We start from the raw sequence: 72,089 nt of genomic DNA, 5'->3' as shown, positions 1-72,089 counted from the left end.
AAAATTAAAGCTGCCTATAGTCATATGAAAAAATGTTCTAAATCACTACTGATTAGATAAATACAAATTAAAAGAACTCTGAGATACTATCTCATGCCTCTCAGATTATCTAAATGACAGGAAAAGATAATGATAATACCGGAGGGGATGTGGAAAAACTGAGCCACTGTTGCATTGTTGGTAGAGTTGTGAAATGATTCAACCATTCTGGAGAGCAATCTGGAATTATGCCCATAGGGCTTTAAAACTGGGTACTCTGACTCATCAGTGCCATTACTAGATCTGTATCCCAACAAAATCATAAAGGGAAAAAGACCCATTTGTGCAAAAAATATGTGTAGCTGTCCTTTTTGTGATAGCAAAGATTTGGAAAATAAGTAGATGCCCATCAATTGAGGAATGGCTGAATAAGATGTGGTGTATGAAGGCAATGGAATATTATTGTTCTATAAAATATAATGAACAAGCTGATTTTAGAAAGGCCTGGAAATATTTATACAATCTGATGCTGAGAGAAACAAGCAGAACCAGGAATACACTGTATACAATAATAGCAAGAATGTGTGATGATCAACTAGGAAAGTTTTGGTTCTTTTCAGTGGCTAAGTGATCCAAAGCAATCCCAATAGACTAGACAGAAAATGACACCTGCATTCAGAAAAAAGAACTATGGAGACTGAGTGTAAATCAAATATGCTAGATTCACTTATCTTTCCCAACATGATTCATAAAGCAATATTAAAATAAATAAATTTAAAAGAAAAAAAAAAGAAAACCCCAAATGGGTTGTGAAGTCAGACATGATTGAACAATAACATTTCATATTATATATCAAGATTAGTTACAATGGATGCATGACTTAAACATGACTTTTAAAAGTTGTCATAAAACAAATAAAACAATATGAAACATTTGAAACCTATTCAACATATTGAAACAATTCTTCAAATCACCAATAGTTTTTTTGCTTTACTTTTTAAAAATATTTTTATGCCATTAACTTCTATAGATCAAACTCAAAACCAATACACACACTAAACCTAAAAGCTTAGTGACCAGGAAAGCAGAGGATTTCAGAATGTTTGCTTCAACATTCATAATGCCTAATCCAAATACAAGGAAACATACAGTGATTATAATATAAATTTTTACTCTATTTCATGTGTGTGAATACTATCTAGCATAATCCTTCAAGTCCATACACACACACATGCCAGGCTACAAGTTAAGGCATGGTATAAAGTATGTCCTATGGTAGAGAGGGTAATAGTTAAATTTTCCAAGGTACATTCAGTATTATCAGAATACAGTGAGATACCCCGGAAGAATAGTTAATGACAAGAGGCCAAGACATGTCTCATGGAGTGTAGCACAAGAAACCACCTCAGACTTTTTGACTTTGGACACACAGAAAACTGGTTCTGATATTGAGGTCAGATTCAGACCAAAGGCAATAATCTCTAATAAATGCAAAAGTTTGGCCTTATTTTTGTTTATAAACATTTTTCATTCATTAAATGAATGATCTTCCTCAGATAATAAATTTCTGGGAGATTAGTACCTGAAACCAATTGGGGGTTACCACTGAACTTCACAACAGAGTTTATTAAAAAAAAAAAAAACCCTTAAATTTAGAATGTCACACTAGCATTTTCTTACTACCTTAAAATGAAAAATAAACATAAGTGGAATCATAAAGCAAAGAGGAATGGGGAAATGTGGAAAAAAAGGCTTTCAGAAAGAACTTTCCAATCCATAGTATATTAAACTCTCCTGTGACCATTCATTCAGCATTCATTGAATAGTAGAGCTAGAAGACTATCTTAATGATCACCTAGTACAGGGCTTCTTAAACTTGTTTTATTTTAATAAATTTTGAGACTATATTTCAATATAATTTAGTCTCCTTTGTATGCCTAAAGATTTTATTGTATGTATTCAAAAACATTCTGAGAAGGGATCCATAGACTTCATCAGGCTGCTAAGGGAGTCCATAAACACAAAAAATATTTTAAGAATCCCTGATCTAATCTCATTTTATGGATGAGGAAAATGAGGCACTTAGAAATTAGGTTACTTTCTTGAAGTCCCAAAGCTAATGAATGCCAGTCCCAAGACTAATTGGTTGAAATTGAATATCCTGAGCTTTTTCTTTTACTTGCTCAGGCTTAGAAATTAAATACATACATATGTATATATTTATATGTGATGCATATTTTATATCTAATTTGTATCCATCATGTATCTGTGTATCTACATATGAACATATGTATGTCTAATGGAAAAGGTCAGAAGCTAATAGAAGAACCCAGCATTCCCTAATGAAAAGAATTTCATATTAAGAATTAAAGCTTCACTTAAAAGAAAAACAAAAAACAAAAAAGTTAAGACTATTAACCTTTTGGCAGATTGCACTTTCATTCCAGGATACTAGAGTTTATACAGCTCAAGGGAATAGTAAGACTTTATTTGGAAATGATGAATTCTCTCTAGTATTTTCTATAAGATCTTACACATCTCTGATGTCTTTCAATTAAAAGTTTAAAGCTTAGTATACCTGACTCATTTCTCACAATAATTAACCAGTCAGTCAAAAGCACTGACAAAAACATTCCTTTATTTGCAGAGCTCTATACTACAGGAATGGAAAGAAGACAAAAGAGCTTCATTTCTTGATTTAAAGAGGTTTATACTCAAAGTTTCTTCCCATTTTACAAATTTTACAAATTGTGAAAATTTAATTGACATATATTAGGGAAAAACTGTATATTATTCAAAAAACAAGACAAAGCAATGAGGAGGTGTAATACTGATAAAGAGCTGGACCATATAGTTGTTGAGTTAGTCAATAAGTCATCAATAACATTTATGTCTACTACCAGTAATCTATGTACAAGACACTGTGTTAGGTAATATGGATAGGCTGAGACAAAGTTGTTACCATATTGTCTCTTCTGTTAGTGTGAATTCCTCAAGGAGAGAGATTATCTTTTACTTTTCTTTTTATATCCAGAGTTTAGCTTTGAGCATTAAGCACAGTGCTTTGTATAAAGGTTATTGATAAACATAAATATTTATTGATGACTGAATGACCAATTCTTCCATGTGGATTTCTCTTAAGCTACATTCCTTTGTAGAAAGAACTGATTTTCAACTTCTCCCTACTATGTTCTCTATCTTCCTATTTATAGAAACCACAGTAAGATATAGGTTTATAATAATAAACAAGAAGAGCAAATTATAATGTCTTAAAAGCCTATAGTGTAATCAGTTGCTTTTACCTTTAATGAAATATCACTGGAACCAGACCCCAAATTAAATCCATTCTGTAGGCCAACACTTTTTTTTATTATTTCCTTTTTAAAATTATTTATTAATTTTTGACATTTACTTTTATAAGATTTTGATTTCTATTTTTTCTCTCTCCCTCCCCTCACACTTTCTCAAAACAACAATCAATCTGATATAGGCTATACAGGTAGGCCAAACTTCTAAAACTAATCCCATGGGCCTTTGCGGATGTTTGCTTTTAAAATTTAGTCAGAAAACACAATAAGGTACAGAAAACACAAAAAGCAAAAGCTTTTTTTTTTTTATTTTGTATTCAATTAGATTTTTTTTAATTAAAACTTTTTATTGTCAAAATATATGCAGGGATAATTTTCCAACATTGACCCTTGCAAAACCTTGTGTTCTAAATTTTTCCTCCCTTACCCTCACCCCCTCTCCTAGATGGTAATATTCCAATATATATTAAACATGTTAAAAATATATGTTAAATCTAATCTATGTATACATATTAATACAATTATCTGGCTGCACAAGAAAAATCACATCAAAAAGGAAAATAAATGAGAAAAAACAAAATGCAAGCAATCAATAACAAAAAGAATGAAAATGCTATGTTGTGATTCACAATCAGTCCCCATAGTCCTCTTTCTGGGTGTAGATGGTCTCTTCATCACAAGATCATTGGATCATCTCATTGTTGAAAGAGTGCTATTATAAGAAAATTAGGATAGTTTACTCTTAGATCTGTGGAGAAGCCAAAGAAGAACTGGAGTTCATTACTGAACACAAAATAGATTATTTTGATTATATTAAGTTAAAAAGATTTTGTACCACGAAAACCAATGCAGACAAGATTAGAAAGAAATCTAATTTTCTTATAATATTACTCTTTATGTCTAAATCATGAACCCATTTTGACCTTATCTTTGTATACAATTATCTTTGCATACAATGTTAGGTATGAGTCAATACCTAATTTTTGCCATAATAATTTTCAATTTTCCATGCAGTTTTTGTCAAATAATGAGTTCTTATCCAAAATCTGGGGTCTTTGAGTTTCTCAAACACTATATTACTATAATCATTGATTATTTTGTCCTGTGAACCTAATCTATTCCATTGATCAACTACTCTTATTTCTTAGCCAGTACCAAATGATTTTGATGACCACTGCTTTATAAATAGTTTTAGGTTTGGTATAGTTAGTCCGCCTTCATTTCAAGCAAAAACTTTTTTTTTTAAATAAGTTTTTAATTAATTTCTTTTATATCACCATAATTTCTCCTCTATCCCTTCCATCCCATATAACAAATAGCATTTTGAAAGAGAGAAAAAAAGGAGGGGGAAATCTGCATACATGATCAATACTGAAAATATGTACAGAGTTCAACACTTGTAGATTTCACTTCAGTAAAGGAATTTAGTGGAAGAGTCTTCTCATAGCTCTTCTTTTGAGGAATTTTATAGCAATTAGTACTAATTTGTGTCTATGTCTGTGTATTTAGTCTAAATTTCCATTGTTGTAAGTGATGTGTATGTAGTTTTCTCAGCACTACTTCCTTACACTGTTCTAACTCATGGAGATCCTGCCATACTTCTCTGTATTTATCACATTTGTCATAAAAAACAAAGATGTTTTAATGAAGTGGCACAGTAAGTAGCCATAATTTTAAAAAAAACAACCTCCCTTATAAACCTAGAAGTATACTTTCCTACAAAAATATGCAATGGGAAAAATGAGCACAGGTAAGAATAAAAGTAGAGACTCATATATGTAAAACAAATCTGTGGCCATGGAACACAGCAGAAAAGGCATTCCAACTCTGCCAAGGCATGGATATATTTAAGCTGACACTGAGATTATAGTCTCTGCTGGACCTGTTCCCCAGTTATCTTGTAGTACTGCCAAAGACTATTCAAATGATCCATGACTGGATGTAGCTTAGACCCATTTCTGGCCCCTTCATAAAAGGATGCATCCAACTCTAACAGAGGCTTTTGTCCCAGTAGATATATCATTCTGTAAACTGCTTTCTTGCCACAGTCCTAAAATCAATAAACATCTTTAAGCACCTACTAAGTATCTGACACAGTACTAAGAATTAGGGGAAGAGAGGGAGGGAATCTATTTATGAGAAACAAACTCAGAGGAATCCTTCAAGATTCTAGACAAGTGGTCATTGAGAGTCTTAAATCTTCTGTCAAGTCAGTTTCTTTCTCCTTTGAGAGGAAACTACTTTCTTTGGTCTACACTCACTGGCAAGGGTCCTCAAACTACAGCCCACAGGCCAGATGTGGCAGCTGAGGACTAAGGACAATTATCCCCCTCATTCAGGGCTATGAAGTTTATTTATTTAAAGACCCACAAAATAAAGTTTTTGTTTTTACTATAGTCCAGTCCTTCAATAGTCTGAGGGACAGTGAACTGGCCCCCTATTTAAAAAGTTTGAGGACCCCTGGACCATTGCATAGATATAGTAACCTTGTTATTTCAAATATTCCTCTATCATCTTCTCATCCACAAAGTCCACAGGAATGCTTCTCTAAAGTTTCATAACACTATCATCCACTGTAAACTGACAGCTCTTATCATTGTAACTTCTTATTTGCACTATTAATGATGATTACCTGGTACTCTAATCCTTTTATGACTTTTTGTGCATTCGGTAAGATTTCGTCTATGCATTTATTCTAAGAGAACCCCTCCCTGTAGGACCCACACACGTGCCCTCCAACACCTGCACTGCTCTTTGCTTCAGTGGAAATCAAGCCTTTTGTTGGTGGTGTGAATTTGCCCTCTAGACACTGTATCCACTCTCTGGATCTTGTGCCCTGTCAGCTAAAGTGAAGGATGGACTCTTAGTAAATGAGACCCAAGCTTCCACTTATATCAAAATCCTACCTTTTGTATAATTAAATTGTGAAAGAAAAAAGAGAAGAAGAAGAAGAAGAAGAAGAAGAAGAAGAAGAAGAAGAAGAAGAAGAAGAAGAAGAAGAAGAAGAAGAAGAAGAAGAAGAAGAAGAAGAAGAAGAAGAAGAAGAAGAAGAAGGAACAAAGGTAAAAACAGTATAATTTGATCTGCATTCAGTCTCCATAGTTTTCTCTCTGAATGGGGATGGCATTTTCCATCCCAAATCTATTGGAATTATCTTGGATCATTACAGGTCTGAGAAGAATGTGAGTCTATCATAGTTGATCATCACATGATTTTGCTGTTGCTATATATTTTATTCTTCTGGTACTGCTCACTTCATTCAGCAGCAGTTCATATAAATCTTTCCAGATTTTTCTGAAATCAGCCTGTGCATTTTTAAAAATTATTATTATTATAATAACTTTCTATTGACAGAACCCATGCCAGGGTAATTTTTTTACAACATTATCCCTTGCACTCATTTCTGTTCCTATTTTTCCCCTCACTCCCTCCACCCCCTCTCCTAGATGGCAAGCAGTCCTATATATATGTTAAATATGTCGCAGTATATCCTGGATACAATATATGTGTGCAGAACCGAACAGTTCTCTTGTTGCATAGGGAGAATTGGATTCAGAAGATAAAAATAACCCGGAAAGAAAAATAAAAATGCAAACATTTTACATTCATTTCCCATTGTTCTTTCTTTGGGTGTAGCTGCTTCTTTCCATCATTGATCAATTGAAACTGAGTTAGGTCTCTTAGTCAAAGAAATCCACTTCCATCAGAATACATCCTCATACAGTATCGTTGTTGAAGTATATAATGATCTCCTAGTTCTGCTCATTTCATTCAGCATCAGTTCATATAGGTGTCTCCAAGCCTCTCTGTATTCATCCTGCTGGTCATTTCTTACTGAACAATAATATTCCATAACATTCATATACCACAATTTACCCAACCATTCTCCAATTAATGGGCATCCATTCATTTTCCAGCTTCTAGCCAGTACAAACAGAGCTGCCACAGACATTTTGGCACATACAGGTCCCTTTCCCTTCTTTAGTATCTCTTTGGGGTATAATCCCAGTAGTAGCAGTGCTGGATCAAAGGATACTGTGCATCATTTCTTAAAGGACAATGGTATACTATTATATTCATATATCACAACTTATTCCTCCATTCCCCAATCAATAAGCACCTACTGGTTTTTCAATTCTTTGGCACCACAAAAAGAACTGCCACAAACATTTTTGCACATGTGGGTTCTTTTACCTCTTTTATATTGATCATAATTCTTACATCTTTCAAAGTGGTTTGTCTTTAGAACATTCTTGTTATTTTATAAATTATTCCCAGGTTCTCTTCACTCAATTGACTTTTATTTTAGTTCAGAGACTCCTTGCCTCTTATCTGACCATTGCAATAGACTATTTGGTCTCTCTGTTTCCAGTCTCCTCCATCTTTAATCCCTCCCACATTAGGCTCCCCAAATATTCTTTCTAAAGAATTTAAAAAAAAAAAAAAGCTTTTTCAACCTGACATGTAAAATTCTTCACAGTCTAATTCCCACCTTCTTCTCTTGATATTCCATATTATTCTCCTTCTTATACATTATTCCATTGAAATTTGTCTACTTGTTCAAAAGTTACCTGCACAACCTCCCAGCTTCGTGGCCTTGCACATGCTCTCGCTCACACCTACAATGCATTCCTTCCTCACTTCTACTTCTTAGAATGTGAGACCTGCTTTAAAGCTCATTTCAGGGGCCACTTCCTATGGTAAGGCTTTCCCTAACCCTTACAAGGTTGTAGAGAAGATTAAAAGAAGACAATATTTGTAAAATACTTGGAACAGTGCCTGATGCTTCTTAGTAGATTAATAAAATACTAGTTCCCTTTTCTTTCCTCAGTGTTCTCTCCCACATCAAATTGTATCTTTTGTTTACTTACTTTTTACATGTTATATGGGGCTTAGATAGTGAGTTCCTTGAGGGCCAGCAAGGGCTTTTGCTTTTGTCTTTCATTTCCAGTCTCAGACTCTTAACAGCTGTGTGACCCTGGGCAAGTCTGCCTCAGTTTCCTCATCTATAAAATGGGCATAATGATACCACTTACTTCTAAGCTTTATTGTTAGGATTAAATAAGATCATAATTGTAAAGTGGTTAGCGTATAGCATTATATAAATCAAGATTTCTTAAAATTTTTCCCCTCATGACTCCTTTTCATTGGAGAAATTTTTATACAATTCAGGGTATAAAGATACATAAAATAGGTATACAAATCAAATATTTACTGATAATAAATCATAATTTTGAATGCAGTTGCAAAACTCCATATGGGGTTGCAATCTTTAGTTTTAGAAATGTTGATATAAATGCTAGTTATTATTATTTGTTGTAATTGTTGCTTGGTCATTTCAGTCATGTCCAACTCTTTGTGATCTCATTTGGCATTTTCCTGACAAAGATACTGGAGTGGTTTGCCATTTCCTTCTCTAATTTATTTAACAGATGAGGAAATTAATGCAAAATAGGTTAAGTGATTTACTCAGATCACACAGCTGGTGTCAAAGGCCAAATTTGAACTTAAGACAATGGATCTTCCTGACTCCAAGCCCAGCACTCTGTCCACTACCACCTAACTGCCTATCTATTATTATTATTAATTATATTATGTTTGTTGAATTGAACTAAAACCAAAGTAGCTCCCTCTGAGTTAGTATCTACCCATTAATCAACACTCCTTTGCCATAGTTGTTCAACAAGTATAGAATCTGAATCCACTAAATAGTGGGAAAGAAGTGGATTGTGGGGGGATGCTCCATTGAGACTTCTGCAAAAGTACAGTGTCAGAAGAAGCTAATATATATATATATATATATATATATATATATATATATATATATACATTGAAAGGCAAAAGGTAAAGTGATATTTTCCATAGGAAAAGGTGAAAATATTGCAAATATCTTTTTTGTGCCTTAATTGCTTTTAAAAAGACTTTGCTTTAAAGGCAGAGAATAAATTTCACCTTTGTCGCTAGCCACTTATCTACATAAAATGCATTATAAAGAGTAATGAAAATAAAAGGGTCTGAAATTAGTCATCCCAAACCAGAAAATGAGGAGCTACTGAGGACCAGGGCTTTGGAGTTAGGGAAAAAATATCTAAAAGGAAGACAAGTGTTCTCCAATATGTGAAGAACAGCCCCAGAACCTCATCTCTGAGGGAATCAAAAAGAAACAGCTTTCATTGCTCTTTGCCCTAGCAGAGAGAGCTTTGTAATCCTCCCAGTTAAAAAGAGCTCAGCAGCATTCCAGATGAAGAGAGTACAGTACCCTCCAGCTCAGCTTTCTGAAAAAAAAAAAAAAAAACTACATTTTCTCTTCAAAGGGTAAGGACCAGATCAATCCTTCCAGAAGAGCCTGCTGAGAACTTTCAGGTAGACACTGCCCAGTAGAAAAGTGGCCTGCCCAACCTTATCCTGGCAGCCAGCAATGGCTTCTTCATCTAGTGTGGCTACAACAGAGTTTGGTGAGGAACTGCATCCCCCAGATCTCCAGCCTCAGGTGAAGAGTAGCAGAGTGACCTTCCTCTGATTATGCCTTCCATCTCCTGCTTCAAATGTCCACTGAGAGAAGGCAGCAAAGATGTGGGCCTAACTTCCATCCAAGCCAACCTATCTTCCATTTTCCTCTGCATCTGTCCCCTGAAGGAAGAGAAAAGAAGAAAGCTGATAGAGATTAGGACTTCCAACTGCTATGATGAAGATTCAATTTCCATCTCCTGTACCATATCCTGGCTATTTTTTGCCTTTGATAGAAAGAGAAGTGAAACAGGATGCCCCATTTTATTATATACCTATTATCTCATACTATAATCATCTTCTTCCAAATCTCCAGTCTCCTCTTTGAAGAAAATTGGCACTTTCAACTGAATCTTCACTCTTGGTCATATCCTATAAATTCCAGTGTTTCTGAACACCCATAGGTTCATCAAACAAATCCCAACACTTCTTTCAAACTTTCCATCTTGGTCCCAAGTTCTAACTAAATCCTACAAACTCTTCCACTGTGCCCTCTGCAATGCCTGATCCTTAGCACATTTGTTTTCATTTTAAATCTTTTCCTTTCCCACTCCTTTCATCTTCTAATAATCACTGAGACTCATCTCCCCCTTTTAATATAGCTCCCCTGATTCCCTTTCCAGTTTTGGCTGCATTTCAATTATCTCCCTCAGTTTACTGTTTGAGGCAAGGGAGGTGGAATATATTTCTCTGTTGCCACTTCCAGCCTTTCCTCCTACTTCCATCATTCAGTAATCTCTTCTCCTCTAAGTTAATTCTCTTTTTATTTATCATTTAATCAAAATCTTTGTATCTGTTTTCTAAAATCATCCTCCTCCTCCTCCTCCTCTTCCTCCTCTTCTTCCTCCTCCTCTTCTTCCTCCTCCTCCTCCTCTTCCTCCTCTTCTTCCTCCTCCTTCTTCTTCTTCTTCCTTCTCTCCTAGGCCATCATTCCTGCAATAACCACTCTCTCCTCTTTTCTCTACCTTGACCCACTGATAAACCAGTTCAACTCTGTATTGTCCTTTTCTCTTGAAACTTTGGATTCTTTATCATCTCCAATTGTGTTTTAGCACAACTGAATAAATGAGCTTCTTCTTACTACTTCTTCACCTCCTATTTAGTGATGACTTCTGCCACTTTCTCCTCATTTCTCCTCATTCTCCCTGTCTCATATGAAGAGGTGACCTACTAGTAAGGATAGTATTACACAAATAATCTAATTTCATCCTTTCTTCTCCAACAGATTGCCCCTTCTGTCGTCCTTCATCTCTCATTTATCTTCAATCTCTTTTAGTCTTTCTACATCTTTGATTATTCAATTTATTGTTGACTGGGAGGATGGTGGCACCTTCAACAGTAATAAAGGAATTAGAAGGAGAAGGAGGGCTTGGGGAAAGGGCAAAAAGAGTTTAATTTTGGACATTGAGTTTAATATTTCTACAGAAATCCAGTTCAAGATATTTAAAAGACAGATGTGACACAATTGGACATCAGAGAAGTTAGGGCAAGATAAATAGATTTAAACATAAAGATAATAACTAAATTCCCAATCTAATAGCCCCTTTCCTATTGCTCAAAAGCTTGCCCATCCTTAGAAAACCCTTGATCTTTGAGTCTTCAATCATCATTAACTATCATTTTATATCTCTTTTGTGGCTAAACTTCTTGAGAAGATTTCTATCATAGGACAATATCCTTTCTATAATCTTCAAGAATTGGCATTTCTAACAAGAAGGCACAAAAGAAAAAAAAAGATTTGGAGAATACGATCTACAATGCAAACACAGAAATTCTTTGGAAGAGGGAACTCAAAATAAGTAACTAAAAGTTTTAATTCTCTGAGGAATACAGAGAAAAAAAGAAAGATCAAGTATTTTGATTCAAAGTAATCTTTTAATCAAAGAATCTAGAATCAAAGAAATCTAGAAAAGACAGAAAAGCAAGATAAATAATAAAGAAAATGGGGGGATATTTTTAGAAAAAAAGTAGAGAAATTTTAAAAAGTAATGAATAAAACAAGTTAAAGAAGAGAGGAAGGGGAATTTTACTTTACTATTTAACTAAGAAGGAAAAAAAGGGGGAAGAATTAAAATAACCAGACAAAAACAAGAAAGAAAAAGGAATTAATAAGCAAATCTCTAAAACTAGAGAAAAGAGTAACAAAGAGGAAGTGAAGTAATGAGACTTAACACTAAAGGTAAAAGAGCCAATAGGAATAGAGTTGCCTCAAAACAGATTAAGCCAAAAAAGGAGAGAGGAAAACATAGTATTGTCTTTACTTTATCTGGGAGGAAAACGTTTTAGAAACAGATTAATTAAAATATGATTAACTTTCATAACTTTAAATGTAAATGGATTGAACAACCCAATAAAATAGAAAAGATTGGCAGTTTGGAGAAGAAAATAAAATCCCACATTTTTTTTTTCTTACAACTAACAGATATTAAAAACAAAGAATAAAAATTAGGAGTTAGAAAAAAATTTACTTTGCATTAAACATATCTAAAAAAAGCATAATTTGCTATCATACTATCAGACTAATCAAACCAAATGTTCAAATATAAAAGGAGATTAAATGAGGAAATTATATTATCTGAAAGAATTAGAGACAACAAACCAATGTCATTATTAAACTTAAATACTCTAAGCAAGATTATAAAGGAAATCAAGCTATAAGAAGATTTAGAAATACAATGGTGCCATATTTCAATGTCACTCCCTCAGTTTTGAATGTCTAATTAAAAGGTTTTTTTGAAGGGAGAAAATATAGAACTAAATAAATTGCTAGAGAAACTAGACCTTCTAAATAACTTCTAAATGGAACTTCTAAAAATGTACATATTTCACCATAAAATTTATAGAAATTGGACATTTATTAAAGTTTGGAGATATGTTAAACAAATATTAAAAAGCAGAAAGAGTAAATGCATTTTTTACAGACCATAGCATGCCAAAAATAGTCATCGACTCAATCAAAAGACAAATCCAAATGAAGATTTAACAATGAAATTTTAAAATAATGAATGCATCTAATAACAAAGGACAGAAACAATAAATAATTACATTAAAGAAAATGATGAAACAACTTCTGGGATATCTTTAAAACAGTTCTTGGGGAGGAATTATATTCCAATGAAAATACATGAAAAAAATAGAAAAAGGAATTATTGACCTGAATGTTTTCAAAATTAAAAAAAATAAGGAAACCTAAAAACAAGCACAAAAGAGGAGATATTAAAATTAAAAAAGAAAACAACCAGAAATCAAAATAACTATATAAATGATAAAACTGAAACTTGGTTCTTTGAAAAGACTGATAAAACTAATAATCCTTTATCCAATCTTATTCTTTTAAAAAGTAGAAATTCTAATCATCAAAATATCAAATGATTAAGGTAAAATCACAAAACAACAAAAAAGAATTCAGAAGAAATAAAAATAATCATCAGAACCTATTATACAACATTATATGCTAACAAAACAGAAAACAAGAGAAATAAAGAAATATCCTGAGTAGAGCAGTTGATAATCTTAAAGAACCCAATCCCAGAAATGGAAATAGAACTGTAAAAAAAACAATCAAAGAAAAAACTTCTAGTCAGGATGGATTCATGGGATTGTTCTATGAAACTTTTAAAGAACATGTAGCACCCATACTATATAAACCTTACAATCCATTATTAATATTAGCTATTATTACTCTCAAATTAAAAGACTCAGGTTTTAATGCTTCCACTGACAATAAACAAAATGTCAGTGCTTTGAGGAATCCCCTGTCTAAATTCACTTCTACCTTTGCCTACATAATTGATCATCATATTGACTTTTACTGATGCACATATGAAAAAACAAAGTAGAGAGTTCCTTTGGTATACAGAGTTTATACCAGAGGTTCCTAGATTTTTTTTTAACTTTTGTCAACATAGATCCATTCATTTTCTTTTCCTTCATCCTTCCCTCTTGGGCTTTTGCCTTGATTTACACAGCCCCCAAGAGGGTGTAGCTTCTAAGGTGCAGGCAATATTGGGGTGCTGTGCCATTATAACATTTCCACCATCAGCCAAACATCTGCAATGAGCTTGCTTTACGGATGTGATCCTGTCAGCTTTGAAGCTGAGTAACCCCACCCTTCTTCCAGCTGTGCAATAGCTGGAAATAGTGGCCAGGACAACAGTGTTTTCCTGGGCATGTGGAAATAGACTCACTCAGTTCAGAAAGAAATGGAGAGGACCTTCCCTTCTTTCTATCCACTCATTTGGTCATTCAGCTTATGAACAAATACATATTTGTAAACTTTAAAAATGGTAACCTTCTGTGAAAAATTGGAACAAGAGGTATGGCAATTGTTAATGCTGTAAAGTTACCCATGTATATATCCTGTAAATAAAAGGCTATTAAATAAATAAATAAATAAAATTAAAAATAAATAAATAAATAAATAAAAATTTTTTTAAAAAATGGTAACCTTCTCATCATTTCCCATTTGACTGTATTTTTCTGGATTTCAATGTTTCCCTGTGCCAAATATCCATGATTTTTCATTTCTTATTATGTGTTGTCTTGTCCATTACATTGTGAGCTCTTTGAGAGCAAATTTTATCTTTTACCTTTCTTCATAAGATCAGGGTTTAGCAAAGTACTTGACACACAATAATTGTTAACTGCCTGACTAAATAGGGAAAAAAATCCATGCACCACTCAGTTACAGTTTGTCATTATATAAAATAGCCATGATTAATCATGGAGTTTTCTTGGCAAAGATACTGAAATGGTTTGCAATTTCCTTTTCCAGCTCATTTTATAGATGAGGAAAGTGAGGCAGAGTTAAGTGACTTGCCCAGCTTCATACAGATTATAAGTGTCTGAGGACAAATTTGAATTCAGGTCTTTCCATCTCCATATCTGGCACTCTATCCACCATGCTATCTAGCTGCTCTCATTACATTTATAAATGGCTAAAATACTCTGCTACCCTCATGATGAGCCAAGGAAGATCAAAGGAATCATAGATTTAGATCTAGAACAGATCTTAGAGATCACCTAATTCAATACTCTCATTTTAAGACATAAGGTAACTGAGATTCACCTATTAAAATGAACTAAGTTCACATAACTAACCTGGAGAAAGGCCAGGAACTTGTGTTGTAAACATACAAAAGGAACCTAATCTGGCTTTCCCGGTCTGCCCCTATTTCATACTTTTGTAAGACATTAAAAAAATTTAACAGTCCACTACTCTTCCCTGCCATTTATTTGAGATAGCTAAAAATTTCCTGTGATAATAACAAAAAAGTTAAATACTTTATATAGCTAAGAAAACAACTATTAAATTGCATCCATTAAATTATATAATTGATTTATCGTATATATACTTTAAGCCACAGTATACTTAATAGTTTCACATAACAGTATCATTTAAAGCATTTTATACCCAAATAAATACTGTTTCAAAGCACCCAAACGTGCATAAAAATTAGCCTGTTTTTAATCTATTTAGATTGTGTTTTCTAGTAGTTTTAGACTCTATGTTTACAATACCAAATATGTAGATGAAAATGGAAAACTTCCAAGTTTTCTGAATATTTCTAGTTTTTGAACATTTGATGGCAATGTGCTGTGAATACAATTGCAAAGGATAAAAAAAAAATCTCTCGCTGAGTTTACATTCTAATGGGAGGGATAAATGCATTAAAAATATATAAAGCATAAATATAGCATTAATAAATACAGATTTTTATAAAGTAGTTTTTAGAAAGAAATGTAATAGTCTCATATTGTTTTCTCCTTTCTGTACACCTCCGCTGTGATGTTCCTTCTGCCTAAAATAGATTTCCCTAGCCCCATCTATATCTGTTTTTGCTCCCCTCCTTTAATAACAATAACTAGCATATTTAGAAGCACTTTAGCATTTACTTTTCAAAGCAAATGTTTAACACTTTTCAAAGAGTATTTCAGTCTTCATAACAACCCTGCAAGGTAGGTACTATTATTATCCCCATTTTACACATGAAGAAAGTGTGACATACAGTTTAAGTGACTTCTTCAGTCACACTAGTATTTCAGAGAATATTTGAACTCAGGTCTTCCTGACTCCAAGTCTAGAATTCTGCCCAACAATTTTCTTAATGCTTTCCTCATCTCCAACCCCCAGATCAAAATGATCCCTCAGATTTCTCAAAAAAAAATTTTCCTGTAACTTTTCTGTGCCTGTTGAAACACAGTATTAGAACTGGGAAAGCAGCTCAGAATTAAGTAATACCCTTCCCCACCCCATCCTGAGATTTAGAAGACTCAAATGACTGGATAAGAGCCACAAAGCCTAGATCTTAGTACAGGTACCATGTTATGGCTATTTGTGGGCAAGTGGTTCCTTCCTCCCTTCCCCCATTGCTCTGCGAAAGCAGGATTAGTATTTCCAGCGCCAAATGCATTGCTTTGCACAGAGCAGGTATGTAATAGATTTGATAAAATTGAATTGTACCATCAAAACCATTAGAATCAAAATATGATTTTTAGACAGTCATTGAATGCCACAAAAAAAGTCACTAATAGGCATTTTTATTCCCCTATTTTAGAAAACATGAAAAGGATTTTTTTTTTAATATATAATTTTAGTCTGGTTAGTCACAGCACAATAAGTAAGTCAGAGTTAGCATTTCCTCATTGTGAAGCGCTAAGTTTGAACCTTGAGCCCTGATTACACACTGAACTTTGGCTTCTCAACTTTTTATAACCTCAGTCATCTATTTCTCTTTCTCTGGTCTAGTCACTGTACTTGTCATAACAGAAGTTTCTCTCTGACACTTTGACTTTTTTTTTTTTTTTTTTTGGTTTGGCTGAAAGAAATCTTAGGCTTAATGTGTATGTGAAGTGAGGAGGGGAATAAATTTGGTTCCACTCATTTTCTTATTCATTCATGACTTTAATAATTTGTATGGCCCATGATAAGTTTCTTGTTTAATCTTTTTTCCTTGAAACTAACATTCACTAAGGCATTTGAAATCCATTTGTGAATTTAATAGAGCAAGAGAATATTGAGGCTTACATAATAGATATTTTCATTAAAATCTATTTTTTAATTACAGTAAGGGACGTGACAAAATATTCTGGTATATCCTTTGATAAAGAAAGTGGAGTTTTGTCAGACAAGTTCTCACTATCTGAATGTATGCTTTATGATTTTTTTTCTTGTTTTATTATATGAGGTTGTTTATTTGGAGTTTAAATCTTTCATTCTTGTTCAATTGTTTCAGTTATACTTTCATGATCCCATTTTGGGTTTTTTGGGGTTTTTTTGACAAAGATACTGGGATGATTTCCTATTTCCTTCTCCAGATCATTTTACAGATAAAAGCAAAAATAAAAATAACCTAAGTGACGTGCCCAGGATCATATAACTAGTAAGTTCCTGAGACCAGATTCAAACTCAGAAAAATTAATCTTCTTAACTCTAGTCTAGGCCCTCTATCTCCTGAGCCATCTGGTTAACAAGTTATTCTGAACATTACAATTCAGATCTTTCCTAATTTACTTAGTCACAAATTGTGCTTTTGGCTTTTTGTAAAAGTCCATTAACATTTCTTCAATAAGTTGCCTAAATAGTGTAGGTTGTGAGGTAATTTTGAGGGAAGAGGGTTTTATATACATACAGAGGAAATTTCTGAACTGGAGGATCACCAGAACTACTGAAATTGGAAGAAAATCACAGGGGCTCAAAAGAGGATAAGGACTGCTGCATTTTTTTTTTTTTTTTTTTTTTGTCTCTTTATTTCCACAACCCAGCACAGGGTCTGGTATATAGCAGATGTCTACTAAATGCTTATTTATGAATGAAAGAGATATTTGCCCAAAGCTGGTGGCTTGCCACATAATTTCCACATGTTATGGGCCAGGAGCTTCCTAAGCATGAAGTCAAGACTTTATAAGAGATGATAAAGAGAAAATAAGAGTATATTCTGATTCACTCAATCCAACAACATTTCAAAACCAGTTCCAAGACTGCCTCCAGAAAGGAATCCTTAAGTGCATTCTTTTTTGTTTGGTTTGTTTGTTTGTTTGTTTTTATTTTTGTGATTCACTGACTGTATCATTGACCAAAATATTGCATTCTTTTGTCAAATTCTTTTTTACTGGATTTGGAGGCAAACAGGTAGAAGAAAAAAATTCTTCAAATGAAAGCAAAATGGTGAGTGGGGCAAAAAGAATATTTCCTAAACAATCTTTATTTTTAAATAACGTTGATGAAGAAGAAGATGATTAAGAAGATGTTGATGATGGATTGATTACCTTAGCAATTTACAACGTGCCTTCATAGGTTTTATCTAATGGAAAAAATAGAAGTCAGAGTCATCATCATTTAACAACAGTAGATGACAGAAATATAGAATTTCTTAAAAATCTAACATGAAGAAAGCAGATTAGCAGCCCTCAAAAAGACTATTTTGCCATTTAATGAGGAACATGAAAGGACTTGTTCAGAAGATGGTACTTGAATTGAGCTTTGAAAGAAATAGACAACCTGAGAGTTGCAGATGAGGAGGGAATCTATTTGAACCATAAGGGACAACCTTCATAGAAGTATGAAGATGGGAGATGAAACTTTTTGTAAGGAGAACTAACTAGTATGGGGGAAAACTCTACTGAAATGGAGTATTTTACAGTATAATAAACCTGAAAGTATAGTCTGGTATCAGATTTTAAAGATTTTAAATTCTAAACAGAAGAATTTATATTTTACTCTTTTGATAATAGAAAAGATTCTTGATCAAGGAAATGACACAGTCAGATTTGTGTTTTATGACTATCATTTCAGCAGCTGTCTGAAAATACCTTAGAGACGAGGAATCCCATTAGAAAAATATCTTTGTTGTTATTGTTTGTTCTTCATCCTCAAAGTGGCCATGACATCAAGGAGTGCTACCATGAGATGCAAGTGAATTGGATTTAGTGAGAGAGGGCTGTGCAAGGTCACCTGTCTCACTTTTGCCTCTAGAGCCATCTGGGGCCAAATATTGGTCAGGACTGCTGGAGATGGCTCTGAATGCATTGGGAGATTTTGATCTTTATGAAACTAAGGTCTTCAACAGATCTCAATTTGACTGAGGCAACACCCATTCTGTGATTAAAGCCTAGTCATGATTGAAGCAAAGAATCTCCTCTTTCATCTAGTCCAAAAAGAATCTAAATAAATAAATTAATCTGGGAACGGGAGACCCTCAGGGCTTCTGGCCAAAGCAGAAATGTGCTACTTATAATCAATCTGAGTCTATCCGGACCCAAACAATGACCAAATGAGGCTTTATCTAAAACCTATTGGTGGCCAATTGGAATCACAGATTGGTTTTGGTTTAAGGCATTGGTTAAGGTTTAACTCTAAGTTAAGATTTCTTAGGAAAGAAATCTATTGTAAAAAGTCCAGGTGATAAGAACCTAAATTAAGATAGTTTTTATATGGGTAGAAAGAAATGGAAAGAAAGAAATGAGAAAGGTGAATACAGAATTGAGAAGATTTGATAATTGATTAGATGTGAGGGGTGAGTAAAACAGAAGAGTTAAGGATGATTCTAAGGTTGTGAACATGAATAAATGGGCAGATGGTGGTTCGCTCAACAAAAATAGCAAATTTAGGAAGAAAGGTAGAATTTTGGAAGTAGTGACTTCTGTTTTGAATATGCTGCATTTGAGACACATGTAGGACCTTCAGTTTGAACTGGCCAGTGGATAAAAGAGCTTAAAGAACTCACGAGATATTGTCATTCAGTAATTCAGTCACGTCCAAATCTTCATGACCTCATGAATATAGAAATCTTCATGACCCTTCTATCTCCACTATCCCTGAAATTCTGTCCAAGTTTATCTTTGCTGTTTCCATAATACTATCTACTCATTTCATCCTCTGCCATTCCCTTTTCCTTTTGCCTTCAAACTTTCCTATCATCAGAAAAATCACCTGATAACAGTTGAACTTCTGAAGGCTGATGAGATCACTAAAAGAGAAATTGAGAAAGAAAAGATCCCAGGAAACAGCTATTGGACACACCCAGAAATAAGGGATAAGATATGGATAAATCCAACAATGGAGATTGAAAAGAAATGGTCTATCATGGAGGAGAGCCAAAAGAGAAAGGCATTATGAAAACCAAGAGAAGAAATAATGTCAAAGGGCAGAGGATAATTATCAGTGCTACAAAGACAAAAATGAGGACTGAGAAAAAGACATTAGGTCATCATTAACTTGGGAGAGGGTAATTGTAGTTGAGTGAAAAGATCATAAACTAGATTGCAAAAGATTGAGAAACGAGTGAGAAGAGAAGGGAATCCAGGAGCCCCTTCTCTTATAAAAGAGAAGAACAATCTAGGATTGTCCTAGGAGTAACATCCCTTCATCTGCCAGCAACAGAGGAGGACAGCCTGAGACTTCAAATAAGCAACTGTTTTCTAGGCAGGAGTCCTCTTGACCTTTTCCAATCAAGATACTCTAGGCAGCCCCAAACTCAAAGCGGAGGGTTATCCTTATACACTTTTTGCTACAGAGGGCCAATACTTAGGTTTCAGGTCAGTTCATTTTGGGGAGAGTTACCTCAAGCTTTTCTGAGTCTGCTTCTGAACATCTCTGCCTACAAGGATAATACTTTGAAGGAGTAGTAGAATCAAGAAAAGGTGGTTTTTTAAGAGTAGAAGAGAACAAAACATGTTTGTAAGTAGCATTAAGAGGAGTCAGCATATAGGAAGACACAAGTATTAGAGGGATTAGGAATCAAAACAACAGTAGATGAATTGACTTGGCAAAAAGAAAGTCCCCTTCTTTTTATTAATTTTTATTTTTTTTATTATAGCTTTTTATTTACAAGATGGTGATATATGCATGGGTAATTTCTCATCATTGACCCTTACAAAACCTTCTCTTCCAACTTTTCCCTTCCTTTCCCCACCCCCTTCCCTAGATGGCAGGTAGTCCTATACATGTTTGGATTGAGATTGGAAATGCTATATAGTGGTTCACACTCATTTCCCAGAGTTCTTTCACTGGGTGTAGCTGATTCTCTTCATTATTGAACAAATGGAACTAATTTGGTTCATCTCATTGTTGAAGAGGGCCATGTCCATCAGAATTAATCATCATGTAGTATTGTTGTTGAAGTGTTCAGCTCATTTCAGTTAGCATCAGTTCATGTAAGTCTCTCCAGGCCTCTCTGAAATCATCCTGCTGCTCATTCATATACCACAATTTATTCAGCCATTCTCCAAATGATAAGCAGCCACTCAGTTTCCAGTTTCTGGCCACTACAAACAGGGCTGCCACAAACATTCTTGCACATACAGGTCCCTTTCCCTTCTTATCTCTTTGGGATATAAGCCCAGTAGTAACACTGCTGGATCAAAGGGTATGCACAGTTTGATAACTCTTTGGGCAGAGTTCCACATTGCTCTCCAAGAATGGTTGGATCCATTCACAGTTCTACCAACAATGCATCAGTGTCCCAATTTTCCCACATCCCCTCCAACATTTGCCATTATCTTTTCCTGTCATTCTAGCCAATCTGAGATGTGTGTAGTGGTATCTCAGAGTTGCCTTAATTTACATTTCTCTGATTAATAATGATTTGGCACATCTTTTCATATGGCTAGAAATAGTTTCCATTTCTTCATCTGAAAATTGTCTGTTCATATCCTTTGACCATTTATCAACTGGAGAATGGCTTGATTTCTGATAAATTAGAGTCAATTCTCTGTGTATTTTGGAAATGAGGCCTTTATCAGAACCTTTGACTGTAAAAATGTTTTCCCAATTTATTGCTTCCCTTCTAATCTTGTCTGTATTAGTTTTGTTTGTATAAAAACTTTTCAATTTGATATAATCAAAATTTTCTATTTTGTGATCAATAATGATCTCTAATTCTTCTTTGGTCTCAAATTCCTTCCTCTTCCACAGGTCTGAGAGGTAAACTATCCTGTATTCCTCTAATTTATTTATAATCTCATTCTTTATACCTAGGTCATGAACCCATTTTGACTTTATCTTGATGTATGGTGTTAAGTATAGGTCAATACCTAGTTTCTGCCATACTAATTTCCAATTTTCCCAGCAGTTTTTGTCAGTGAATTCTTATCCCAAAAGCTGGGGACTTTGGTTTTGTCAAACAGTAGATTATTATAGTTATTGACTATTTTGTCCTATGAACCTAACCTGTTCCACTGTCAACTAGTCTATTTCTTAGCCAATACTAAATGATTTTGGTGACCGCTGCTTTATAATATAAAGCATATATATATAAATATAATATAAATATATATATTATATAATATATATATATTATATATTAATATAATATATAATATATATATATATATATATTATATTATATATATATATAATATATAATATAATAATAATATAAATAAATATATATATATTTATATTTTATTTATATATATATATATTTATTTTATATATATATTTATTATATATATATTATATATATATATATATATATATATATATATATATATATATTATATATATAAATATATATAAATATATATATTTAATTATATATATATATAATATATATAATATAATAATAATATAAATAAATATATATATTATAAATATAAAGCATATATATAATATAAATAGATCTGGTACAGCTAGGCCACGTTATTTGATTTTTTTTTTCATTAGTTCCTTGAAAGTCTTGACCTTTTACTCTTCCAGATGAATTTTGTTGTTATTTTTTCTAGGTCATTAAAATAATTTTTGGGGAGTCTGATTGGTATAGTGCTAAATAAATAGATTAATTTAGGTAGTATTGTCATGAAAATCCCCTTCTTTATGGAACATGATGTCAAGTAATGATGAAGTGTAAATAAATAGAAAAGATGGAACTCCCAGTAAATGACCTCTATTTTCTCAATAAAGGATGAAGTAGAGTTCTTGCAATAATAATAATAACTAACATTACATAATTTTACTATATTCTAAACACTGTGCTAACTGCTTTTCAAATATACTTCATTTGATTCTTGCAAAAATTCTGTAAAAAAGTGCTAGAAGAGAAAACTGAGGCAAAATGTCTTGCTGAAGGATAGTCAGTAAGTATCTGAGGTCAGATTTGAACTTAAATTTTCTTTTTTTTTTTTTTTCTTTTTTTTGAACTCTCATGTTCTTAACTCCAGGCCCAGCACTCCATTCACTCCACTACTTGTTGCCCTTAGAGATAGGAAAAGCTTAGAGACAAGTTACTGTAAAAAACTAAAGAAGGCAAAAAAAAAAAAAAAAAGGCTTGGGGTAATATAATAATAATAATAATAATAATAATAATAATGGGGTAATGATAACCACTTAAGAAGAGTAAAAAGATGGCTTAGATGCCATGAGAGCCCAGCTGAGATTAAATAAAAGCTTGTAGTAGACTCAGCAAGATCAGCATGACAGGGCAGAAGGAGGCGGCAGATTATAGAAGCAATCTATGAAGCAATGGAAGGTTAAGGTTTGGCAAAGCATGAGCACTGATATAAGAGGGCAAGATATTTGAGAGTGCAGGGAAGTGTAAATTGAATTGGTTAATGAGAGGGTTGAGATTGAGAATAGGTTGAAGACAAAACACACACATAAACTAGAACTGGAAGTCACAGGGAGAGCCAAGAATGGCTTAGGAGGAATACGGCACAAGAAGGAATAGAATGGTGAAAAATTACAATCAGAATTATTTCAAAGCTCTTCATCATGTAAGTGGAACCTTTGTAGGTGATGGTAAGGTCAAGGATATCACAATCCTTCTGTGTGGCTGAAGGTGAAGGTCATGGGAATTGAGAACCCTGATTAACTATCAAGCTATTTGAGGAGACCTTGATGTGTACATTGTAGCCCCCAGTATAAAGATAGGGATTGGGTGAAGAGAAAGACTGTAAGCCAGGTACTGAATTCCCAAAGAAAGGAAGGAGAATGAGTTTGGAATTAGTAACTGACTGACACTAGAATATGGATTGGGTCATAATTAAGGAGGTGGTAAGTACCACAATAGGATTTCTGAGTGATAGGGGCAGAGAGAGGGTCTAGAAGTGACAGTAAGGAACAAGCATATAAATGACCTTACTCCTGATCATTCCCATGAGAGAGTACAATCAATATTAAAGAGGATGGATGGGGGTGTAATGTCTTCTGGAAGAACCTTGGCTTGTGAAAATAGAGGAAGCATGAGAAGATAAGATCTAAAGTGAAGGGATATTTTTATTGGCAAATAAATGTCATAAGCGTTAGAGGGGTGCCCTTGGAGTCAGGAAGATCTGAGTCCAAAGCCAGCTCAAATGTTGGTTTTGGGCAAGCTATTTAGTTTTTCCCAGCCTCAATTCCCTCATATGTAAAACAGGAGGAGAAATCAGAAGTTGTAAGAACCAAATGAGGTAATACTGGAAAATGTTTTGCAAACTTTAAAGTATTCTATAAATGCTAGCTGTTGTTATTATTGTTGTTATCATTACCGTTAATGATATTGTGGTTCCAGATGACACAGATGGAAAGGGTAAAACAGAACTGACTTATAACTTGTGAGGGGAAGGGCTGAGCTGTCTGAGAGTAAAATAAAGGCATGTAGTAGCAACTGCATTGTATTAGTAGCATGCAAAACTAATTGCATATAGTAGATGGATTTCACTAGCATAATTGGAGATTTTACATCCCCTCTATTAAACTCAAAGACAAGAGTTTGTTAGTGGTAGGATGGGTGTGTATTACTGATGAATAGGGTTCTTACCCTCAGTTTGGTGAATAATAGAGGAAACAGTCAGTTCTATTTTAAGCACTAGAAAAGAAGGAAATTTGTGCTTAGTGGGGTCAACCCTTCCTGTGGCGGAGACCCTGCTGGTAAAAGGTTCTGACCTGGGTCCTTGAAGTAAGGGCCTATGTAGGCTCTGGCCCTGAATGAGGGATGAGCCTGGATGGGCTTCTGGTTCTAGTGGATAGGGATATGGTGTCCAACAGGCTCAGATCCTGGTTTGGATCCAATAGGAAAAGAGTAAGATCCATAAAGTATCTTTTACTGGGTTCAAAGACCCTATCTTCAGCTTGTTGTCAGCAGTGAAATCTTTGCTCCTGATCCTAGCAAGGATCTTCATTACTAAAAGAGGTATTTTTGAATTGGGCTTTGGAAAGATTTAAATGGGCAGAGTAAGTGCATTTTAGTCATGGGAGGGATTACCTGTGGAAATATGTAGAAGTGGGATATGGTAGGACAAAACTGGGGAAATAGTCCAGTTTGACTGGAAAATAGAATTCATATGTTAAGTCAAGCTTGAGAGGTAGGTTATAATGAGACTACAGAATGTCTTAAATGCCAAGCTAAGGAATTTGATTTTTATCCCGAAGCAGCAGCGATTCACTAACAGATTTTGAGAAGGATATTTTAAGCCTCCAATCTAGGTTCTAACTTTATCAAGAAAAAAAAAAAATGATGGTGCAGAAGTATTGTCTTTAAAATAATTCACAAAACTAAATCCACATTTTCCCCTATCAATGAAACCAGAGCCAAAACTCTTTAGCATTCCCCTTGCCCCTGTCTTACACAGCTGACACTGGAGATTAGATTCAAGCTTTAAGCTTGTAAAAGGCCTTTGAGGAAAATCCTTAATGAGGATCTGATCCCTTTAAACTCCAGTCTAATTACTTTTACAGTAACATTTCTATTTTGGATACAGCCCATGGATAAAGTTTCTTTTATACAGTCTATGCAAAGCTTGTCTCCTCCACCCCCCCACCCTCATCCCAAACTTCAGACAAAAAGAAAACCAAGCATGGGGCCTGAACCAACAGAATCCAATGAAAAAGCAAATGAATCTCTCCCATGTGAACAGTTGGCTTGATTTCAAAGGCAGCCGACCAGGAGCTGAAAACTTGAATCACAAGTTGACAAGAATTTGGAAGGAGTTCCATCTTCTCCCTGACCTCTGGGCATTGGCTCTCTCAGCTCGCAGGGATCGTGGGCCATCTGAAAGCATGGGTATTTAATCCTGGTTTTCCAAGCGTCCAAAAGAAGTCCCGAGAAAAATTAGAAAAGGCTTTTGAGGCCGTTTGGTGCACACGTACTCATGTCCCCCCAGCCATCCCTCATGCTAAGCAGTTCTGCACATGGAGGTAGTCTGCCAAATTCTATTCATGCTAATTGGATTTGGAGACAGAGCTCCATGGAGGTACTTTACAAATTGACCCCTCACCATAATGTACAGAGACTACTTAACTGGAAAGAATGGTCCGCGGGGAGCAGCACAGCCACTGATTCCCGTTGCCTCATTAGGCACAATGGGGCTCATTCATTTTGCCCTTCCTGCACAGGGTATGTTAGTGACCACTCACCCAGTCACTGTTGGGGGTCTGCAGAGTGAGGAGAGGCTTTCCCAAAATGCTACAAGCCCTCTCCCCACTGGCTTTCTCCAGGCTTTACACATGCCCACAATCTCTGCACTCAACTCCATTCCACTACAGACCTGGAGCACCATAAAGCACCATGAGGGACAAGTGTCAGTGCATTAATCGTCCAATCTGATCTAGTTCCTATATGAAAGGAAAAGCAAGCAGCACTCCTAAACTGAGCCGTTTCCTAAATTACTGATCAGTGCACCCACTCCAGAGAGTAATAATTCTCATTTTGGATGGGTGCATGCTAGGGTATAGTGAAGGCAGTGAGAGGAATAGTAGGGGAATAGAGAAGAGGGCTAAGCCCCCACTTTTTTCCTAGCATCTTCCCTGCTCCCTCAAGCAGAAGGGGCACATCCCAGCCCTCTTCCATGACTTGAATTCTATCACAACCTACTGGTTGTAAAAGTATCTTCAATATCTATATCTATATCTATCTATAGATCTATATAGGTGTATATATAGATCTATATTTATAGATCTGTCTATAGATCTATAGATATAGATATTTTGAGAAATCAGGGCAGGGCTAAAGGGTTTGGCTTGAGAGTCAGCTGAAACAATCAGCAACCCAGATTTCACAAGTATTTTAATGGGGTGTTGGAATCCTCACCAGAGTTCTACTCAGATGCCTCACAGGGGCTCTCAGGCCCACTCTGCCACTGAGAAAGTCTTCAGAATGGACAGCAACACTAAGTCTGTCCTCTGAGACCCAATGAATTTGCAGTGGTTAATCACCAAAGGGATGGTCACCAGGTGGAGATCCTTTTTCTGTCTTTAGTGGTCATAAAAACAAGGAACTAATATAAGAAGAACTACAATCTCTGTTTATGGAGGGAATCTTTATACAGGCATGTCTCATTTTATTGCATTTTACTGATGTTGCGTTTTTTCCAATGGAACATTTGGGGCAACCCTACATCCAGCCAATCTACTAGCACCATTTTTCCAACAGCATGTGATCACATCTTCTCTGTGTCACATTTTGGTAATTCTTCCACTATTTCAAAATTTTTCATTATTGTTATATCTGTTTTGGTGATCTGTGATGAGGAATCTCTAATGTTACTATTGTAATTGTTTAAAGATATCATAAACTGCACATAAGATGGCAAATTTAATTCATAAATGTATGTGTTCTAACTGTTCCATCAACTGATTGTCCCCCATCTCTTTCCCTCATCTGGAATTCCCTATTCCCTGAGACACAACAATATTGACATTAGTCCAATTAATAACCCTACAATAACCTCTAAGCATTCAAGTGAAGGAAAAGTCAATTTATGTGGGAAACTTTATTGTCTTATTTTAAGAAAATGGCAGTACCCCAACCTTCAATAACAACTTGATTGGTCAGCACCCATCAATACGGAGGTGAGATCCTATACCAGCAAAAAGATTGTAACTTGCTGAAGATATAGCATTGGTTATAATAATATAATAATATATGGTATTATATATAATTATATATATAATTATGGTATTATATATATATAACTATAATACAATATATTATATATAATAATATAATAACAAATGGTTAGCATTTTTCTATCAATGAAGTACAGTGATCCCTCAATATTTGCAATAAATCAAATTTATTGATTGTACAGGATCTGCAGGAATGTGAAAAAAACACAAAAACTCTAGCCCCCTCCAAATCTTTATTTTTTTAATAATTCTGGTTACATTTATTAAACACACAAAACAAGTGAAAAAACACAATCCATTCATTAAAAAGTTGCAGTTCCTATACAAGAGAGATTAGTATCTCACACATTATGCAGAATCTGCAGCAGGTGAAATTGCAGCAATTGCTTCATGAATTTTCTTTTCCCACAAAAGCACAAGATACAAAAATCACTGCTGGAGAAAATTATGTGACTGTCTCTGGATGGTAGAGAGACCAAAAGGAGATATTTCCAAAGAGAATGCATAGCCTATAGTTCCTTAGAACACTGAAACTTTTAACAAAATTTAACTATTTTTAATTTAATTTAAAATTTAAATTGCATGAATTTATAATTTAAAATAAATTTATGTATGTACACTTATGGTAGTAAATGATAAAATAGATTACAATATGTACTACTTATGCATTTATGACTAAGTTTTCTTTAAATACAAGCAGATATTAAAAAATTCCCATTTAATTATTGGTGGTCAACTCTGAATTACCAAAGTCATAAATGTGAAACCCACAGATGTTGAGGGATGACTGTATTTTTGAATTAAAGTCTATATATATATATATATATATATATATATATATATATTTTTTTTTTAAGATATAATACTATTCCACACTTAATAGTCTGCAGTATAGTGTAAATATAACTTTTATTTGCACTGGGAAGCCAAAAAAAAATGTGACTGGTTTTATTAGAGTGGTCTAAATCCATACCTAAGACTCCTCTTGTGTGCATATTGGACCCTTTTGGCAGTTTGGTTAATGCCTGGTGAAAGTTCCTTTCTCAGAATCATGTTTTTAAATGCATAAAATTAAATACATGAGAAATTAAATTAAATACAAAAGAAACAAATATTGAAATACAGTTATCAAAATATTTAAAATAATAAATTCATGGATTGTGGGTTAAGAATTTCAATACAAATTTATTGATGAACTAATGTTTCAGGGTACTAAAATTGAAACAGAGTTTACAAAATGCACAAAAGGTGATTTTCAGAAGAAAAATATATATATACCAGTTGCTGGTGATAAAGTCTAGCTATCAACGGCAGCATAGCAGAGGACAGAAAGCCATCCTTGGAGTAAGGAAGATCTTTCACTCAGCTACCACTTCTTCTGGGGAAATCACTTAACCTATTAGTGTCCCAGGCAGCTGAATATGTTACAGATCACTTGTCCATATGCATTAGAGTAAGTATCCTCATTGAGTATCCCCATAGCAATAGAATCACAAGGATGGTTCTCCCTACCTATCTAGCTCCTACCTACCATCACCCAGCCTTAATCACTAATTGGTCTTTGCCTCTGTTGAACTGAGACCTGTTAAAGACTTTAGCTAAAAAGGTCAAGTCTCCCAATGCATCCAACACCATCTCCACTCTTCCTGATTTGTCTGGCCACTGGACCTAGATGGTTCTGGAGGGGAAAGTGAGGCAGGTGACCTTGCACAGCCCTCCATCACTTAAATCTAATTCACTTATATGTCACAGCATCACCTCCCTGAAGTCATGGTCCCATGGTCCTCCTCAAGAACAAAGGACAAATGTCAATAACCATCCCTGTCCAAACCCACACCCACAAGATTAATAGCTACATCCTTTGCCCTAATAGCAGTTGTCTGAGATAATCAAGCTGTCCTCCTTTCCTGCCAGTTGTATATGACAGCATTTGGTGAGAGCATCCTCCCCTCTGTAAGAAAGAGAAGTCAATATCTTTTTGTATAGGTAGAATCAAGTGAGCGTTAAGAATGAATCCCTGAATGAATCCTCCTATAATCCTTTCAAGGTGTTATTTTATATCTTTCCTTCCCTTGGTCAAATTCCAAATGAAATGAAATAAAATAAAATAAAATTTTAAATGTTAAAAAAATGAATCTTTGAAGGAGTTGCATGAATTTGTATTCACACTATTTTAAGTTATTATTAGATAAAATTTGCATTCCAAGTGTTAATAATGCAATCACTTACAGATTTCATTATTCCCTAAAGAAGAGGGATCTATCTGAATAAGCAATAGGTATGTATATTTTGTGTGAAGAAGAGTTTGAGGTATTAACCAAATTAGAGAGATATCTATAGATAATGGGGGACCTGGAAGGAGCAAGTCATTGAAAACAAATATTGGGGAGGAGGGTTGTTTGGGGTTTTTTTTTTAAAACCTGGGATATCCTCTAATCTATTCCCCTCAATTGGAAGGGGAAGAAATTGAGGTCTAGGGATTTTAGATAACTTGTCCAAAGTCATCTCAGTAGTAAGCATTAGAGGTGGAACTTGAACCCCGGTCCTCGATCTCAAAGGCCAGTGTTCTGCCCACTGTACCACATATTCTCTGTCATTTGGTTAAGCCTTGGCATTGGCTATTTTTCCACCTTACTTTCTCTTCTTGGAATCCCTTGTATAAGTGACATCTTCTTCATCAAGTCTTTCTTGATCCTGCAGCAACCAGTACATTTTCCTCTCCAAAATAAATTTTTTTGCCTTTATTTTGTATATAAGATATCCCAAAAGTTTTAGTTCAGGTTTAAGTTTTAATGTGTGCATGTCATCTCCCCCAGTAGAAAGTAAGCTTCTTAAAGGCAGGTCCCATTTCATTTTACTCTTTATATTCCTGGCACTTTGCATAGTTTCTAGCAAATCAGTGCTTAATAAATACTTGTTGATGATCAACTGTTTGAGTAATCACTTTACAAATAATTTGTCATTACTCCCTTAAATTCCACTTCTACGTTTTAATTGCCTTCTCTAAATTTAATAAGCTTGCTCTCCATCTCTTGAATCTTTTCAAGATTCATGAGGTATTGAATCCTTAGGCCCAATCTACTTCTATTTGAGTCTGGCATTTTTCAGCTTTTAAGCTATGGGGCAGTGACATCAGCCTGAATGGTCATTGTCACATATTTGGAGAAAAGATACAATAGTTGTTTTTGCCTCTCTTGTAAGTTCTACTTTTTCTAAATAAATCCAATGTGTTTCTGTTCAATTTAGCTCAATTCACATTAATTAAATGTTTTTACAAACATGGTATTATTTCAGGCTCTGAGGAAACAAAAAAAGTGACATAATCCTTGCACTTAAGGAGGTTGTATTGTGCCACAGTTTCCCTAAATTGTTCTGCCTCAGTTTCCCTCTTGTTCTGCCTTAGTTCCTTGAATTGTTCTGTCTCAATCCCCCTAGCTGCAACTGCCCTTTTCTGCTCATTAGAACTGAGATAATTAGGGTTATAGAGATCTGACATTCCAAAAGATAAAACTCCAGATGTCCTATCTCAGATACCTAATTGGCATCCTCTATATCTCTAAGTTTCAGACTTCTCTACTTGGACACCTCTAGACAGGCTCTAGTTGGATACCTCTTAAGTTCTCCCAATTTGTAAGAATTTATGGTCCTACCCCCAAGCTGTCAGAACTGATTGATAGTGCCTTCTGGAGATTCTCCCTCTCTCAGTGTTCTGACTCCATCCCTTCCTTTGTCTACCTGAGCTTAGATATATATATATATATATATATATTTCATGGGAACCTCACATTGGCTGCTGGATTCTTTGAGATGAAAGTCTGATTCAGCCCTAAGATCAAAAATGGATCCTTTTGATCCCAGAAAAATCTCTCCCTCTCAGAAATCCAAATAAAATATTTAAAACTTTCTAATCTCTATTTTGCCTCAGTTTCTCTGGCATTACAGTTGCACTTTAAAGGATGGGGGATAGAACATGGAAACAAATAATTGCCAAATACACAGGAGAGACCCTGACAAAGCACTCTAGGAAAATGTTAAGTGGAAGAGAATACTTCCAAATAGGAGTGTATAATGTGGTGAACCAGGAAGGCTTTATAGAAGAGGTAAACCCCTAAGATTGACCTTGAAAGAAAAGAAGAATTTTATTCATTTGTTCATTCATAATCCAACAATCTTCACAGACAACAGCCATGGTGATCACCTTTCTGCCAGTAGAGTCAGAGGAGATTGGAATGACATCCTCAGAATGCCCTGTCCACTCCAGAATGTGCTCTCAGGGCTCACTGTGAGTTGGGACCAGATTTTTTAGCCCTTTTCCCCTGTGGTCCAAAGTGCCCTGCTGTGAAGGACAGTGATGTCTATTTCTTTACATATCTTGGCAATGTCCTGAGCACCCAACATAACAGCATAAGGAAGAGATTCACCTACGTCGGCCTTGACCTTCATCCCACCTGTCACTCAGCAGATGGTTTCTTCAACAGAGAGATTAGACTCATGGACCAGAGTGTCACTGAAGGAAGCAAAGAAATGGCAGATATTCTCTCCCTTTGTAACCTGAGACCAAGACTGATGACCTGTCCCTCCTTCTTTCCCATCCCCTTGCAAGGTGCCATTTCTGCTACTCTGCTTGGGCTGCCAACACCAAAAAGAGAATTTTAGCAGATGAAGATACTGAGAGAATATAGTGGGAGATAATGTGAACAAATGCACAGAGGCTGGAGGCTGAAAGACAAAGTCAAAGAAGAATGAAAAAGTATCATCTGGCAAGACCAGAGAATTCACAAAGAGAACAATTATAAAAGAACCCTGAAAATGTAGATAGATGCAAGACTGTGGGTGGTCAGCCTTCTTTCAATACCAAGCAAGAGGGGTCTGAAAGGTTTTCTGAGTCATATAGTTAGATCTGCGCTTTAGAAAGAGTTTCAGAAGACATGTAAAGGGCAATTTACAGCTCTCCTTGAAATACATTCAATTTGTAGTACAAGATGATTTCTAGGTCCTCTGCCACTATAAATGTGTAAAACATTCATATCATCCTAACTGTCATCAGCATCAAAAAGTATTTATTAAGATAGATGTGGGGAAAGTGGAGAAAGACTATTAAGAACATAAAAAATGTAAAAGATATGGAAAGTAGGAGCTGTGAAGAAATTTTAAAGAGCCAGAAAAGTGAAGGAAGAAATTAGACTGTCTTCAAGAACACAGACGTTATTTTTTTTTTTAAAGGATGGTTATCAGTTCTCCATTAATATGAAAGGAAATAAGCTTAAATTATAGTAAGAGATGTAGGTGATCACCATCAGGAAAACCAAGATAATGGTGATTAAATTCTTGAATGGAAGAGGTCATTAAGGGAGATTGAACAATATTCACGCCTGGAGATTGAATCAGCTCTGCTGATCTGAAATAACGGACACCCCAGTGAGTCTTCTGGGTTGCTTTAACATAGTAATTCCTGAAATTGTAGGTGCTGGGCTCGAATATCTCTTGTGAGATTTTAAAATTTGAAAATCTTATAGATCAAAGCTTCTTAAATTTTGGTTTGTGACCCAATATGAGATCTCTTAACTGAAAGTAGAAGTCATGAAATTATTTATTATCAGGGAAGATTTGATTTGTATACTTCTTTTATATACCTATATACCTTAAGTCACATAAAAATTTCTCAAGCAAAAAGAGGTTGCTAGTGAAAAAAAAAGTTTTTAAATCCTATCATAGACAATGATAGAGGTTCTCAAAATAAGGTCCAAGGACTGTAAGGGGTCCCCAGACCCTTTCAAGAGTTCTTAAGGTCAAAAATATTTTCATAATGATACTAAAACATTTTAATTCCAATATAGTAAATAGCTTTAATATAACCCATATATACACAAAAGCTTTTTTGGGGGGAGGACCTCAATAATTTTTAGGAGTATAAAGGATATCTGAGACTGAAAAGTTTGAGAACTGTTAGACTATGAAATGTTGCAATTAGGTTTGCAGAACTAAGAAACTACTTTTCCCCCCTTTTACGTCAAATGAAGTATTTCAATAAAAGGCATTTGCTCATTGTTCCAAATAGAATTCTGCTGTTTGTTTTCTACCATTATTCACTTTACTAGTTCTTAGCTCTTCTGGAGCTGCATATTAATAGAATAGCAACCAAAACAAAGCTTTTAAAAATACAGTTGGAGACATTTGTTCCAAATGAAATTCATAGCAAATAAAATTACAGTCTATAATATTGTAATCATAAGATTTAAGGGAATTTCTTTAACTTAAATATACTTTAGATTTATGCCAGCTTATGAAAATAGTGTGGAATTTAAATGTAGAAAAAACTAAGAGTATTAATTGACATATATGTCATTTTAAATAGCTCCAAAAGCATTTTACCTATATTATCTCACTTAAGTCTTACAATGACCCCTTCAGCTAAACATTATTGGTATTATTGTCCCAATTTACAAATGAGGGAACTGAGACTAGAAAGATTAAGTTACTATCTCATTACCACACAGCCAATAAATAAATATTGCAGAGGTTTTAAACCACACATTCCTGACTCCAGGCTCAGAATTCTAGCCACTATATATCACATAGCCCTCAATTCAACAAGTATTTATTTAGTACTTTTATGCTGAAGAGACTGTGCTAGGATACTAGGCAAACAAAGACAAAAATTAAAATAATCTCTGCTTGTCAGGGAGTTCTTCCTTCATGTCTCAACTCTTTGCCTTTGCAACAATGGTCCTCTATCCTTGGAAAGCATTCCCTCCTCACATTTGTCAATGAGTCCCTTGCTTCCTTCAAGACTTGAAGCTCAAGTATATCCTTGATGTGAATTCTTTCCTGATCTCCCCAGATCCTCCCCACAATTTTTTTATTCTTTTGTTTATTTTTGTAGATGGCCCATATAGTCCGATTCTCATTGCTGAGTGAGGTTCGCTAGAACAATTCCAGCTACATATCCTAGGATTTTAGGGGTTCTCTCCAGGGATCTGGAGGATGTTTCTACTACAATAGTTCCTGAACCCCCACTGATGTACATCATGCCATAATTATTGGCTGAATATTAATTAATTAATATAGACACTAGGAGAGAGTGGGCTCAAGCTTAGAAAGCACATATGGCAAAGGAATGACTTACATCTGCTTCTAGTGTTATGCCACAGTTCTCAGTTTCCCTAATTATCCTGACCCAGTCCTGACTCAGTTTCCCTTCTTCTCAGTTCTGCAAAACCACCTCTCCCTCTTTATCAGAATATTTGATAAGGATAAAAGATCTTATGTTTTAGAATATCAGAATGCCTCTCCCCATCCCAAGCTATTAGAATATCAGATAACATCTTATCAAGATGCCTCCCCACATCTCTGGTGGCTTACCCCACCCTGGCAGAGTCTGGTTCCTACTCTCAGCACCCTGATTCTGCCCCTGCCTCTACCCCCTGAGTCTGAGCCACATGTATATAGGTCATTGAGAACTCTCATTGTTTGCTGCATTCTTGGAGACGATAGTCTCAATCAGCCCTGGGACCAAACTATGGATCCATTGGGTCCCAGTAAATCTCTCCCTTTAAATAAATTATTAAATATTCTCTAATCTCTATCTTGCCTCAGTTTCTCCGGCATTACACTAGGAAATATCATTTCTTTTGTTAAGAGTTGTCCAAATATTTCTCCCAGGTAAACCTTAAACTCTAAAAATGAAAGCTATTATTAATTTTTGTCTTTTTTTCTTTTCTTTTTTATTCTTCATTTCCTCTTCCTTATTTCTTCTTTCTCTTCTTTCTCTTCTTCCCCTTATTAACATAATAATTATTATTGTTATAATGGAAAGATTTAGTCTAAGCAAGGTAGGCAAAAACAGAGGCGAGACCAGTCCAGAAAAAATAAATGAAAACTAGTAGAGAAACTAGTTGGCATAATTGAGAAAGTGCCTGACCTGAAGTCACAAGGACCTACTTTCATATACTGCTTCAGACACTTATAAGCTATTTAACCCAGAATCATTCACTTGAACTCTTTTTGCCTCCATTTTCTCATCATAAAATAGGGAGAATAATAGCACCTAATTCTCAAGGATCAAATGGGAGAATATTTGTAGGTCACTTTGAAAACCTTAAAGCACTCCATAAATATTAGATATTACTATTGTTGTTAAGAAATGTAGGATTGTGGTTTACTGAGTTAATATGACAGAATATCAGATTTAAGAGCTAGAAGGGACTTTAATTGTCATGTAGTTCAACTCCTTTGTTTTACAAATGAGAAAACTTGGCTTTTCCTGGGCTACACAAAAGCAGAAGCAGTAACATACTGCCACCACATTGCCTAGGGTAAACTTTCAATGGGGAGGAAAGGAAAAAGGAAAAGTTTTTTTTTTTTCCCCCTGGGGGAAGCTTAGGGGGGAGGAAAATTGAAGGAAAGAAATGCTTTTTAATTTTCATATATATATATATATATATATATGTATATATATATATTAAACTGGAAAGTGATGATAAGGATTCTGGGCAGGGGGATGGGGTAGGGGGAAGGGGAGAGAGGAAATGAGTCATCAAGACCATTTGGAGTCATATTGTCATAAAGTACAGGAATTCTGAATCCAGTACTGCTACATGCAAAACACCTGGTCAGCTTTTCCTCACTCCTTTATTGACCAGAAGAATACTACAATAATGAATAATCACTGCGGTACTTAAGAAGGGCCTTTGAGAAACTGGTATTGACTTAATGAATAAGAATAGGCAGGCTCTGAGAGGAAGATCCAGCCTGGGCAGAAATTAGCCTTCCCAGAGAGAGAGGAGGTAAAGAACCCAGGCTGGGGGTGGGGGGGGGGGGGGTGGTACACCTCCATCAAAAAGGACCAAGCTGAAAAAGGAACAATTCAAAAAACCAAAAAGGATAATTAACACTTTGTGCCATGGAATTATATTAACCACTCTCATATATTTAGTGTTTTTCTAACTCTGAAGCATTTTATTTACAATAGCCCCGTTAAGGAAATAACACCATGACAGTCATCCCCATTTTAAAGAGGAGGGAAATGAAGCTCAGAGAGATTGGGATTTTTCCATGCCCTCTCACATTTGGGCAACATGGTAGAGTGGCAGAGTTCTGGATAAGGAATTAGGAAAAATCGGAGTTCAAGTGCCACCTCTGTTCCTATCTATGTGACCCTAGGGTATCCACAAGGTAATTTTCTAAGACTATAAGATGCTTAGTTTCCATCTATATCATAAGTCCAGTGCCCAGCCCTAATTTACCTTATATCTAGTTTATGCATCGCAACAAATGCACATGTTGTCCTTCATCCTCCCTCACCTCCTGCCCAGTGAGACTGTAAGATCCTCTAGTACTGTACCTCTTCAGTTTTTGGTTTTTTATTCCCAAGTGCCTAGCCTATAGAAAATGTTTAATAAATGTTTGACTCACTGATGAATTTATTCTTTATGAAGATCCAAAGAGATAATATGTGTAAAATACTGTATAAACTTCAGCTCTGACTGATAAATGGCTATGTCCTGAAGCTGAAGCTTCTGACCCCAAATCCAAAGCCCTTCCTAAAAAACTATGGGGCTAGGTTGAGTCAGCTAAACAGAAGTAATTGCAAGGACAGATCATTTAAACTGCCCTTGAAGACACCCAAAAGTGGAAGAAGGTGTGCAGTTAGAGACCCTGACAGGTTGACACAGTCAGGTAAAAACCATCCGGGCATTAAGGATACTGCTTTTGAAGGGGAGTGAAAGGTGGGGAGAATAAGATATGCTGACAACCTCTGTTTAGGAGAGGAAATAGGTCTAAAGTGCAGTTATTAACTTGCTTTCATTCACACACATTTTTAAGAGGCTAAGGGGACGGCTAGCTCTGGACCAGCTGTAGAGATAAACAACAGGACAGATGTATTATAGACAGCCTGTGTGGCAACCAGCGCATATGCCAGGTATTAAGGCTAATGAATAAACAATCGTCTACTGCAGCGATTGCATTTGTATTTATTTATCAGTTCCTGGGCTTTCTGCGTAGTTGTGCGCCAAGGTGTGTGACAGAGATATACCCTCATGATGTAAGCCAAAGTGATTCCTGTTTTCCTAGAGCTCATTAAGAGGACAGTAACAAAACAGGAGCCTGGCAGGGAGGTGGAAGACTCACCAGGGCCCGAAGCCTGGTGTTCCACACCGTGATTGATGAATTGTTGCTGAAGGGCGTTGCCATTTTGGGATGTTCTGTTCTTGACTGTTCTGAGGAAGAAGGTATTAGCCGCCTGATGAGGTGACTTCATTTAACCCTTCTGTGTCCAAAAGTCTAGGGAGCTTTTTTTAATCCTACAGCATTCACAGATGCCATGGAGCTCAAAGAACAGGTGGTATCTCATGTCAAAGGGGCAAACCCCATTCAGGGAGGAAGCAAGGTGCCTTTAATAGGTAGCCCCTGCTGCAACCAGTCAGCAATGTGAGTCCTCTCAGAATTGAGCAGCCCCAGAATTAGTGGCCAAACTTCTGAGGTGAAGGGATTGCTGCTTTCATAGCTTTGGAACTGGAAAGAAGGTGAGTTCAGCTTGAACCATCTCCCCATTTAGCAGATGAAGAAACATTACATAGGTGACCAGTGGCAGAGGCGGGATTTGAATTCAGACCTTTGACTCCCAATCTACAGGCCTTTCCATTGTACCATATTCCTTCCCTTCTCTAGTTAATTCTGGACCCAATAATCTGCCAAAATCTGTTTAGGAACAATTTATTCACATGTAGTTGTAGCTTTCTATGTGGTTGAACAACCTCAACAGAAATAATATAGTTTGTCCCAAAGTACTTTATTAGTTTTATTTTAATGTGAATGAACATGAGAAATGTTGTTTTTTGTTTTGTTTTTTTTTTTAATGAATATGTCAACACACACAAAAAAGGTCTTTAACAAAAAAGAAGCAAGTCCTTGAACTGGTGTGAAACTTTATAATATGTGTCTGTCTTTTAAATTTCTTGTCTCCTAACCATGCCAGATTCTAGAGTGTCTAAGAACTAGAAATAGAAGAAAGATGGGAATAAATGTATCAGTAATGTGAAAATAATGTAGGTGGGGAGTTGATGAAATGGAGGGAGAGACACAGGAAGTTTGTACCAGATGGCAGGAGGTGAGGAGGCGAAGGCCTTTGACCCATGTTCGGCCAAACTAGCTGAAAGGACAAAGGAAGCCAGTGTCAGTGAAGCAGAGGAAGGGGACCAATGTTGGGGAGTAGGGGGAAGGAAGGAGAGGAGGGTGGAAAGGATCAGAGGTAGGTCTGAGACAGTCAGGGCTTGGAAACAAAGGAACAATTTTGAAATGGGTTATTAACAGGGAGCCACAGGGGTTGGTGGTGACTTGGGGGAGGGCAGGAGGAGTAATTGTATTTTTTGTATGTGGGATAAGTGGGTGGTTGTCCTGAAAACTTCCACTTTTCTTTCAGGAATGGACAAAGAGGCATAGACCTCAGGGCTTGAATTGCTCTGATACATAGGCTTAAATTAGAATGGACTATAGAGATTATCCCAGAATCTAATCAAATCTGAACTTTTCTGTGTCTTCTTCAGTCCTCTCTCTCCTCCCCAGCTCACTCCATCCTTCCTGGAATCAATGTAGAGTGCATTTTGCCTATGAAGATACAGATAGCACTGGAGGAGGAAATATAGATAAGAATGGCTAATTAATATTTAAGGACTGGAATTGAAAAATATTGGAAAGAAGCTGAAAAGAGAAAGGGGATGGAATTGTGGGCAGAGATTTAGAAACAACTAATCCCTGAGCTCCCAAAAGAGGATCAGGCAGAGAAAGAAGGATGCAGAAATAAAATTGGGAAATGCAGAGTGAGTAATGCAGAGTTCTAAGGAGAAAACTGACTACCCCAAACCTTCGATGACTTAGGAAGAGATGGCAAAGTGCTCTGTCAGACATTTTTTTTCCTTCAAATTCTAATTTGATCTTTTAGCAGAGAGAATTTTCCAGAAAATAAAGGGAATAGGACTGAATAAAGAGGATAAGGTTAAAAATGTGGTCTGGAAATACCTTGAAGTCTTGAAGGAGCCCCAGATTGCTTTCAGAGAGAATAGACTGGGCAAAAGACTTTTGTTTCAGGAGACTGTCAGTCTGATAATAGTCTTCCCCTGTTGTACTGAGACTATTCCTTCCGAAATTGCATTCCACTTCCTAACCCAACTAAATGACTTTTGTTTTCTTGGATTATAAACTCCAGGTTTCTCTTTTAGTCTTTGTGATATTCCATCACCCACTGGCTACCTTTGTCTGGACTTTGCATGCCTAGGAGCTGCATCTTTCTAGTCTGGAAGTGTTTGGGAAGTACTTGACTCCTATGGTGTTTTTGTAATGAAGCCCACCTAGCTTTTCTTGGAGCCAGATTTCCAGCCTAGCCTTTCTGGGACATTTGAGGAGTGAATGAGGAGATAACTGCAGAGATGAGTGATTTTTTTCTTTAAACCTTATAGTCTATAGAAGAAATATTTTCTCCAAGCAAAAACTTCATAAAAGTTAGAGAAATATAAATATTATTGACACAGCTGACAGGATTGGTAGCAGAGGGCAAAGAATTGGGGATAAAAAGACTAGGCAAGTAGCAGTTTTCCCCATGAGTAATGACTTTCTATTTTTCATTGCCATTTTCCAGCTGTCCTGGAAGCATTTCAGTGGTTCAATTACCTTGTGTAACCACTGAAGAACCAGGGACCTGGGGCATTGTGACCCACTCCCTCCTCCAAAGAGTTCTCTGCTCTGGACCCAGCTGTGCTGTTCAACTAGGTTCAGTCCTGGGAGATCTGGCCTCTAAAGAAATGGAGGGTAACTGGGCTTCCTCCTCTCAAGCTCTACTAAGTCCTTCATCCTGTATATCTCGCACCTTGATGAAATCTTTCTACTTTAAATAATCTATTTCAACTACAAATCTCCAGACAAAGTTGGAAGGAATAAAAAAAATACTCATTGTACAATGTCAATCAGATAATAGATGGATATCTGTTCCTTTTCACAAAAGAAATGCTAAAGGACAAAGGAAATTCATAATGTTTATTAATAAGATGACTTAAAAGGGGATCCAAGAATTTAACTTGCAACAACTATTACAAAATCTCATGGGACAGATATTTAAATCTTTTCAGAACATAAAGCACTCTATGAGCCTACTGACTGGACGTTCCACAATTCACCTTGGTTCTGCACTGTCCAAACAGCTCCCGGGCTAATCTTCTGCTGGTGAACATTTTTTTCCCCAAAAAAAAATTCCCCCCATTTACTTGACTGACTTGATGGACCTCTGGATCTCTGATCTCCTATGATCCTCTCCAAGGTTGGATATGTTCATCTGAAGATAGGTTCAATCTTCTCAGCATTGTGTGTGGCCTATTGTAAATATATGCTTAATAATTGATCCCCCACAAAAATTGAAGAGGCAGCCGGGGACTCCAGGTGCATGCTCCCATGGTTGAGTCTGTGACATCCATGGGAGTAGCTGCCATGTGGCCAGGGGGTCCAACCCCTCACCCTTTCACTGAAAGTTTCAAAGTTATATGATGTCACCTGGAGAATCAAAGAAAGACTGAATCAGAAGCTATCTCTTCTTTTAATGGATATAGTCCCCACTCCCCTGCCATGGTCACAGTGCAGAATAAGAACCAAAGGAAATAAGCATATTGTTTGCTTCCCCCAAAATATGTAAACTCTTTAATAGCAAGGTATTATTTCATTTTTCTCTTTGTACCTCTAAACATCAAGCACAGTTCCTGGAACACAACATGTGATTAATGAACACTTGCTGATTAATTGATATTGTCTGTCCTATTTGACTGTGAACTTCATAAAGGCATGGACCATGTCTCTTATTCATCTATATGCCCCCATTACACTTAGCCCTTAGCATAGTGCCCAGAACATAGTAGATGAAGGACAAATATTTGCCATATACATCCTGTATGTTATCTTCTTTAATTCTTAGAATAACCCTGTGAGAGTAGACAGTATAGGTATGATTAGCCCCATTTTATAGATGAGGGAATTAAGGCTGACAGGTTAAGTGATTGTTAACAGACTACACAGCTAATAAGTGTCAGAGTTGGAATTTAAATTCGGCTATCTTCTGATTTCTTATTTCTGGTTTTTTCCCTATTGTACTACATGAACTCCTAAGGGATTGGGCAACCACATGAACAAAGGGAAAGAAATGAGAAAGTACAGAACACTAGAGGAAGTGATAGAAGACATAATTTGGCTGGTGAAGGGGAAAATGTGAATACCATGAATGGGATAAGACAATTCTGGAACAATAAAATGGTGATAGATTGTGGAGGCTTTGAAAACCAGAGGAAGGACTTTGAAATTTAAGCAACAGGCAGACTTTGAGTGGTTTTAAGCAGAGAAATAAAGTAGCCAGGTCTGTGAATAGAGATTACCTTACTGTAAGGTACTTCTCTTTTTCAAATTTTTTGTCATATTTTTCCTCACCAATAATTTTCTGCATTGGACAAATGTTGATTCAAACCCTAATCAGCTTTACCATACCTCCACTTGAGCAATTTTTTAAAAGGTGAATAAACGGTTTATAACTATTCCTTATAAAATTTGGAGCCCTAAGTTTCATTTTAACCACTATTATTTTATATTTTTTATATATTTTTTTCAATTTAAGTATATCTAAATTAATTCATTTCCCTCCATTGGATCTCACAGGTCTCTGGGACATTCGTGATCACCTAATCCAGCCTCCTTATGTACATTGAGGCCTAAGGTAATGAAATTAACTCAAGGGTATAATAAGTGACCAAGTCAGGACTAGAACCCTGCTTAGCTTATTTCTCCTCATTCCCTAGCACACCTGGCTTCTTGACATCATTTAGAGAGTTTCCAGTTTCTCTTAGTGCTTTCCTTTTTGCTAAACTCTTGATTGAGAGAAACCTACCTGTTAATCCTTCTCGATTAGTCTCCATGACTTTTTCCCCATTTCCTCCTCAGGCCTCCTCCCTTTGGCAACCAGCATCAGCCCCCGTCATTTTCATCCATATCGTCATTAATGTTCCCTTTAAGGCACAGAGTGGCTTGTTAATGATAGTATTCATTCTTGTTCAGCCTCCTCTCCTTCGGTTCCTTCTTTTAAGGATTTTTTAAAATTCTCTTTTCATTTGTTTTTACTACTACAATTCATGTAAGTCCCTCTCACTATCATTTACCAATTCAACAGTTACCAAGTCATAAAAGTGTTTGGCCACAGAAATTCATTAGCTGTCTACTGAGGTGCAGAGTGGTTCTGATCCACATTAATAGAGGCACAACCCACAATGATGAGATTATGAATATTCCTGCAGCGGTTCTTAGCCTGGGTTTCAACATAAACTTTTTTTTTAATTTCATAACTATATCTCAATATAATTCCTTTCCATGTAGTCCTGTATATTTTATTTCACTTAAAAATATTATCTGAAGTCTTTCTAAGACTGCCAAAGTGTCCATCACACTCATTTTTTCTCTCTCTCTCTCTGTCTTTTTCTCTCTGTGTATGTATGTCTCCCTCTCTCTGTCTCTCTTCTCTCTCTCTCTCTCTCTCTCTCTCTCTCTCTCTCTCTATCTATCTCTCTCTCTCTTTCTCTCTCTGCCTTTTTCTCTCTCTGTATATGTCTCCCTCTCTCTGTCTCTCCTTCTCTTTCTGTCTCTCTTTCTGTGTGTGTGTGTGTCACTGTCTCTGTCTTTCATCTCTGTCTCTGTCTTTGTCTCTCTTTCTCTCTCTCTCTTTTCTTTCTCTCTCTTTCTCTCTCTCTCTTTCTCTCTGTCTCTCTCTCTCCTTTCCTCCCTCCCTCTCTTTCTCTCTCTCTCATTCCTCCCTCTCCCCCATCTCTCTCATCCCTCCCTTCCATCCCTCCCTCCCTTCCTCCCTCTCTGTCTCTGTCTCATTCTCTTTCTCTCTCTCTCTTTGTCTCTCTCCCTCTTTCCTTATCTCTCTCTCTGTCTCTCTTACACACACTTCTATTCTAAGGCACAAAAGTATGTTCAACAGGTAAGTTTTGTTTCAGAATTGCAGAACATGGAATCCAGGAGACCAGAGATAGAAATCTAGCTAAGAAACAGAAGGTTGCCTCAATGTGGGATTTAACTGCTGAACAAACTGCCTTTGGAGTGTGCTCTTGACCAGCTTCCAATACAGGATCCTTCAATGAAGGATAAGAATGCATTATGTCATATTTGAGCCATTTCAGCAAAGTTTGGCCACTTGGAGCTTACTCTTCCTTCTTTAAAGGTCCTAAACAAAGTTTCACTAGGTTGCCCTGTTGCCTCTTTCCTTTCCTACATATTATTCTTTTTCCACTTGATTTCACTGTTCAGCTAGAATAAATATGATTTCCTTCTCTTCAGGTTAGGCTATGTTATGTTCTATTATATATTTCTATCTAATCCTTGTGCCCATTTTCCACAGATGAAACACTGCAGTGAACTTAATTGTTACTTAGTCCATATTGATAGTAGGCATGAAGTAAATGAATATACCTTCAATTGTTTAGGAAAGAATATATTAAAACCCTTCTTTATCTTTTTCAGTCACAGTCTCAGGAAATCAATCAGTATTTATTGAGAAGCTACTTTCTGCTCAGGGTAGAAGTTTATATTTATTCAATTCAATTCAATTAATAAATATTTGAATGCCTCATGTGCATAAAACATTTTACTAAGTACTACGAAGGATAGAAATGTATCACTTGAGGTTCCCATGGACATATGAGTCCTCACAAGGCTTGAGGTACTTTGTAAGTCAGCACTGATTTGAAACTCTCTCAGAAGCTCCCACTGATCTATTCTATTCAACTACACTAAAAGGAAACTTCAGGTTAAAGCAAATGGCATCATAACCAGCAGTATAACTAATCCTAGGTGACACCCTTCTGACCTGATGAGAGGTACTCTGAAACCCAAGGGAGATTAGTTAAGGAAGCCCTCCTTAACCAAAGTACATAGCCCCATTATGAAGTTAAAGTTGAAATAAAGTTAATTTGCTACTACTAAGTAAACCAAAAGCTTAATGGTGCTCAACAATTCCCATTAAAGTCCATGGATTCCAGTGACTGGCTAAATCAATCAACAAGCATTTATTATTTATCATACACCTGGCATTATGCCAAGTTTTGGAAAAACAAAGAAAGAAATCCCTGTCAACAAGGAACTTAACATTTAAATGAGAGCAATAATATGTAAAGAAATAAGAATGTGCAAGATACAGGGAGATTATGTAAAAAGTAATCTTAGAAGGGTAGATTGTAGAAGTTGTGGAGACCAGGAAACCTATCCTGTAGAAAGTAAGACCTGAGCTGAGTCTTTAAAAAACCAGGATTCTAAAAGAAAAAAGGCATCGTGGAAGACTATATCTGAGCACAATCAGAACAAAGGCATGAAGAAAATAGAGGAGTATTGTGGATGTGGGACAGTAATAAGCTTCAATAATAGGCTGTCAGAGTGTGTGGAGAGTAAACGTTAAAAGGACTGGGAAGGTAAGAAAGGGACTGGTTAAGGCGATCTTTTAAATGCTCAACAGCTCCTAGAAGTATTTGATCCCAGAAATAATTGGAAACCCTGGAGCTCAGTGAGCAGGAGAGTGAAATGGTCAGTCGTTTTTAAACTTTAGAAAAATCATCTTGGCAGCAAAGTGGAGAATGCATTGCAGTGGGAAGAAACTTGAAGCAGAAGGCTTTTGTAATAGCTCAAGTGACAGCTGATGATAGTTTGATTAGAACTGTGGATATGTGAGAAAAAGAGACATGAAAGAGATGTCATGAAGGTAGGAACCACAAGATTTATTAATAGATTGTATACTTGGAGTGAATGAGAGTGAGACACTCAGTGCGATACCAAGACTATGAGCCTGGGTGATTGAGATAATGCTGTTGACCTTGATAGAAATAGTTAAGTTGGGAAAAGAAGAGAGTTTGGGGGGTAGCGATAAGTTCTGTTTTATACACACTGAGTTTCAGAAACCTACAGGACATATAGTTCAAACTGGCAGTTGGTGACATACAAAAGTCTGATCTTGCCAGATCTCCCAAACAGGGTAAAGCAGTTTGTAACTTCCCCTTTAGTAAATACTGGCTCTGGTACCCAAGTTACATCATGTGAGCCCTTTCTACCTCAGAAAGTCATGGAAGTCCATCTTTACTCTGCTATCTCATATCTCATCCCTCAGCCCAAGTGCATACTTTGGAGATGATGCTGAAGATAACATAAGGGCAAGATGCTATTGGTCTATATCCTAGCTTCTTAAACTATGATTCATAACCTCATTTGGGGTCTCATAACTGAAGGTGGGAGGTTACTGTTAAACCTATATGCCAGGCGCCACGTGAAAATTTCTTGGTCAAAAGGGTATCTAGAGTAGAAAGAGTTTAAGAAGTCGTTTTATATAAGTCCGTTATTATAAAAATCTCTGTGTGAATGTGTGTATATAATAATAGCCATATTGCTATTATACATGTGGCCCATCAGGCCATACTTGTTGTCATCAGCAATGAGACATTATGGTGAAGACTGCCTGATCTCCACAGGAAATGGGAAACTGGCTCTCTATTTTGCCTGGCAGACATCTGGAAATCCAGCTCACTTTTGTACATTATAGAATGTCCCCTTACCAGGACTTCTAGTAGGAAGGAAGCCCAGAAATGAGCTTTTGCTGATCCGAGTGCCCAGAGGACCCCCACTCCTGCTTCAAGGTGGAAGGAAGGGACCAGAGGATAGCCTCCAACTGGACGGGGCATATCCTCAGTTCCTTATCACTCCCTTCAGCCATTCAGGGCAGCTCATCTCTTCTGAGATCCTCTGTAGTCTATTCAGTTTACTCAGTCATCAAAGACTAGGGAGTTCCAGTCCCTAATTAAACATTGTCTGTTGTCTTAGGTTGCCCCACTCTGTGGAAGCCTCTTACTCAAGAGCTGTATGGTGCAATGGCTAGATTGTTGGACCCGCAGTAGGAAAACCTGAGTTCAAACATGGCCTCAGAAATTTGCTGGCTGTGTGATCTCAAGCAAGTCACTTAAATTGTTTATCTATTTCCTCAACTTAAAGTGGAAAATGTACTTAACTCACCAGGCTGTGGGGAGGATCACAAAAGATATTTGTAAAGCACTTAGTACCATATAAATGTTAGCTGCTGCTCCAACTACACTACCAGTGGGTCACTGCTTCCATTCCTGTAGGTTCAATTCTGTAATGGGCTGAGGTTTGAGTTGATGCACTGAGGTCCCAAGTACGTGAGGCTAAATAGTAATTGGACTATACTCTATTAAATATACATGATTGGATAAAGAATGGTCCCTGCCCACTCTCAGTGGAAGTCCTGATGTGTTGTAGAGGAAATGGCAATTTTGGTGGGTGGAGGCAGAGAGAGAGACAGGAAGAGAAGCTAGGAGAGATTGGCCTGGGTTCCATACTCTCAGCTGCTGGTCGTGTGGCTTCTGGTCTAGTTAGCTTCTTGACTCAGCTACACACATTGCTATTGCCCATTCTCTTCCACCTCCGATCTTTCTTCACTGAGAATAAAGACTGACGATTTTCTCCTAACCTGAATTCCTGACTCCGGCTGATTTTAAAATACACGGTCTTCACACAATTCTAACTCTGATTCTTTTAAATTATAGATAGATTATAGATATAGATAATCAGATTTCCTTTCAGGATCAAACAATCTTCCTCAATCTTCTTAGAACAGGTTGTTTGGCCAGGAAGGTACATTTAAGCTAGGTTGTATGGGAGGCTGTTGGATGCCAGGCCAGAGGTTTGGGAATTTATTGGCTAGGCTCTGGGGAGAGCTTTCAAGAGTTCTGGGGCAGCAGGGAATATTAATCGGGAAGCCATGGGTATGACGGATTGGAGGGGAAGAGATTAAAGCCACAGAAACACTGTCTAGAGACCACTGCAGTAGTCAAGGTGTGAGGTGATGAAGGCCTAAACTAGTAGTGGTGCTAGTGAAAAGAAGGCATGGATACAAAGAAAGAATTTGCCAGAGTTTTTTAGTTAAACAGCCTGAGTCTATTAAGCATTCTAAATCCAAGAAGAATTTATAACAAAGGCTTGGGAAGAGAAAGCAGCAGACTAACAAGCTTAAATGAATACAGTACAAACTGTGTATGTAAATTGGCAAAAGATGGTAATGACGTGCCAGGCCTTCTACTTAGTTAAATGAGAGTATTGCAGTGTCTTTTTATCCCTGAAATGATGCCATCTTTGGCAACTTTTCCATTGCTAAGTAATTTGTAAGTAGCCCTTATCCATGGTCTCTGTAATGGCATTACTCCACAGCTGGTAGTTATCATTTCTTCCTTTCCAGATTTGACTTCCAAAATAAATCATAAATTTGCCTCTTCTGAAGCTTATGTCATACTCTTTGATCCCTAACATCTGAATCCTTATTAAAATGTCTCTTGGAGTCATCTTTAGTGACATTACAGTAAGGGTTCCCACAGAATAATCCCACTTGATCTTGCCTTTGAATTTTATTTGGATGATGAATTGTCCTTTGAAAGTCTATGTGATCCTTCTTCTGGCCCCCAGAGACTGTAGTGGCCTCCCTCTGCTTTCTGTTGTCCCTCCCACTGTCCTTCTGGGACCAGGGGAAAATGAAGATACTGTCCCACAAGAAAGACCACTCTATACCTTCCTCATTCCCCAGCTGCCTCATACTTCTCATCCTCCATTTCCTTGCAAAACTTCCTTTGCTGAAATTTTTACAAGTTCTTCCTCCAATAGAGTTCCCATTTACAGCTTCCAAATGCTTCTTTCATAGCTGTCCAGGCCTGCAGCCAAACGAAGAAGGGATGTGACGAATGAAGAAGGGATGTGATGCTCTTCTTCCACCTTCCTCATGGAAGGAAAATGTTCCAGGATGATCCCCTGCTTTAGATCAGGGGGTTTTAACCCTTTTAATTTTTCTAATGTCACGGCCCTGAAATCTATGCATAGAATGAAATGCACAGGATTGCAAATAAAACCAATTATATTAAAATAAAATTATCAAAATATTAATTTTTAAAGTTCATAGACTGCCACCTCCCCCCACCCAAGTTGGATAAACTGGCACTCTCTCCTAGCCCCTGCCCCAGCCCTTGTTTTCCTGACCTTGCTCCGCACGGCCTGCCCCTGGGCCTTTTTTGCTCCTGAACTCTCATTTACCTCTTTCAGATTAACCCTCTGGATGTGGGTTTTTGTGAACTTCTGGTTGTAACCTCACCCCAGATTTCGATTTACCTTCCGGGATATTTGTGTAGACCAGGCTTCTCCCTCCTGCCTTCCTGCTTTGTGGCTCCCAATCCATTCCTTTCCCCAAACACACCCACGAGTTTCTCCTTCCTCCCTCCACCACCACCCAGATCAGGGACAAGAACCTGAAAATGACAGCTTTATGTAACAGATAATGCAAACGCTGTCCTGCCCATTTCACAGATGAGAAGCTGAGACCCAGACATGTTAAGTGCATTGGCCAGGGTCACCCGGTTAGGAGGTGCCAGAGCCAGGAATCCAAGTGGATATTCTTCCCACCCCATCTCTGCCTCTCTTCTCAGGCTCCATTGCCAGTCTGAAAGTGGAGCTGACATTCAGTAAACTTAAGCTGATCTCCAAGAGAAAACAGCTCCAGGCACTGCACCAACTGGGCCTCCTGGTCCACAACCAGAGCCCACTGGGCTCCTCCCCATCCAGGCCTTTCTCCAATTGCTCTATTACTTAACTCCTGTCCTGCTCCCTCTTCCCCCACCCGTTGGCCATTTCCTGCAGTGATGAGAGTTTATTCCTCTTCTCAGCTTCAGGGCTGTTCCTGTGGCTGTTAGCCAGGAGGACTCGCAGTTCCCCCAAAGTAAAGTGCCTTCTACTTGCAGGGCATGGAAGAGGAGGAAAAAGTGCTGGGGATGATGGCTCACAGTTCAACCAAAGTAAAGTGCCTTCCAGGAGAAAAAGGGCTGGTGATGGTGTCCAAGGACCTGGAAGCCCCACCTCTGAAGCAAGTCACCTGGTACAGGTGCATCTCACTTTCCGCATGTGTAAGAAAAAGGAATTGAACTAAATGGCTTCTGAGGCCTCTTACAGTTCTAGATTGAGAAGAATATGGCGTGAAGCAGGCAGAGACAGTCTTTACAATAACAATGTGTTAAGAAAGAAAAAGGAAATTTGTTGGACTTGGCTGCCATCAGACTTGAACTGGCCATTGACCACTTCTGAGAACTTAGAACAACAATTTCACTGCTCTGGAACTGCTTTTTAACCTGCAACCTTAATGGCCTTCCTAGTCCTTCCCAGCTCAGGATCTCTGATGCTCTGAAAAAAGATTGAGTCGTCAGGGGAGAGCTAGGTGAGGGTGTGCTGGGGCCAGCTTGCACTGGCTTAGGAAGCTGAGGGTTAAATTATTAGTGTAAGTATTTGGACCTGGAAATTGGCAGGAACTACAAATTAGGGTTTGATTTACTATTTTGTGGTTCATCTAGACTTAAAAATGTAAAAGTTAGAGAAAATGCTAAGGATGCAGATTAAATTTAAAAGTGTAGTATACAATTATTGGGGAGGAAGAGATAAATTATTACGCATGTTGTCACACCCTTACAGTTAGGCTTCAATCTCAAGGAAAGCCCTTTTTATCTGCATACAAAATCACCCTTTTGCTCATCATGTAGAAGCAAATTCAGCAAGTATGAAATACTAAGGTTAAAGTCCCAGCTCCAGCTGCTTGCCTGCAAGTACCACTGCCAATGTGCAGTTTAGGATGCCCTTGATAACTCTGACTGGCCCATCTTTCAGGATCAGAATGACTTAGTTTCATAAGTAACTTATCACTACCTCTTTCTGCCCACTTCCCCTGCTTCCTCCCCCTGTCCCCTTAAGCCATGGATTATGAACGTGAAAGCTTAAGGTAATATGTAAGGATCAGGAATAGATCATAGAGACTGCTGACCCTTCCTAATTAGCATGGCTTCACCTCCAGGAGGAAGTATGGTTTTTTGTTTGTTTGTTTTTGCCACAAGATTTCCCTATTTGGGGGAAGGGGAGATTCGGATGAGCTCTTCTCCATGTGACCTTCTATAATGATTATTTTCTTGTATCCAACCTGTCCCATCCTGCCACATAGGGCAGCAAGTCACCTTCTCCTCCCCTTGCTGGAATGAGATCCCAGCTTACTTTAAGTAACAGATGGATTTCACTGACCTGCTCTAAGGTTTATCAAGTGTTCAGGCTCCTAAAATGTTTAATTGAGGTTAAGTCATGTGCCCCAGGTCACCCACCAAGCTGGTAATAAATCCAGGATTAGAGCTCCCTGCCCCCTTGTCTCCAGCCTGTGGCCAAGTGCCCTGAACTAGACTGCCCCTCCCCATTTTTAAATATAAGAACACTGACTTCATGAACACACATGACAGCTATTTTTTAGTTTCTCTTGGCAGCTCCCTCTAGTAAGCTTTAGGGACAAATTTGGAAATTTTGCCAGGTTCTCCCCACCCCACCCTTTCCGGGGCTATTTGGGACAAGAAGTGTTCAGTAAATCCCCAAAGAGTCACAAAAGCATCACCTTTGGTTTGCCCAAAATAAGCAGAAAATCACAAGGGCTTTATGAGACCTTAAATGGTTTTCTAATAATAGCTAGCATTCATAAAGTACCTTAAAGTTTGCAAAGTGCTATATCTATGTTATCTCATTTGATCCTCATAACAACCCTGTGAGACAAGTGCTAATATTATCCCCATTTTGCAGATGAGGAAACAGACAAAGAAAGATTAAGTGGCTTAGTCAAGTTCAGTGTCTGAGGCAGGATTTGAAGCCATCTCTCCAGGATCTATGTTCTATCCACTGCACCATCTTGCTTCCTTTTCCTAAACTATAAAAGCTTCCATAATGGGCAAATTCTGGTAGGCATAGTTGGTACGGTGAGTTTGGGAGGTACCATGTTAACTTGTAGTTTTGCAGAGTTGAGAAACCTGTTTTCCCACAGACAACTGTGACAGCAAAAAGGGATAAAATGGGGCACACAGGCAGGATCAGCAGTCCCTTGTTTGAAAAGCTTTTGTGGCATAAGGAGTGGGAAGGTGAGGAGGGGATTCAAGAAGGGAAAATTGCAGGCACTCACTGTACACACATGAAAGCTACTCAGATGAAATACCCAGGCCCTACAAACAACACAGAAAATAATCCCAGCAATGACAGTGCCAAAAGGCCAGTAAACAGGACAGTTGCAACTCTGAGATCTAGGTAACTAGTCCCAAACTAGTAGTTTAGTAGTTAGGCAGCTTAACTAGGGAGCTTAACAGGCTGTGGCTACTGTTACTGTTGGGAAAAGTGGGATTCAAGATATTGGGCTAGTAGATGGGACCCCATGGTGGGGGCTGGTTAGAATTTTTCTGCATAAAAAGTAAAGTTTTGAACTTTATTTGTATAATACCACATACATTCAGATTCTTGAAACCATTCATCATCTATTCAAATTCTTAGCTCCTCATTTCTATTGTACCTTATCTTGTCCCAAACCAACTCAATGGATGACATCATTTGAAATGTTATTATTTTCTTTATTTTCTTGCTATCTCTTCTGCCTTAAATTTCCTCAGGAATTTTAACTAAGATGGAAAACCTCCATCAAACCTGATTCAATACCTGCATCCTACCACTTTTAGAACGGCACATCTAAGACTTCTGAGCAACCTGAAGAATTGTTAATAATGTCCTTTAATGTCTCTGATGCTCGCACCCTTTCACTTGCCTTTAAATTGGTGATGCTGCTTTTTAAACCCCAAATCAGGACACATGATCTAACTAAGAGATGTTACTTTTGCTAAAACTCAAAGGACACTTTCTAGGTTTTTATTAGAGCTCCCTAGAAAAATATATGTAGATACTAGAATGGATTTCATAGATCATCTGGTCTAGCATCTTTTAATTAAAATCAGGTAATTTAGTCCTAAGGAGATCACAAGATTTGTTTCCGGCCAAATAGTAACTAAGGAACAAAGTTAAAGTTTGGGTCCAATAACCCTCATTTTAGAACCAGGACTTTTTCTCCAGGGTCATGTTGCCTCCACCAATTGTTTTCATACCTCCATGTTACCCTTCATCCTGATTTTGCCCTCAGCAACTTCAATTCATGAGGGAAAGCTTCCCTAGCCTGCTAATGGGTCAGTAATACAGAATGTAAGACAGAGTTTTTGTTAGCATGTAATTGAATCCCCTACCCAAGTCCAACTTGAACCTTCTTCACAAAAAACAAAACAACAAAAAACCTTTAGTGCTTTCAGGATGATAGCAATTTTTCCAAGAATACTCTGCTCCCTAAAAAGCTGGTATTTAATTTGATTTTTGTGATATGTGAGCTTTGGTAAATCAAGTTAAAAGTAATTTGTCCCTCAGCTATTTATTTAGCAATTTATCCAGGACTTTCCTCTTCTCTTGTCATGTTCTACTTTGTATTATACTCATGGCATATCCCCCACTGAACTATAAGCTAGGTAAAGATAGGAACTATATCATTTTCCACATTTGTTTCATAGGCACTTAGCTGTCTTGAATGTAGTAGACCCTTAATAAATGTTTCTTGAGCTTTGGGGACACTCTTTGACAAAAACTGTTGGGAAGGGGCAGTTAGATGTAGCGATGGAGAGAGCACCAATCTTGAAGTCAGGAGGATCTAAATTCAAATCTGACCTTAGACACTTAACTCTTAACTAGCTATGTGGCCTTGAAAAACAACTGATGAAAATTGGAAAACAATATGGCAGAAATTGGATATAGACCAACATCTTATATCTTATAGCAAGATAACATCAAAATAGGTACATGACTTAAATAAATAAAGAGTGATATCTTAAGCAAATTAGGAGAGCAAGAAATAGTTTATCTGTCAAATTTCTGAAGGGAATAATTTATGACCAAAGAACATATAGCATTACAGGATATAAAATGGATCATTTTGATTGAATTAAATTTTAAAGTTTTTATACAAACAAAAACCTATGCAATTAAGGTTAGAAACAAAGCAGAAAAAAAAAGAAAGCAGAAAACTGAGAGAAGAGAATTTTTTTTATACAGTCTCTGATAAAGGCCTAAAACCTGGAAAAACTAATACAAACTTATGCAAAGTAAAACAGGGAAAAATCAGGAGAACATTGTACAGAGTAACTAACAACCAACAATATTGTATGATGATAACTGTGAATGACTTAGCTCTTCTCAACATTACAACGATCCAAGACAGTTCCAGAGAACTCATGATGAAAAATTCTATCCACCTCCAGAAGAAAAAAAACTGATGAAGTCTGAATGCAAATTTATGCACAATATTTTCACTTTGTTTTTTGTGGGTTTGTTTTTTTTTTGGGGGGGAAGGGGGATTCTGGTATATGTCTCCTTTCATAACAAAACAACATGGAAATATATTTTGCATAATTACACATCTAAAACCTATATAAAATTGCTTGGGGAGGAGGAAAGGGAATGAAACAATTTGGAACTCAACTTTTTTTTAAAAAATGAAAGTTTAAAATTGTTTTTAAATATAATTGAAGGAAAAATATAATATTACTATGTCCTCAAAAAAAAATCCACATATGTTTCTTGAATTGAATTGAAATGATTTCAGGGGAAGAAGTTGCCAGAAATAAATATGAAATATTTTTCCTCAGATATTTTAAAGAATATGCCCTTGAACATTTGGGTCTGAGATAATTTAGATGCAATTCTCTTTCTCATGGGATGAATAAAATGACCAAGTTGCATGTAATTGGTGAGTAGGTTGATAGTAATTCTAGCTTCTTGAAAAGTGAAAGATCTTTATGTTTTCTGTTTTGAAAATTATGAGAAAATAACTTCACAGGAAAAATATAAAACATGGCATTTTGGTCATATTTGGTCATATTATCACATTCACTAGGGACAGCTACAATGTACAATGAATAGAGTGCTAAACCAGAAAGACTCACTCATTTTACTGAGTTCAAATCTGACCTCAGACATTTGTTAGCTGTGTGACCCTAGGCAAGTTACTTAACCCTGTTTGACTCAGTTTCCTCATGTGTAAAATGACCTGGAGAAAGAAATGGCAAACCACTCCAGTATCTCTGACAAGAAACCCCGAATAGGGTCACAAAGACCCACACACACTTAAAAACAACCACATTGACCTGGATGACACAGCCCAGTAAGATATTACAATACCATTGGTAAAGGTTCATTTCATTAAGAAACATTACACTATGTTTTGTATATAATATATCTACTTATAGTCAGTTACTGAATTCAATTTAGAAAATATTTGTTAAATATCTAAGGGTCAAAAAGTAAGAGTAGTTGGCAAATTAGAATTTTGGAAAAAGGCTTAAACGAAATGTACCCAGGGTAGACAGAGATAGCTCAGGGAACAAGAATTTGAAAAGCCCTAGCAGCACATCTACTTAACCATCCAAAACCATTTTGTGTAATTAAGACCCAGGTTACAGTATGACAATTGACTGAAAGCCACCAATGAATCTCACCTTAATAGATGGCAACTGTGCTAATCAGCCCTTTGGATGGCAAATATTGCTAGGTGATAAAAGCGCTAATGGACTATTGGCTAATCTGGTGCTAAAATGCTGCTTCAGGAAAAATGAATTCCCAGAAGGGAAAGGTTGATGATGTGAATGACAGGAACAGCTGGAGCCACCTGAGGTTTCAATGATAGGGAACAGGTTATTGAGGTGCAGAAAAAACGAAGCCTGATATTATGGGGAAAGAATGGAGGGAGGGAAGGGACTGTTGTAAACTATGCTTCGGAAGCTCCACTCCACGAAGACTTAGGAGGGAGTTCTCTGTGATCTCCAGGGCTCTGCCAACTCTATAATTCTACAATTCTGCTTCTCTTTTAAAGGTCTGACCTGTCTAATTCAATCAAAATGCATCTAGCACCTATTATAATTAAGGCATAATTAAGGTGTCAAGATTTATGAATAGGCAATGCATTTGGTCTGTGAATATAAAACAGTAAATAAAAGAAAAAGCATCTATGAAGAGCCAGCACTATGTGCCAGACATTGTGCTAGGTATTGGGGATTCAAAGACAACAGTGAAAGAGCCCTGGGACCTTGAAAAGCTTACCTTCTATTGAGAGATCACCAGATATGGGAGAGTTGGGGTCAGGAAAGGGAATTTGGGTCTTGGAATTCACAGACATTATGGGCTATTTTTCAGAAGCTGGGATAGAAATGAATAAAGGGTAGTAGCGGGAAGAGGTGGGGCATGAGGGCAAGTCAAGGGCAAAATGCTCCAATAGGCCCTAGTTTCCTATCAAATGGCTAGATATTCTGGGGTTAACCATGTAATGGTGGACCAGATGAGTTTTCATTCACTCACCTACCAATTAGGACAGCTGATCCTGAAGAGGAAAGCTCAGAGATAAACAGAGTAAAGCAAAAGCAAGACTACACTCAAGAAGCTTATGTTCTACTGGTGCTTCTTTTTACCTCACTGTTCCCAGGCTTTGTCTATACAGACAGACTGTCTTTCAGACAGAATTTGACAGAATCAACATTCTTTGTGTCATGCAAACAAAGCATAGGAGATGCCTTTAAAAATCCCTCCGGTCCTTGAGCTGTAATGATGTTCCAAAGACTACAGGGCCCTGGAGAAGGATTCAGAGTCATTCACTCCTGGAATGTAGGCTCTGGAATGGCCCTTAGTGATGGTTTAGTATCCTCTCCTCTTTGTACAAATGGAGTTGAGGCCCAGAAAATAAAATTATTTGCTCTGTAGTTTACACAGCCAAACCAGGCAAGACTAGAACTCAAGTGTTCTGTCTTCTGCTATGGCTTATTTGAGAAACTGCTTTAGGTAGGTTTTATTATAATTTAATCTAACTTTTTTGTTAAAGAAAGCTGGGAAAATATTTTATCCCTCCATAAATTTCTTCTGCCCTCTACTGTACTTCTACCTACCCTAATAGGTCAGTATAGTATTATGAAATAAACTCCTAAATAATTAATGAATGATTATAAAACACATGGTACTTTATATAGACCTAGATGATACCACTCAATAACACAATGTCAGTGTCCACCATTATATTTGTATGTAATATAGCCTGTTGGAGCCAGTTCACAATTTAGCAAGTGTTTATCTGGTTCCTCATACAGAAGGTTTAGGCAGTAAGATTGGTTTGAGAATTGAAGATTTGGAAAAAAAAAAAAAAAAAAAGGAAAGAAACAAATATGTCTATTGGAGCATACTCAGTTACCTGAATTTTATTTAAATACAATATAAACCTGAAAAAGACCAGACCTTAAAACAAGCCAGACCTTCCTTTCTGAAAGGAATAATAGAATCTTTGAGATGATGGACTAGGAGAGGTATATAAAGGAGGGTCTTTGGGAAAGAGACCTCCTCCACCCTAGCATTTCTTTGCCAGCTGTCACTAGATGTTGATAAAATTTGTAGCAATTCATATGACTTTAGCTAATAAGCAAGAAATGATCCACTTCCCAAGACAGCAAGCAACTGGCTAAGATCAGAGAATACATTGTTACTAGTGAGCTCTCCATCACTGAAGTTTAGTGTAGGCTAGATCCCCATTTATTAGAAATTCAGATTTTAGATTAATACTGGTGGTCTATATCCCAGCTTCTTAAACTCTGACTTGCAATCCTATATGAGGTCTTATAACTAAATAAGGGAGTCATGAAATTATGATTTATTATCAGTAAATGTTTAATTTATACCTATTTTTATATCTATATACCCAGAGTTATATAAAAATTTTTCAGGTGAAAAGAGTTCTTGCATAGAAAAAGTTTAAGATGCCCTGACTTGGATGACTTCTCAGATCATCTTAATTCTGTTATTTTAGGATTCTGTGGTGCCATGTCACTTTAGCATAAAAAGTCCATTAGAATATTTTATTTCAATCTCAATCACAAATCTCTTGTGAAAAGACTGAAAAATTCTACTTTATTGATAAAATCAATACCCCAGGTTCATAAGATTTGAGGTTTATACTTGAAAAGAATCTTAGAGATCACCTTATCCAACTTACTTGTTTTGCAGACAACAAAATGTGGCCCAGAAAGCAGGAATAATTTGCCCAATATCACTCAGTTAGTAAGTGACAAGCCTAGAGCTCAACCCCAAGTTCTACAATAACAAATCTGGTAATGTTTCTTACCCTAAGGCAGGAAGGAAAAAATTAATCATTAGTTGTATTTTCAAACTGGTTTATATGATGCAATAGGTTGATTCTTGATAATCCAAAATTCAATTATTCCATATGCTGATAGCAAAAAAAAAGTGCTATATACACAGGGAATTGTGAGTGTTTATTGAACAAATGAATGAGTATAAAAGAAAAAACAAAAATGTTCCATGAATCATCGTCTCTTCCCTAAGCAGACACAGATAGGACATAATAAGCCCTGAAGACTCTCCTGTTTTGAATCACATTCTTAATATCAACTCAAACATACCTTTCACTTCTGAAAAGAAATGTTATTTTCCTATTATTTATCACTAATTAAATCTTGGGTTATTCTGGGAATAGTTAGGTTATATTGTTTGAGCTTCATTCTTGGGAAATCCAAGCTAACAAGAGAAATTGCTGGGTTGGTATTTGTAGTACTGATTTCTGCATCTTTCCCATTCTGTCCTCCAAGATCTCAGATAGAGTTTCTCGGGTATCTATCTACATCTGACTATACACCCCTCACAGAATGTATATCCTGACACACAAGTGCTTGCAATGAGCCTCAGACACATGCTTAGAATTCCTCAATCAACTGTGAAAGAGGCAAAGAAAGCCCCAGGGAAGAAAAGCAGACATTGGGCACTTTTGAACTCATCCTGCATATTAAAAAAGAATTACATCTTAAAAGCTATAGGAAAATAATAGCCAGAATTTCTAGCTGACTCAAGAGAAGGACTTCACAAGAAGAGGGGGTATGTTTGGTATGCTTGCAGGCTTTGCTTGTTCCCAAAATACTCCCAGGAAATAATTCCTTTTCAGAAAGACCTCACAAAAGGCTGGATTTATGGCTGGTGCTTCACTAATGCCCTATAAAGGCAACATAACCACCTATAGAGAAACTTGAACTGGCTGACTGTATGGGTAATACCCATTCAGGGCTCATTCACCGATCCATACCATCACTGGCAGGGCAGGTCCCCAGAGGGTGGCTATAACTATTACCAGACCTCTAAAGGTAACCCTGAAGATGGATATCCTCCTAAATTCTAGCTCATGAGCCTCTACCGACTTGCTTCTCCTTAATCTCCTTAAAAACAGTAAATTCTGTTCTTTAGCAAAGGCATATATTCAAATGGTATAGGAAGGCAATTCTTCTAAGGCATTTTTTCCCAGCACTAGATGCATGCTCTCCCACAAATGCATCCATAGTCCGTGACGAGGAAAGGATAATCACAAACTTAAAAATATAATGGAGGTGAGGCGCATGTACAAGGGATACGTAGGACCAAAAAAACACACAGCCTTGGAACCTCAGTTCTAAAATTGACTTTGAGTTGTTCTACTTCTCAACAAGACGACTTTTCAGGGAATAGTGTCTGTGCTGAACGGGCAGTTCAGATAGCTCCTGAACCTCCTGAAACTCAATCCTCTGACCTGTTGGAACTTACAAGGTCTCAAATAATCCTTCATCAAAAAGCAGGAAAGAATTGAGAGAGAAAACTATGGTGTCTTCCTTGCAGGTTGTGGGTCTGCCTGATAATTGATGCAGAGCCAGGGCAGGAGGGTGGGGAGGGTGGAAGGCGTGTGATAATAATAGCAGTTAACTTATAGAGAGCACCTATTATATGTCTGGCACTATGCTAAGCCCTTTATAAATATTATCTCATCTGACCCTCACAACACCCTGAGAGGTAGGTACTATTTTATCCCCATTTTAGCAATGAGAAAAATCAGGAAGTAGGTTAAGTGACTTGCCCAGGATGACACAACTACTGAGCAGCTAAGGCCAAATTTGAACTCAAGCCTCCCTGACCACATTCAGCACTCTATTCAGCGCACCACCGAGATGCCCAGCAAGGAGCAGGCAATGGGTGCTGTCTCTCTCACTAGGCAGAGGTGGGTCTTGGTTTTTGCCTCAATCACCCAAAAGGCAAATAAGACTGATGGATACTTTTTTGTATGCACACTCTGTTCTGGCTCAGCAGCCAACCAACCTTTTCTTTACAATAAAGGGATTAAAAAATAGCCAGAAAATGTTGGCACCCTCTTAGAAGCAGAGAGGTGGACTCCTCAATGGCACCTCTTCCCAATTTCCAGAGGAGGCTAACTGACCAAAGGATTTGGGCCTTCACTGGCCACTGTCATGCCATAAAAAGTAAATGAAATAGTCCTTCATCTGACCATCTAAACCTGAGGGGGAAATAATACGCTAAAAGAAAAAGTTGTAGAACTGCATTTAATGGCAAAGGATGAAGATGGTACATGAAATAGCAGGACTAATAATATAATGATGTTTTTTAGAGTTACAATATTAGTGACTGAGGACTCAGATAAGATGCGCCCCCATCCCACCCCAAGCCAAGGACCCATTGACAGGACTTAAACTGACTGTCCTGTCACATATCAAAATATCTCTAACCAAAATTATCATCTTTCCCCAAAAACCCTTCCCTACTCATATGTTCCCTGTTATTGTTGAGGGCACTACCACTGTCCAGTCCCCAAGTGTCACCCTCCACGCCTCTCACCCCAGCATCTAATCTGTGATCAAACCTTGTCAAAATTGTGTTTGTTATGTCTCTCAACTATATTCCTTTCTCTCCTCTGACATTGCCCCCATTCTAATGCAAGCCCTCATCATCTCATGCTCTGACAATTGCAAGAGCCTAGTGGTGAGTCTGCCTGCCTCAAAATTTTCCCTAAAAATAATCCCTAATCATCATCCTCCATTCAGCTCTCAGGGAACTTCCTCAAGCACAGATCTGACCTTGTCCTCCTTTTAACTCAAAAAACTCCTATTCAATATAAAATTGGTGTTCAGAGACATTTATAACCTGCCTCCCTTACCTTTCCCATCTTCTTATTACTTATATCCACCACACACTTGCCAAGAATTCTTTGACTTGTGGCACTTTGCTGTTTCTTGAACAAAATACTTCAAATGAGGCATTTTCAGCAGCTGTTCTCCATGTCTGGAATTCTCTCTTTCCTCATCTCTACCCACTGGCTTTCCTGATTTCTTTCAAATCCCAACTTTGTTTAGGAAGTTTTTCCTTTTCCCTTTTAATTTTAGTGCCTTAATATTTACCCGTTTAGAGGGTTGTTGTACACTGCAGGTGGTCTTTCCCATTAGACTGTAAGCTTCTTAAGTGCACAGAATGTCTTTTGCCTTTCTTTCTGGATCCCTATATTTAACACCCTATCTGGTACCTCTAAGGTACTTAATAGATGCTTACTGACTGAAAGGCTGAGTTCCAATTCTACTATCCAGCAAGTTACTTCCCTTGTGTGTCTGTTTTCTCATCCTCACATAGAGACTATAAAGAAAGTGCTTTATAAATCTTTTAGAAAGGTATTATTATGTATTATTATTATTACTATTATGTGGAAATAACTTTTCTAGCAGTTTAATCTAGTTAAAATAATAGAAAAAGGCTACCAAGTAGATATATGACATTTATAAATTTTATATATATATATATATATATATATATATATATATATATTTATATTCAAGCAAAGGCAGTCAGGGAGCTCATCAGGCTCTCGATCCTTCCCTGTGCTGTCTAGACTAGGCTCCGTGGAGTCCATTACCAGGATGGTCATTCAAGCAAGGTTATGTAAGGATTGATAAATAAAGGTCAAGAGTACAAGTCTGACTCAGATGTTGGGTGTAGTTGGTAGAGGATGGGATCATAACAAAGGTGGCAGATCAAAAAGCAAGAGCTGAGCTTTTTGCCCTGGGCAGGGTCCAGGGTAGCACAAGCCCAGAGTACACCAGCTTTCTCTAGTAAAAATGGGCAGAATGTCCAGGTCAGAGGGCAGCAGCACAGATAAAATCAAGATAGATTGCACCTTGGGTAAATGTGTCATGGCTAATGCTGCCCCAAAGTCATTGCACTCTTGGTCATGACATGCAAGGGATGTTATCTGGGATTGATTCAATGAGATGTGTTCTCACAGGATCAGAGCATCAGGGTAAAGTGGGGGTGAGGAGATTGATGTTCCCACCCTTAGACCTTTATTCATCACTTTGTCTTCCTTCATGTGCTTTTGTAGATTTGCTTTCTTTTAGTCTAGATTTATTCATTTGTCTTTTGCAAAGCAATCAAAGTGGTATAACTAGGCCAGGGTCACACAGATAGCAGGTGTCAAGTTCTGAGGCCAGATTGGAACTCAGAATCTCTTGACTCCAGGGCCATTGATCTTCCTGTTGCGCCATCTACCTGCCCCAATCTAGGTTTATTTATAAACCTACAAACATTTTGCAAAGAAAAAGGATTTCCCCACTGCAGTTAAAGATAACAAGGAGGCTAATGTATCTAATGGCTAGGGATTGGTGATAACCAAAAAAAAAAAAAAAGAAAACTATTAAAGAAAGAGATTAGCCATCAGGTATCCAAGAGTGAAATAATATGGAATTGCCTTTAAACACAGGGGGCCTCATTCATTTCATCCTTTATATCCTATCACAGAAAGATCAACACAATTTTATTTGTGCATTTCCCTTCTGTCATCCCCTGCCCAATCTTAAGGCATTTCTAATGGCTACTATCTAATCACACATTCCTCAGATCAAAGCAATTTATTTAATGTTTCTGTGCCTTTTTAAATCTTTCCTGTAAAATTAGGATTGAAGTGCTACACTCTCACCCTTGAAATTCCCTCAGAGCCTGGAATATTGCTGACTTCCATACTGGCATCATATTCTCATTGGGAAGTTTTTTCTGGAACCAACTTTCACTCCCCTTTTGTCTGTGCTTCTGATGTTTTTCAACTTCAGGAATCATGTTTCTTCAACATTTTCAGTTGACTTTTATGTGTTTTCACTAGAATGCAAGCTCCTTGAAAGTCTTGAGACTTCTCCCTCCTTCCCTCTGCCCCATCTCTGTCTCTGTCTCTTTCTGGCTCTGGCTCTCTCTGTCTTTGTCTCTGGCTCTGGCTCTGTTTCTCTATCTCTGTTTCTCTTTCTCTCTTGTCTTTCTCTCTCTGTCTCTGTCTCTCTCTCCCTGTCTCTGTCTGTCTGCCTATCTGTCTGTCTCTGTCTCTGTCTCTGTCTCTCTCTCTCTCTCTCTCTCTCTCTCTCTCTCTCTGTTTCTGTCTGTCTTTTTGTCTGTCTCTCTGTCTCTGTCGCTGTCTGTTTCTGTCAGTCTCAATCTCTGCCTCTCTCTGTCTCTCTGTCTCTGTCTCTGTCTCTCTCTTTCTTTCTCTCTCTCTCACTTTTATTTGTATCCCCAGATCTTAAGACAGCACCAGACACATAATAATTCTTTCAAAAATTCTTACCATGTCTTATCTAACCCATACATCTCAGAATTGTTGTGGGAAAAAAAAAACAAGAGAGAGAATGTCTGCAAATTCTTTGAAAAAAATTTAAGTAGCATACAAAATAAGTAACATATAAGGGAACTAATGAAATTGATGTCACCTAAATTTAATCTGTAAAAATTCCCCAATAATAATTTTACTATTTGCTTTGCTAAATGTCTGCCTACTATCCAAGCGTAATAAGCATTTAGTAGGAAAGAAGCTAAAATGGCTGAGACTAAGCTGCTATCCTCCAGATCTGGAATGGGACTATTTCCTAATCAGTAAAAAATTATGTTATCCCCTAAAATAGAACTATATCCCTAGACTGAAAATATCTGTTGTGTAATAGACACATATAATTCTATCCTAGTATCCCTTTTGAACAGAATAAAGTGAAATAATGATAACCCAGTCACAATTGTGCTCCTATTCTCCACACAATTGGACTGCCAGTCTCCAGAGACATTCCAAATCTCTATAAATTCCTCTTGGTTGCAGACTTCCTAGGACTTTATCATAGGCCCTATGTTCCACAGATAATTACTACAAAGGAAATATCAGAATGTACTACTTAATTGTCTTAGAATTTAGAATGAAAATTAATAAGGTAATGAATGAAGAAGTAAGGGACTACAAAGCGTGATGAATGGTGTGAGCATGTACTCCCTATCTTCCAACAGAACTCTCTGAGGTGACACAGGTCTTCATCCTAAACCATATTGAATTCACATACATTTCCCTTAAGAGAATTTAGGCTTATTAAAGGAAGGCCTTAATCCCAGTGCCTCACACAAAAGTTAGCACTTAATATATACATATATATTATATGTTATATAATATTACACATTATATTATATATATATGCATTAATAAATTGACAACTAAAAGAAGATAAAAGGCTAATTAACCAAAGCACTGGAAATGCATTAACTAGACCTAAGGCATGTTGACTCAGGTGGTCTCACTCTAAAAGAGATGCAATAAGTTGCAGAGGAAGCGGTGTTGGCAGGAAGTGAGTGACAGCTTCAGAACCGGCCCTGGAGTGTAATAGCAGGAAAGTGATAGACTGGGTGATGTTAAACCTGATGCACATAAAAGAAAGAACAACCCCCTGCAGAGCTTGCAGACCCAGAAGGCCTCCATGAAGTGACAGCAGAACCAACATCCCAAAGATCAAAGGGTCAACGAATAGAATCAAAGAAAAGCAAAGCAGACCCAGACCAGGACAAGGAGGGAGGAAGCCGGCACTGGCTTCTCATCTGAAATGTGTAACCCTACACGGAGTTAATTTTCTTATTAATTTTTATTGAAATCCAAGGTTCCATTTCATCTTTCTGCATTCACACCATCCAAATAATTCTTTGTTTCATTCCAGAGTTGAAAGCCAGTATGACTGGCTTTCATTGCAACCATGAGTTGTTGTGTTTTGTTTTGTTTTGTTTACCTCCTAAGGGAAACTCAAACTCAGGGTAGTCCTTTTTCTCAAGCTTCCAATAGAAAATGAGCTGGACAGAGGTTGTAATTCAGTGGCCTAACTCCTCAAAATTCCTTCTTCTGACAAGGTAAAAGAAGGAAATTCATGACACAAAAACTCTGCCCTATCTCTGCCTCTACTAGGTTAAAATCTCTGGAATTAGGTAACAGAAATACTAAGAAGACAGACTTTTATAAAAAGATGCATAACAAGATTGTTTCCTCCTCTGTATTTCATAAGAATATCAGCCATTCAGAAGACCTCCATTCAAGCTCCTCCTCTAATTAGCTGTGTACCTTTGAGAAAGTCCTTCTTACCTCTCTGACTATCAGCTTCTTTATCTATAAGATGAGAAGAGCTGAACTAAGTTCTGAAGCTCTAAAATTCTTCTGTTAGCTGAGAAAAACAAATTATACCTGATGCTTTGTGTAGGTGTGCAAACAATTTTCCCAAAATCATCTCTGACATAAAGTGAAAGAGTCCTGGCTTTTCTGTGCCCTTTTCCTTCTGCTTTGATGAAGCCCCAAAGTGCTTCTTTCTGTATATGTCACAGTCTGAGGAAAACCTCTTTGGGAGGTGGGGGTGAAGATAAGGGAAAGTTGCCTCTCTTCCCCTGTAAGTATGGGAAGCTGGTTCATAGCTGCCACATGACTGTGTCACTTCTTGCCCAGCAGACAATCAGTTCCTTTCCTTCAGCATCAGTACTTTTGTCTCCAAGAGTCAGTTTTACAGTCACCCATACACCCACACACACCAGCTCTACTACCACCACCAACAACAAACTAAATTTTTCATTTAGAAGCTGATAACCCAATGACTAAAATTTTCTTTTCAAGAGATTTCCAAGAAGGCAATGAAGACTGGTGGTCAAAGAGGAAGCAGTTCTGGCCTCAAAATCAGCCAAACTTTGAATTGAAGTCCAGCCTCTGTCACATACTGGCCAAGTGGCTTGGATCAAGCCATTAACTTCTCAGGACCCCTGGTCCCTCTGTAAGACTCTAAGTTGCAGAAGAGCTGTCCAAATGCAATGGCAAAGGAAATTTTCCTTTGGGAGTTCCCCATACCAATGAAGTAACAGATAAGACAGAAACGTTTCACTGACCCCAAACCCTACCTCATGTAGGCCCGGTGTTTCTGAAGACTCAGATAATCACTTCTTTCTAACTCTGAGTCATCCGTTTGCTGACAGACTGAACTAAGCTGTGTGGACTATGCCACGGTGAAAAGGATGAGGGTGAGGGTAGGAGGAGGCTGGGGGTGGAGGAGCCAGGGAGAAAACCCCAGGCTGGAACATTATGTTCATGTCTGATTCTTGAGCCCGAATGTTCAAAGCCAAGGGTGACTAAACTCCTGAACTTCGAACTTTCCTGAACTTGCATGATATTTCCTAAGTTGTCATAGCTTCCACTGTTGTGCCAGTCTGTGGCAAACCATGTAGGCTTTTTAAGAGAGAGAGCAAAATAAAGCTGAGAGGCAGCTTGGAGACCTTCGAGTCAATAAAGTTTATTGACTAAAAAAGTGAAGGGCAGGAGTATATTTTTGCTTCTCCTACCTATCACCTACCCCCTCTGCTTCTCTCCCAATGAGTCCTCACCTTCCTCATCTAGTCTGCATTTTTCATTTTCTATTCCACAATTAAACTCAAGGTAGCTACCCTGGTTACTCTCACAAAACTGACAGATAAAATATTTATTAAACACTTGCTGTGCTGAGCTTTGTGTTAAGCCCTGGGATACAAATACCAGTGAACAAGGTAGTCCTTATCTTCAAAGAGCTACAGCTCTCAAGTTGGAAGACCCCAATGGTGGGGAAGTGAGGAAGGTGAGAGGGGAAGCCAGTTCTTCAGTTGGCCCCATGGAACAGTGGTCAGGAAATGGTTTGGAGGCCTGGCTCAGGATGAGTCAAAATCTCACCAGTTTCCCAGAGGACAGAATCCAAGGAATGAGTGGAGAGGAAGGCTACAATGTGTTTTCGTTTGAATTAGGAACATCAGGTTGACTAGTTTAGGAGTTCTGAGGTATCTCATTCAGTATCCCTTAAGGTCCAAAGCCAAGAGGTAGAGCCTCTTTTCTAAAGACAGTACTTGGATTCCTGGTGTGAGCAAATACTTTCTTCCTCAATTCCATCCTCTATCAGCACCCAGGCCACGCATTAAATCATCATCTAAGAGAAGCACCAGTGAAATTACTGCTCCTCCCCTATCCTCTGCTCCTATCCAACAACAGCATGTGTCATGAAGAAAGTGCTTTAATGAAGCAACTCCATTATTTTTGGAGTCTTTGTGGGCACAGGGGCTTCGAATACTGGAGCTGGATTTAGAAGAGACCTAAGTTCACATCTTGCCTCAAACACTTTATTAGTTTAATGACTCTGGATAAATGACTTGATTTCTCTCAGTCTGGTTTTCTTCAAAGATATAAAACAAGCATATTTATAACTGTTTCCCCCACAAGGTTATTGTGATAGTAAAAAAAATAACATATGTTAAGTGCTTTGCGAACCTTGAAGTCCTATACAAATGCTGGCTATTATTATGACTAAAGCTGCTCCCTGGTGAAATAAAAAATCTTTTACACAAATGTTCTTCCAGGGATGCTGTATGTTTTCAAATCTCGGCACCACAATCTCAGAGTAAGTAAATTGTAGATGATCCAAAGAACAATGGGAAAATAAGCACAACTGGCTGCACCATTTTTTCAGTGATTCATGCAGTTATATGGTAAGACTAAAAGATCAATGTGAAGGGTAGGTTGGGAGGGGGTGTTACCACAACCTGTCATGTTGGCTACCAGAGGGGTTGGACTTGGTGGGTCTCTGACACTGTCCCAAGCTACAGTGGGCTTGCACATCAAACCCAGGTAAGAAACAGAGCAGGTAGAAGCTGCTACACTGATTAATAGACTGTGAGTATCCCTGTGCTTTCAAAGAAGAAGAAATGGGGAGATGCAGTCAGAAGAAGAAGAAAAAAGAAAGAAGAAGAAGAAGAAGAAGAAGAAGAAGAAGAAGAAGAAGAAGAAGAAGAAGAAGAAGAAGAAGAAGAAGAAGAAGAAGAAGAAGAAGAAGAAGGAAGAAGAAGAAGAAGAAGAAGAAGGAAGAAGAAGAAGAAGAAGAAGAAAGAAGAGGAGGAGGAAGAAGAAGAGAAAAAGGCAGAAGAGGAGGAGGAAAACAAGAGAAAAAGACTATATAGACAGAGATGGAAAGGACTTTTGAACTTGTAGAGAACAATCTCTTCATTTTACAGTTGAGGTCCATAGATCACAAGAATGGCAACCTAAGTTCCATGATTTCAAATTCATCATTTCTTTCACTGGACCACAAGGCCTTTAAAATAGTGGACTGGTCTACTGCTGTTGTGCCAGACACAAACAGAAATAGGACTATATCTAAAGATCTCTGCTGTGGCATGTTGACTTAGAAAATCACATATTAACATTATATGTTCTGTTGTACTTTTAAGCAGCTAGGTAGCACAGTGGATAGAGTGCCAGGACTGGAGCAGGAAAATTCATCTTCCTACCACCTAGTGAGGTAGGTACAATTACTATTCCCATTCTTACAGATGAGGAAACTGAGGCAAACAGAGGTAAGGTGATTTGTCTAGGATCACAAAGCTATTAAGTATCTGAGGCCAAATTTGAACTCAGTTCTTCCTGACTCCAGGTCCAGAACTCTTATCTGCTGTGCCACTAGATAAGATAATGTTCAATTTTAAAGAACTATGTAAATATCAACATTGTAAATTTTGTCAACCATGCATTCATCTGTCCAGTGCCCATTATAGTAGTTATCATTTTGATTCTTTTGACATCTTATGTGCATGATGGATAGGCATATAATATCATTGCTCTAAAGATAAAAAGATTTATGCTTTTAGAGCAATGAGCAGCTTGAGAATCATTGAAAGAAATATACATTTTCCCAAACTAGGTCCAGCATGATCATTTCCTCCTATTACATTCACAGTCCAGTTCATTGTTCAAAAATTTGATATTAACCAACTAATTCAATGTACTTCTTTTCAGGTCCCTATCGAAAATGTGCATTTTCATCTACTTTGTTTTTCCAGTATGGAAAGTTAGATTGATTTCTTTTACTATGTACTTCAGGGGCTATGCAATGCCCTGGATTAAGTACAGTTAGTACATTATCATTAATTTGATAGCAAAAAAGGCAAAAACAGCATATCAAAAAGATTAGACACTAGTTTGGATTTGAACTAAAAATGAAGGACTAACAACATTAGGAAAACTATAAATTTAATTATATTTATAATATAATAAAACCGCATAATATGAATAGATGCAGAAAATATTTGGCAAAATCATGTTCATTTCTATTTTTTTAATTTGAATACATGAACCTTTTGTCAAAAATGTTTAAATAGCATCCATGCAAAACTCAGGATCATCAAAATATATGAAAATAAACCAGAATCCTTTCCAAAAAATAAAGCATAAACATAAATTATTCATTATTTCTAATTCCATTTAAAATAGTACTAGAACTATTGGCTATAACAATGAGTCAAGAAAAAGACATTGGATTCATAACCATATTAAAAGAAGAAACAAAATGATCATTTTTTACAGACATTCTTTATGATGGTATATTTAAGAAACTTTTAAGAGTTCATGAAAATTAATTAAAATAGATAATTTAGCAAATTTATAAGTATAAAATAAATCCATACACATAATCACCATTTCTATATGATAACAACAAAAATCAGTAGGAAAGCTAATGTAAATTCAATTTAAAATCACTGCAGAATGCATAAAATATTTGGGAGTACAACTTCCAAAAAAAAAATAAGAACTCCATCAGTGTACCTACAAACAGTTATTTACTGACATAAATACAGACAGACATAAATAAAACAGACATAAAAAATTGTAAAAATATTAATTGGTTATGGATAGGACAAGCCAATATTTTTTAAATGCCATTACTATCTAAATGAATTTACTTATTTAATGTGATGTCAATCAAACTACAAAAAGGATTATTTTACAAAATAAGTAATAATAATAATGAAACTCACATGGAAGAAAAAAATGTCAAAAATCTCAAGAAAAATAATGAAAAGAAATAAGAAAAAAAAGGAAGCAGTAATTATAAAAACAATACCATACTGATTAAAAATATGATATAAATCAGTAGAACAGATTAAGTTCATAACACAGAGAAGCAAATGCTTTTAGTAACCAACTAGTCAATAAACATGAAAACTCTAGCTACTGGTTTAAGGACGCACTTTTGGACAAAAAATTGATTGGAATATTGGATAGCAGTGTAGAAGAAATTAGATTTAGACTAATATTTCACACTTCACAAATATAAGTTCGAGATGAGTTCATGACCTAAACATAAGAGTCACATCATCACCAAATTAGAGAAACATGGAAAAATTATTTATTAGATCTATGGATAAGAAAAAAGTTCATTTTCATGATTTTCTGAAAAGTTTATACTTTTCAAAAATAAAGCCAATAAAGTAAAGATTTACAAGATAACAACTAATTGGGAAAAAAATCTTTGTTGTCTCATTTCTGCCCTCAAGCACTTACTAGCTATGTGATCCTGGGCAAATTAAATGATTTCCACTAGTTTCCCATATGTAAAATGGAAACAATAATAGCACCTACCTCCCAAAATTGTCATAAAGATCAAACAAGATAATAATTGTAAAGCATTTAGCACAGTGCCTGGCATATAGAAAACTCTATATAAATGTTAGCTATCATTATGATTATCATTATTATTTCTAAGACAGAAGAAATAAGAGTATTTATAAGAATAAGAGCCACTCATTGGTGAGCCTAAACTTGAAAAAGATAAAAAAAAGAAAAGATCAAATATGTAAAAAATGTACAAATATCAAAAATGTACAAATATTTATAGCATCTTTTTTTGTGATAAAGCAAAAAAACTAGAAATTAAGAGTATGTCTATGAATTGAAGAATGAAGTTACCTTTAGCAAGAATTTCTTCTGGTTATTGATAAGTCCCATGGCCTTTCCAGATTTAATCTTTTTAATTGTCATTAACATTTCTTCACATAATGTATCAGGTACTGAGGCAATAGGGCCCAGAAGTGGTAATTACATCATTACTACTAATAAAAATATATCATTTTGAAAGAAGATCTGTTACATGTCACTTCTTTTTGCTGTCTTCTTTCTGGTTTCATCTACATAGCTTCTCAGGATGATATGGTATAGCTATATCTCATTCAAAACTCCCTTTTGATTCTGTTTTGTTTTGTTTTCTCCCCAGTTACATTACTTTATTTTGTGAGGCAATGCTTCTTCAACACATCTGAAACTTCTCTCTATAATGTATTGTGAGTTCGTTTCATCTTAAACCTTCACTGCCTTTGGTTGCTTTGTCTCTGTTTGGCAAAGAAATTGTGTCACTAAATAATAGTAGAAAAACCAGATATTTATTTTAAAGCCTACTAGGTTCAAAACACCATACAAGCTTTTCCTTTTGGATAACAGAACACATCTTGTCCATACCTCTTCTTTCTTTGCTTTTATAAAATGAAGAAAATATCATCTATTCCCATACTTGTATAATATTTTCAAGAGAATTGGTACCATAACTTTTATAAACCTGAGCTACTGAAAGTTGTTATATAAATAGTCAGCTCTAATATTATGTTCATTTGTTATATTTTAAATGATAATTGTATAATAATATGTTCTATTATCCAAAAGGAAAAACTTTCAAGATCATATTTCATTCCCACATTGGGATCTAGAAGAGGAAATTTTAAAATCCTTTTTTTTTATGTAATGGATTTCTTTGGAAGTCTGGTGAAACCCAAGAACTTCTCATAATAATATTTTTAAAAGCAAAAAGTAAAATACAATACATAGGAATACAAAGTAATTATACTGAAAATTATTTTTAAAATTTTGTTTTTAGTTCATATACACCTAAGAATGCTTACGTGCATCAGAATTTCATTTTATCCCAAATGGCATTCTAACTTCACCTTCCCACCTCCATCAGATTGATACATTCTATTATGATAAACAAAGGGAGAGACAATGAAGACTAGAAAGTTGGTGAAGATGGGGAGCAGGAAGAACGAAGAGTTGGCAAACAGCAGCAGCAATAAGAATAATAGTAGGATTGACAGGGATTTCCCCAGTCATCTGTCCAGAAGATGCTTTGCCTTGACTATGGTAACTACCACAGTAACACAGATACTCTTTCCTCAACATTTGTTTCAAAGCCACTTATAACAAATGGAAGATAACTAAGGAAGCCACATGCTGGCTACTAAAAGCTAAGTGCTTGCTCATAGTAAAAAAAAGTGCACCAGCTTTAGTCATAGGCAAAAAAGATGCTACCTAGGAGAGGATTAATTTTGGGGAAAGATCAAATCACAAGCGGGAAAGGACCAGAATGGGGAAAGGCCTCTTATTTCCTATTTCTCCTCATTCAAAGAAATAGGAGAATAAAACTCTTGCCACAGAGGAGACAATAGGAAATAGGAAGCAGATGATTGACACAATAGATAGAGCA

At 36.8% G+C, this 72,089-nt stretch overlaps 1 long non-coding RNA gene and 1 pseudogene across 1 annotated transcript; both read right to left on the bottom strand.

Annotated features, from left to right (window-relative positions):
* Positions 1 to 31,633: 31,633 nt before the first annotated feature.
* Positions 31,634 to 32,288, bottom strand: LOC100926214 (annotated as a pseudogene).
* An 8,347-nt stretch (positions 32,289 to 40,635) lies between these two features.
* Positions 40,636 to 65,754, bottom strand: LOC111719838. The gene is made up of 3 exons (XR_002769798.2): positions 65,668 to 65,754; positions 42,530 to 42,647; positions 40,636 to 41,154 (listed from the first exon to the last, which is right to left on the bottom strand). It is a non-coding gene; the product is annotated as an uncharacterized LOC111719838 (long non-coding RNA).
* Between the last annotated feature and the right edge of the window lie 6,335 nt (positions 65,755 to 72,089).

Source organism: Sarcophilus harrisii, chromosome 3, assembly GCF_902635505.1.
Source record: "Sarcophilus harrisii chromosome 3, mSarHar1.11, whole genome shotgun sequence".
NCBI classification, from domain to species: Eukaryota; Metazoa; Chordata; class Mammalia; order Dasyuromorphia; family Dasyuridae; genus Sarcophilus; species Sarcophilus harrisii.
This window is presented reverse-complemented; position numbering and strand designations above follow the sequence as displayed.